General features: G+C 41.9%; 1 protein-coding gene across 1 annotated transcript; it reads left to right on the top strand.

Annotated features, from left to right (window-relative positions):
* The first annotated feature begins 8,688 nt into the window (after nt 1–8,688).
* On the top strand, nt 8,689–41,116 carry nit2 (nitrilase family, member 2). The gene is made up of 10 exons (XM_073045137.1): nt 8,689–8,820; nt 18,905–19,023; nt 19,571–19,691; nt 20,854–20,942; nt 26,273–26,366; nt 27,488–27,562; nt 28,254–28,332; nt 32,298–32,396; nt 37,253–37,308; nt 40,787–41,116. The coding sequence occupies exons 1-10, from the start codon at nt 8,790–8,792 to the stop codon at nt 40,876–40,878; spliced, it is 855 nt and encodes a 284-aa protein (XP_072901238.1). The 5' UTR covers nt 8,689–8,789; the 3' UTR covers nt 40,879–41,116.
* The last annotated feature ends 18,532 nt before the right edge of the window (nt 41,117–59,648 follow it).

Raw genomic sequence — 59,648 nt, 5'->3', positions numbered from 1 at the left:
TTGGCGGAATAACCTGTGACGCATCTTTTTTAATTTACGAGGGAAAGATTTCTGGATGAAAATGTGCTAGTCCGAGATAGAGCTGCAAGTAACTGTAACTTTAAAAAGAATTTGCTAAAAATAGGGAGAAAATGCTACGCAAGAGGCTGCAGATACCGGAATCTCGAAAAACAACAATCTGCTGGAGGAATTCAGCAGGACCTAGAGTCATGGAGCACAGAAACAGGCCCTTCAGCCCATCTAGTCAATGCTGTCTAGTCAATCTGCACCTGATCTACAGCCCTCCATGCCTCTCCCATCTATATACCAATTGAAACCTCTCTTAAATATTGCAATTGAACTTCTGCTGCTTTTCTAATTTCCTCTAAAATCCCTCTATCCAACTTCTTGTGGGCAGCACCTTATAACCAACTACACCTACACATTTTACATATCAAGGCGATTCAGAGTACTGGTCTGCAGTCCCATCACAGCTTTTAAATTCCATTGACCTGGAAGTGAAATCTCCTACTTCATTTTCTATTTTTCTGAACATTGAAATTAATTGTAAACACAACAATGGTTGTCTATTTCTGAGAAATGTATTCTCTTGGTTTTATAGTATCACTTTCTCTGCAACTTTTCCATCTATAAACTTCTATAGGTGGAAACTCACTCATGGGCAAAACTCAACACTTCTTTGGATATTGCTGGGGGAGGGGATGGCAGCAGTAGTCAGGCCTCTGGCACTGTGACTGACCCTGGGGCTCAGAGCGAAAGACAGGGTGACAGTGATAGGAGACTGGACAGTGAGGGGGACAGACAGAAGATTCTGTGGCCACAGATGACATGACAAGAGGGTATTTTGCCTCTCAGTGTTTGGATCAAGGATGTCCCTGAGCAACTGCAGAAAATTCTAGAAGGAGAGTGTGGACAGCTAGAGGTCATTGTTGGTACAAACAAGAGAAGCAGAACAAAGGATAAAGTCCTGCAGAATTAGGTAAGAAATTAAAATGCAGGAGCTCCAGGGTAGTGATCTTCGGATTACTCCCAATGCCAGGTGCTAGTAAGCCCAGGGGCAGAAAGGTAGGCCAGATGAGTGTGTGGTTGAAGAGCTGGTGCAGGGGGCATGGATTCAAGTTCTTGAATTATTGGGCTCTCTTCTGGGGTATTGAAAACCTGTAAAAGAGGGGCGGGTTGAACTTGAACCAGAGAAGGTCCGATATACTCATGGGGAGATTTTGGTTTGCCACCAAGGAGAGCTTAACGTGGAATGGCAGGGGTTGGGACTCAAAAGAGTGAAGACAGTGAGAAAACAGGAGTATGTGCCGCAGCCAAAGAGTGGAAGCCATGTAAACAGGACAGTCATGTTTAAAGAAAAGGGCAGATAGAACCATTGCTTTAAATTCATCTATCTCAATGTACGTTGCCGAAGATAAATCAGATGCTTTAAAACAGTATGCTGTTCTTCACCAGTCAGAAGCTCTGTTACAGGTCCTAGAGGAAGTAGCAAATAGGATGGACAAGGGAGAGGCAGTGGATGTCAGTTACTTGGATTTCCAGAGGCATTTGATAAGGTGCCACACATGAGGCTGCTTAACAAGATAAAATCCTATGGCATTACAGGAAAGATCCTGGCATGGTTAGAGGAATAGCTGATAGGCAGGAGGCAGCGAGTGGGAATAAAAGGGGCTTTTTCTGGTTGACTGCCAGTGACCAGTGGTGTTCCTTGGGGGTCAGCATTGGGACCGCTACTCCACATTGTTTGTCAGTGATTTGGATAATGGAATTGATGGCTTTGTGGCAAAGTTTATGGATGATACAAAGAAGGGTGGAGGGGTAGGTAGTGCTGAGGAAGCAATGCAATTACAGCAGACAGAGACAAATTGGAAGAATGGGCAAAAAAGTGGCAGATGGAATACAGTGTTGGGAAATGTATGATAATGCATTTTGGTAAAAGGAACAATAGTGTGGACTGTTATCTAAATGGGGAGAAGGTTCAAACATCAGAGTTGCACAGGGACTTAGGAGTCGTCATGGAAGACTCCCAGAAGGTTAATTTATAGGTTGAGTATGAGTGGTGATTGATAAGCTCGTGGCCTTAAGGTAGAAGGAGTCAATTTTAGAAAATCTAACACATTTATTTTTCCTACATTTACACACTTAGTCCAGCAGTCGTGGAGCATCCGGATCCCTTCTTTGTAGAAGTCGGCACCTGGGACCTTCAGATGTGGTCCACAGCATGGGGTGATTGATATATTCGTGGCCTAAGGTAGAAGGAGATGAGTTATTAACTTCAAACTTTCTGCATTTTCACTCAAAGAGTTGAACTGCATGTGCATGTAACGAGAGCTGTATAACTCATCTCCTTCGACCTTAGACCACAAACTTATCAATCACCCCTCGTATGAGGTAAAGAAGACAAATGCAATGTTGGCATTTATTTCAAGGGGAATAGAATATAAAAGCAAGGAGATAAAGCTGAGGCCACAATTGGTGTATTGTCAACAGTATTGGACCCCGTATCTCAGAGAAGATGTGCTGTCATTGGTGAGAGTCCAGAGGAGGTTCACGAGGATGATTCTGGGGCTGAAGGGGTTAATATGTCAGAAGTGTTTGGCAGCTTTGGGCCTGTACTCACTGGAATTTAGAAGAATATAGGGAGATCTCATTGAAACCTACCAAATGTTGAAAAGACCAGATAGGGTGGATGTGGAGAGGATGTTTCCTCTGGTGGGGGTATCCAGAACTAGAGGGCACAGCCTCAAAACTGAGGGGTGACCTTTTAGAAAAAGGCAGGAGGAATGTTTTTAGTCAGAGAGTAGTGAATCTGTGGAATGCTCTGCCACAGACTGCAGAAGTTGATAGTTTCCTAATCAGTCAGGGCATCAAAGGATGTGGCAAGAAGGCAGGTGTATGGGATTGAGTGGGAGCTGGGGTCAGCCATAACAATGGCAGAGCAGACTCGATGGGCTGAATGGCCTAATTTGCTCCTATGTCTTAGGGTCTTTTTTGGCAAAATAATGAATAAAAGATTGTTAGAGCATTTTCATTTCTATTTTTCTAATCCCCACTAATCCTGCATCTTTTTGAAGATGTGCCTCAGGCAATCCTTTGATTTTCTTTCTGTGATGGAAAATTAGATTGAATTGTTTAAAAACTATCACATAATAGCAAGCTTATGCATCAAATGTAGATTTATTTATGGTGCAGTCATCAGCCCTTATACTTCAGAGATTTTGCTTAAAGTATTTTATGCTGAATCATTTAAAACCAAATCTTAATCAACAACTAGATACTTTGGTGTATCCCTGTTCATCAAACCACAAAGATTTGTACTTCCCTAAATTCTACTTTTATTTCTTCTTTCACAAAGCAACCCAACCCACCGCCCCACATTAGCACTCCACCAATTCTCTCCATAGCTGGGATTGGGCAATCCTTCAGTTCAGAGATCATCTGTTTTCATTCCCTTGAGTCAATGAAAGCAGTTGTCACATCCTAAGCTCATATGTCCATTCCTATTTCTTCTCACCACGTTTACTTCTTCTGTCCTCTTTCTTCTTCATAGGAGTTCTGATTGTGCACAGTTTTCACCTTCCAGTTAGTTTGCATTTTCATGTGAGTCCGCCAAGGAACCCCACCCACACACTGAAAAGAGTTCACAGGGACCCTCACACCCTCCAAAGGTCCAAATATTTCACAAGCCCTCTCCCACACTCATACTACAGAAGATTTACTAGGTCCTTCACATCGTCCAGAAGATCCACAAGGACCTCTTATACAGGGTTCACAGGGATTTCCAGATCTTCCAAACGGTTCACCGGACTCTTTCTTCTGCTTCTGCTTGGTACAGCACAAGCACTGCCGGACGGCTGTTATAACGCACAGTCGGTGTGAATGGCGTGAGAGTTAGATTATAAAGTGAGCTTTTTTGACTAGATCCCCTAAATTGATTTGATTGAGTCTATCTTTAAAAATATTAATGTCAGAAATACTGCGCAGGTCTGGCGGAAGAAGACTCCACTCTCCTGTTGATCTTGGGTAGAGGAGTACTAGTAGCAAATCTTGTTGAATGAGGGGGTTTCCAGTGTGTACGGTCCACTTTGCTGTCGACTTGAACTGACCCTGTGACGAATTTGGATGCTTGATGGAGTGATGTTGTGAACTTCTTTGAAAATGGAGATTAACCGTAGTTTAGTACGTTGGTTTTCAAGTGGGTCCCATTGAAGGTTAGAGAGCATGTTGGTGACACTGGATTTCCTGCTGTAATCATTTAACACAAAGCGAGCAGCAAGGCATTGGATTTTTTGATGAACTTCTTATTGTTAGCTTGATGGGGATCCTATATGGCCGCGCAATACTCAAACTTTGGACAGATGAGTGTCTTGTATGCCGTGACCTTGATGGATTTACTACGAGTGGAGGTTTCTTCATAGGATACCCAGCATTTTGTTTGCTTTGGCTATAATCTGATTGATGTGGCATGCCCAGTTAAGATCCTTGCTAATTTCAACACCAAGATATGGGTGGGGGGTGACTGGTTCAAGAATCTTTCCTTTCATGTTATACATCATGTTGATTGGTTTAACTTTGTGACTGTCATACATAGCATAACATCTAGATGAGTTGAAGGACATTTGCCATTGAGACTCCCATTGACATAATGAATCAACATCGTTTTGTAGCAGCTGAGCATCTTGGTCATTTTTTATCTCACGGTAGATTATGCAGTCATCTGCAAAGAGTCTGACCTTGGATTTGACTATATTTGGCAAGTCGTTGATGTAAATGAGAAAAAGTAAGGGTCCCAACACAGTCCCCTGGGGCACTCCGAATGTTACTGGAGATTCAGGGGATTCTGCCCCCTCGAGAAGCACACGTTGCTGTCTTTTGGTAAGGAACATGTTTAACCACATTCCCCCACATTGTGTCTCATAGTGTCTATCTGGATGGTCCATAATGTGATGGTGAATAATATGCTCAAGAATTTTACAATGGACTTCAGTAAGGCTTTTGACAAGGTTCCGCACGGAAGGTTAGTTAGGAAGGTTCAATCATTAGGTATTAATATCGAAGTAGTAAAATGGATTCAACAGTGGCTGGATGGGAGATGCCAGAGAATAGTGGTGGATAACTGTTTGTCAGGTTGGAGGCCGGTGACTAGTGGTGTGCCTCAGGGATCTGTACTGGGTCCAATGTTGTTTGTCATAAACATTAATGATCTGGATGATGGGGTGGTAAATTGGATTAGTAAGTATGCAGATGATACTAAGGTAGGTGGCGTTGTGGATAATGAAGTAGGTTTTCAAAGCTTGCAGAGAGATTTAGGCCAGTTAGAAGAGTGGGCTGAACTATGGCAGATGGAGTTTAATGTTGATAAGTGTGAGGTACTACATTTTGGTAAGAATCAGCCAAATAGGACATACATGGTAAATAGTAGGGCATTGAAGAATGCAGTAGAACAGAGTGATCTAGGAATAATGGCGCATAGTTCCCGAAGGTGGAATCTCATGTGGATAGGGTGGTGAAGAAAGCTTTTGGTATGCTGGCCTTTATAAATCAGAGCATTGAGTATAGGAGTTGGGATGTAATGTTAAAATTGTACAAGGCATTGGTAAGACCAAATTTGGAGTATTGTGTACAGTTCTGGTCACCGAATTATAGGAAAGATGTCAACAAAATAGAGAGTACAGAGAAGATTTACTAGAATGTTACCTGGGTTTCAGCACCTAAGTTACAGGGAAATATTGAACAAGTTAGGTCTTTATTCTTTGGAGCGTAGAAGGTTGAGGGGGGACTTGATAGAGGTATTTAAAATTATGAGGGGAATAGATTGAGTTGACGTGGATAGGCTTTTTCCATTGAGAGTAGGGGAGATTCAAACAAGAGGACATGAGTTGAGAGTTAGGGGGCAGAAGTTTAAGGGTAACACAAGGGGGAATTTCTTTACTCAGAGAGTGGTAGCTGTGTGGAATGAGCTTCCAGTAGAAGTGGTAGAGGCAGGTTCGGTATTGTCATTTAAAATAAAATTGGATAGGTATATGGACAGGAAAGGGAGGGTTATGGGCTGAGTGCAGGTAGGTGGGACTAGGTGAGAGTAAACGTTCGGCATGGACTAGAAGGGCCGAGATGGCCTGTTTCCGTGCTGTAATTGTTATATGGTTATATGGATGGAAGTGAGTGAAACTGGTCTGTAATTTCCCAGATATTGTGCGTTCACCCTTCTTATAAATTGGAACGACATTCACTTTCAACCAATCGTCCAGTAATGTCCCAGTATCAATAGACTTCTAGAATATCTTTTGCAAGACGGGAGCTAGACAAGAAACACAACTCTTCAGAATCATGGCTGGTGTTTGATCAGGTCCTGGTGCGTACTTAGGCTGTATTTCTTCAAGAAGCTTCGTAACCCCTGTTACAGTTAGAATGAGATCTGGCAAGTCTGGGATATTGCTGGGGTCTAAAGTGGGGAGTCCATTCAAGTTTTCCCTTGGGAACACAGCGCAAAACTGCTGGTTAAGTGCTTGTGCTTTGTCTGCAGCAAGAGATACAACGCGGCCCCCAGATGAGAGAGAAGAAATTCCAAAAACTTCTTGCCTTGTAGATTTAATGGAATTCCAGAAGGGTTTGGTGTTGTTAAGTCAGCGCGAGGATTTGAACTTTTACCAGTCTTCACTATGACCGGATTTCCTAGCTTTATTATAGAGTCTTTGTTTTCTACGCATCGCACACTGGGTGGACTGGTTTACCCATGGTAAGTTGAATCTGGAAGAGCTCATTTTTGAGGGGACATAATTGTCAATTGCTGCTTGAAGGACCTCTTGGAAGTTAGACCAAAGAATATTAATACTGACCGATGCTAGATATTCCTTAGCTAGTGACTGGTCAGAATCACTAACGACTTTTACAATTCCACTAAAATCTGCTTTCCTGTGAAAAATATTTTCACAACAACATCATGATTGCTAATCCCTGCAGTGACATGGTGATTTACAACTAAAGCTGGATTGGACACAAAACAAGTCAAGTATGTTACTTCCTCTAACAGGGGTGTCAAACTCATTTTAGGTCACGGGCTGGATTGAGCAAAATGCAGCTTCATGCGGGCCGGATCAGTCGGACGCGTGCGAACGCAGCTTTCGTTGCCTCCGTTTTTTCAGCCTGCTCTCATGTGTCTCAGTCTCTGCTATAACTACAAAGTGCTTCACTTTACAAATTCCGTTTCTTATGAAGAAGACTGCCGAATAAACACTAAAAACCCTGAAAACCTGGTACCTGAATAAACTCTAAAAACCCTGAAAACCTGGTACCTGAATAAACTCAGCATTAGCCATATCATACGCCATAGGCGCTTCGATTACTGGGGCCAGCTTTAATAGTAATTAGATATTATCTCGCGGGCCAAAGATAATTCCACCGCGGGCCGGATTTGGCCCGCGGGCCTTGAGTTTGACATATATGCTCTAGTAGGATGTCTAACAATCTGTGTCAAATTAAAATCAGCTACAATATCAAGCATTAATTTACTGACTGCTACATAACTGCTCCCTTGGCGGACAATACTGCTGTTCCAATCCACACTAGGCAGATTAAAATCTCCAAAAAGCCAAATAGATGCTGATTGAGGGATTTTTGAAAGAGACAAATCCAGTTCCTTTAAATAATCAACATCAGAGGAGCATACACCGGTTTTAGGCCTTTAACATGAATACTAATCCACTTTATTTCACAATTTGAATCTAGGGTATTTTCTTCAGTAACTATGATCACGCTCTCCAGCGGGTTCACACATCCAGATAGTTCACCGGGACACAACGAACTACAATAAATTCAGTGGGATCCCCACACCCTCCAAAGGGTTTATAGGGGTCTTCTAGTCACTGGAATCCTCCCTCCCCGTATCTCCAAAGGTTTCACTGAGAAACTACGAAACCATCTACAGGATCCTTCGGGTTATTCTACCATAATTACTAAGAGTAAGTTGTTACTGTTGCCGGAAGTAAGTTCTGTTCTAAACGGCAACGCATCAGATGTTCTATAGGTCAGTTGTGGAGAGCGCCCTCTTCTTTGTGGTGGCGTGTTGGGGAGGAAGCATTAAGAAGAGGGACGCCTCACGTCTTAATAAGCTGGTAAGGAAGGCGGGCTCTGTCGTGGGCAAAGTACTGGAGAGTTTAACATTGGTAGCTGAGCGAAGGGCGCTGAGTAGGCTACGGTCAATTATGGATAACTCTGAACATCCTCTACATAGCACCATCCAGAGACAGAGAAGCAGTTTCAGCGACAGGTTACTATCGATACAATGCTCCTCAGACAGGATGAAGAGGTCAATACTCCCCAATGCCATTAGGCTTTACAATTCTACCGCCAGGACTTAAGAACTTTTTAAAAGCTATTATTAATGCTTTTTGAGATAGTGATTTAGATGCATATCATATTTTTTACTGAGTTAAGTATTGTATGTAATTAGTTTTGCTACAACAAGTGTATGGGACATTGGAAAAAAAGTTGAATTTCCCCATGGGGATGAATAAAGTATCTATCTATCTATCTATTGGATTTTAAACACTGAGCGGATCATGTGGTCCAATAACCTTCAGATCTACTCGCAGTGGCTGGCGGTACCTGTAGTCCTTCTGGCAGAGCGACTACAAATCCTGATGCTGGCGGTACCTGCAGTCCTTACTGAGAGAGGACTACAAATCCCGAGCAGCAGCAGCGCGTCGCTCTCTTCCGGGGCGTGACAGACTCTGGGGGTAGAAGGAGGGAAGATAGAGGTTCTCTCTTTGTGCATTTACAGAACTTACTACATGTCTGACAACATGCCAGGAGCGATGACAAGTAAGTTATTCGAAAACTTTAACTATAGATGCTGACCATTGCTTTTATTTTGTTATGCCCATAAATTGGAAGTTATTCTGCACAGAATGGCGTTCTTAGGTGCTGCGCACTTTCACGTCAATCAGATTCGTTAATTTTTAAATAAGGGTAACCTTGCAATCATTTGGGTTAAACTATGCAAATACAAACTGACCTGATTTCGAACAGTATCTTAAATTGGTTAATTATAGTTTAAAGTTTTTTTTTATGGGCGGAATTAGTCGTCGTAATTCGAGTGCACATTCTTGCTGTACTTCGGCTTGTTGAGGTTGTCTTGGTGGTGTCAATCCGTCTTTTATGTCTTTCTGGTGATAGTTACAGGGAGATTTTAGGTGGCTGGTATCACAGTTGCTGGTGCACCCTATAGTTTTTAGAGAATGAGTGAGGTAAGGGGTGGAGAGGAGAAATATTACGGGGTATCCATGGATTATAGAGAATGAATGAGACGGGTAGAGAAGAAAGATAAATTATTACTGGCGTAGTATTAGAAAATGGATGAAATAGGGTTGGAGAGGAGAAATAAAGTGGTTCTGGGGTACCCATGGATTATAGAGAATGGGTGAGATAGCGGTAGAGAGGAGAAGTTGCGAAATAAAGTAATGTCTTTTGTGTGTCCTTGCTTAAACGAAACTGCCAGTTTCGCTAGGCTTGCAGTCCATGAAGCCACCCCCTCCTCTTCTGTCCAAGAATACCAGATAAAAATTGCAGAAGTGCAGTGACATCTTATGCAATATCAAGTGCAATATGCTTGATATCTGCCAAGGTCTCTCCATACACTACTTGAGTCACGGCTACTTCCAGAATCTATTTTGGGCTGACTAACTTTTCAAAGCTACTTGGCGCCCTCTCCCCCTTCTCTCTTTTTCCATTCCCCATTCTGTCTCCCCTCCCACCTGCCCAACTCCTCTCTCTGGTGCTCCTTCTCCCATGGTCTGCACCCCTCTCCAATCAGATTGCTTCTTCTTCAGCCCTTCCCCCCCCCCTTCTACCTATCACCTCCCATCTTCTTACTTCATCCCCCTCACCTATCGCCTGCCAGCTTGTACTCCTTCCCCTCCCTTCCACGTTCCTATTCTGGCTTCTTCACCGTTCCTTTCCGGTCCTGGTGAAGGGACTCAGCTCAAAACACCAACGGGCTATTTCTCTCCATGGTTTCATGCTGACGTGCTGAGTTACTTTGTGTGTGTGTGTGTTGCTGTGGCATGGGGCCAGGTGGTACTGCGTACCTTTCAATGACTTTTTGCTGTTTCTGTAGCGCCGTGACATCAGCATTTAAACTCGCTCCTAGTTCATGGTCATGGGGAGATTGAGCCATTGTCTTCACCCCAAGCACCAGGCCCACCCCTCTCATTCTACACCATTATGTGTTGAAGGTGACTATGAATAATGACCTATTCTGAGTACATTAGAAGCAAGAGGTTAGTAGAGGTCAGAGGGGTCATCTATGTGGGGAGCCAAGGGATATGAGTGAGATCACACTTGGAGTATTGTGTATATTCCTGCTACACAACAGGAAGGGTGTGGAAGTAATAGGGAGAGTGCAGAAGAGATTTCGCCAGCATGTTACCTGGAATTGAAGTTCTAGCTAAAAGGAGTTGGACAGATTTTATTATTCTCATTGGAACGTAGGGGGCTGAGGTGAAAAGTTATGAGGGGCATCAGTGGGACTGAATAGAGTAGACTAGAACAAGAGGTCACAGATATAATGTGAGCAGGGTAAAATTAACAAAGATTTTAGGGGAAAGTTCTTCACACTGATGGTGGTTGTTCATCTCGAGTGAGCCACTAGTGGAGGTGGTAGAGGCATTTGAACTGGTACTAGAATAGGAAAGATGAGGAAGAATATGAGTCTAATACAGTCAAATGGGATCAACATGAAAAGCAATTATAGTTGGCATGGGCGAGGTGCGCCTTAGAGAGATATCTTGGTTCTGTACGATCTTATGATTCTGAGTTAGCAACCAAACCAAAGCTTATTTGATCTAAGCAAAGCTCCCCAAAGCTGAAGGCCTTGTAATTCAAAAACTTTTACAGTACCTCCAGAATAGATGATAGCATAGTGTTTAGCAATTGCTTTAGAGCACCAGCTATCACAGGTCAGGGTTCAAACAAGTTTGAAAGAGCTTGTATGTTCTCCCCATGACTGTGTGGGTTTCCTCTGAGTGCTCCAGTTTCCTCCCACGTTCTGGAGATGGACTGTGTGGTTAGGGTTAGTAAGTCATGGGCATGCTACGTTGGCATCAAAAGTGTGGCAGCACTCAGTGCCCCAGCACAATCCTGGCAGATTTGATTTGACGCAAACAACGCATTCACTGTATGGTTCAACATTTCAATGCAGATGTGATAAATAAAGCTAATCTTTTCTTCACATCCACCTGTCCCATTCTCTATAACACCTGGGTGCAGCGGCAGTCGTGATACCAGTCATCTGAAACCTGCCATTAGAACCGTCATCGCTGTATGGCCCTGTATTACTGCCCTTCAGTGAACACCAACTCTCTTACACCCATTATGTCTGCACACATACAGTCCCTAATTCTGGCATTCCTTCCCGAGTTTCAATCTCATCAAATGGCACGGAAACGGGTCTTTCAGCCCAGCTCATTCACACTGACCACTGGGCACGCTTCCGTATTCACCCCATTACCTAGCACTTGGTCTATAGCCCTCGATGGCTGAGGATTTCAGTGTTCATCAGGACAACCCATCTTCAGCCACTCTCTCAGCCGAGGTGTTCAGGTACACACTACTCTTGGGGTGAAGAAGATCTCCCTAATATCCCCTCTGATTTTCCTCCCCTTCACCCTAAACCTACGTCCACTAGTTTTATTTATTAATGAAATGGGCACAGTCCACCCTATTTATATCTCTGGTATTTTTGAATATACTCCAGTCTTTTCTCCTGTTAACCTCCCCTGTTCCAGCAAGAGCAGATCTAGTTTCCTCAATTTCCTCAATCTCCTCAGAACTGAACTGCTCCATCCCAGGCAATGTACTGGTAAATCTCCAGTGGCGTCAAATCCTTCCTGGAGCTTGGTGACCAGAACTGTATGCATTACTCCAGCTGAGGTGCAAGTTGATACGTTTTATACGGTTAGAGCATAATGACCCTAACCCTAACCCTGTATTCCGTGCCCCATCTAATGAAGGTCAATATGCCTTCCTAACCTCAGCACAACACTTCACAGTACCGGCGACCCAGGTTCAATTCTCGCTACTGTCTGTAAGGAGTTTGTACATTCTCCCCGTCACCGTGTGGGTTTCCTCCGGGTGCTCTGGTTTCCTCCCACAGTCCAAAGGGGTGCCGAATGATTGATGAATGAGGCATTGTAAATTGTCATGGGGGCGAGGCGGTCACAGAGTCTGGATTAAATTGCGGGATTGCTGAGCTGTAAAGGCAGGAAGGGCCTATTCTGCACTGTATCTCAGGAAATAAATCGATTTTTAAAAAAAGTTTCCTTCCATATTGCCTTTTCACTTTGGAGCGATGGAGGATGAGAGATGACCTGATAGAGGTGTACAAGATGATGAGAGGCTTTGATCATGTGGATAGTCAGAGGCTTTTTCCCAGGGCTGAAATGGCAAACACGAGGGGGCATAGTTTTATGGTGCTTGGAAGTAGGCACAGAGGAGATGTCAGAGATTAAGTTTTTTACACAGAGTGGTGGGTGCGCGAAATGCACTGCCGGTGAAGGTGGTGGAGGCAGATACGATAGGGTCTTTTAAGAGACTCTTAGGGACGTGGAGCTTGGAAAACTAGAGGGCTATGCGGTAGGGAAATTCTAAGCAGTCTCCAGAGTAGGCTACATGGTCAGCATAACGTTGTGGGCTGAAGGGCCTGTAATGTGCTGCAGATTTCTGTATTCCATGTTCATATCTTCATCCAAGTCATTCACATCAGAATCAGAATCAGGTTTATTATCACCGGCATGTGCCGTGAAATTTGTTAACTTAGCAGCAGCAGTTCAATGCAGTATATAATAAAGAGAAGAGAAAAAAAATCAATTACAGTATATGTATATTGAATTGATTAGCCCTGTGTGCTATTTGTAACATATGTTGCAAATAGCAAGGTCCCAGCACCCATCCTTGTGGGAGACTACTAGCCTCTGGAATCTAAATGCAAGAAACAATTCTCCACCGTCAACCTGTGTCTCATTCTACCGAGCCAGTTTTGGATCCAGTTTGCCAACTTGCCCTGGATTCCTTGGGCCCTAACCTTTTTGAACCAGGCTTCCATGTGCTACTTGTCAAAGGCTGTACTGTAGTTCATGTAAATGACACCTACTGCCCTGTTCTCCTCGATATGCTTTGTTACCTCTTCAAAGAATCCAGTCAAATTTGTCATGCAGGATGTGCCCTTGACAAAGGCGTGTTGGCTGTTTCTGATTAACCCCTTGTCTTTTCAATTGATCGTTAATCCTCACCCTCAAAACTTTTTCCAATATCTTCCTTACTCTGCTGCTAGGCTAATGGGCCTATAGATACCAGGCTTTTCCTTGCTGCCTTCCTTGAATCCCTCTATTTCTTTCTCCCCCTCTTAGAACTTCCTTCAAGTTTTCCCTTTAATCAAGCTTCTACTATCTGTTCTTTCACCGAGAATTAATTGTCTCTATGAAATATCTTGGGAGATTGTTCTCTGTGTTAGGCAGGCTTTATCAGTGTAGTTTTTTGTTAATGCAGGACTGTGCAAAAGTCTTCAGCATATAACCATATAACAATTACAGCACGGAAATTGGCCATCTCGGCCCTTCTAGTCCGTGCCAAACGCTTACTCTCACCTAGTCCCACCTACCTGCACTCAGCCCATAACCCTCCATTCCTTTCCTGTCCATATACCTATCCAATTTTGCTTTAAATGACAATACCGAACCTGCCTCTACCACTTCTACTGGAAGCTCATTCCACACAGCTACCACTCTCTGAGTAAAGAAATTCCCCCTCATGTTACCCTTAAACTTTTGCCCCCTAAGCCTCAACTCATGTCCTCTTGTTTGAATCTCCCCTACTCTCAATGGAAAAAGCCTATCCACGTCAACTCTATCTATCCCCCTCATAATTTTAAATACCTCTATCAAGTCCCCCCTCAACCTTCTACGCTCCAAAGAATAAAGACCTAACTTGTTCAACCTTTCCCTGTAACTTAGGTGCTGAAATCCAGGTAACATTCTAGTTAATCTTCTTTGTACTCTCTCTATTTTGTTGACATCTTTCCTATAATTCGGTGACCAGAACTGTACACAATACTCCAAATTCGGCCTTACCAATGCCTTGTACAATTTTAACATTACATCCCAAATCCTATACTCAATGCTCTGATTTATAAAGGCCAACATACCAAAAGCTTTCTTCACCGCCCTTTCCACATGAGATTCCACCTTCAGGGAACTAAGCACCATTATTCCTAGATCACTCTGTTATACCGCATTCTTCAATGCCCTATCATTTACCATGTATGTCCTATTTGGACGATTCCTACCAAAATGTAGCACCTCACACTTATCAGCATTAAACTCCATCTGCCATCGTTCAGCCCACTCTTCTAACTGGCCTAAATCTCTCTGCAAGCTTTGAAAACCTACTTCATTATCCACAACACTACCTACCTTAGTATCATCTGCATACTTACTAATCCAATTTACCACCCCATCATCCAGATCATTAATGTATATGACAAACAACACTGGACCCAAAACAGATCCCTGAGGCACACCGCTAGTCACCGGCCTCCAACCTGGCAAACAGTTATCCACCACTACTCTCTGGCATCTCCCATCTAGCCACTGTTGAATCCATTTTACTACTTCAATATTAATACCTAACGATTGAACCTTCCTAACTAACCTTCCGTGCGGAATCTTGTCAAAGGCCTTACTGAAGTCCATATAGACAACATCCACTGCTTTACCCTCGTCAACTTTCCTTGTAACCTCTTCAAAAAATTCAATAAGATTTGTCAAACATGACCTTCCATGCACAAATCCATGTTGACTGTTCCTAATCAGACCCTGTCTATCCAGTTAATTATACATACCATCTCTGAGAATACTTTCCATTAAGCTACCCACTACTGACGTCAAACTGACAGGCCTATAATTGCTAGGTTTACTCTCAGAACCCTTTTTAAACAGTGGAACCGCATGAGCAATACGCCAATCCTTCAGCACCATCCCCGTTTCTAATGACATTTGAAATATTTCTGTCAGAGCCCCTGCTATTTCTACACTAACCTCCTTCAAGGTCTTAGGGAATATCCTGTCAGGACCCGGAGATTTATCCACTTTTATGGTCCTTAAAAGCACCAGTACTTCCTCCTCTTTAATTGTCATTGTTTCCGTAACTTCCCTATTTGTTTCCCTTACCTTACACAATTCAATATCCTTCTCTTTAGTGAATACCGAAGAAAAGAAATTATTCAAAATCTCCCCCATCTCTTTCGGCTCCACACATAGCTGTCCACTCTGATTCTCTAAGGGACCAATTTTATCCCTCACTATCCTTTTGCTATTAATATAACTGTAGAAACCCTTCGGATTTATTTTCACCTTACTTGCCAAAGCAACCTCGTATCTTCTTTTAGCTTTTCTAATTTCTTTCTTAAGATTCTTCTTACATTCTTTATATTCTTCGAGCACCTCATTTACTCCATGCTGCCTATATTTATTGAAGATATCTCTCTTTTTCCTAACCAAGTTTCCAATATCCCTTGAAAACCATGGCTCTCTCAAACTTTTAACCTTTCCTTTCAACCTAACAGGAACATAAAGATTTTGTACTCTCAAAATTTCACCTTTAAATAACCGCCATTTCTCTATTACATCCTTCCCATAAAACAAATTGTCCCAATTCACTCCTTCTAAATCCTTTCGTGTCGCCTCAAAGTTAGCCTTTCTCCAATCAAAAATCTCAACCCTGGGTCCAGTCCTATCCTTCTCCATAATTATATTGAAACTAATGGCATTGTGATCACTGGACCCGAAGTGCTCCCCAACACATACCTCTGTCACCAGACCTATTTCATTCCCTCACAGAAGATCAAACACTGCCCCTTCTCTAGTTCTATATACTGTATATAGCTTGGGAGCCTAAGATTTTTACACAGTACTGTAGTCATTTTATGTATTGCCGCAAGGAAAAAACACATTTCATGACATGTGAGTGATGATAAACCTGATTCCGATATTCTCTATTGTGGACTGAGAGTGGGAAGGGGGCAGGGAGAGGGGAATCATGATTGGGAGAAGGGGACGGGAGAGGGGAGGGACTGGGAAGCACCAGAGAGACATTCTGTAATGATCAATAAACCAATTGTTTGGAATGAAATGTCTCAGGGCTGGGGTGTTTCTTCCCCTCACCACCCCCCCCCCCCTTTCTCTGCCACCTGTCCCTCCCTCACCATTCCCAACATCCTTCGCTCCCGCCAGATTTGCTCTCCTCTCCACGTTGACAAATACAACATGGTGCAAAAGTCTCATATGTCACTAGAGTGCATAAGACTTGTGTAAGATACTGTATCTAAGAAAATATGTGATGGCATTGGAGAGGTAGCAGAGAAGGTTCATGTAAATGATTCTGGGAATGAAAGGGTTAATGTACAAGGAGCGTTTGATGGCTCTGAGTCTGCAGTCAATGGTGTTGAGAAGAATGAGGGGATTTCTCATTGAAACCTATCGAATTTTGAAAGGCCTAAGTAGAGCGGAAATGATGTTTCCTGTATTGGGGGAGTCTCCTCATTGCTTTGTGCTTGGTTCGGGTTGCAATATTCAATCGTTTCTAGACACTTCACAGAACCATAATCAAGCAAAATATAATAGATGTGAAGCCAGAGGGTAGAGCAGCAGAAACCCACACAATCACAGGGAGAACTTACAAACTCCTTACAGGCTGCGGTGGGAATTGAACCCTGATCGCTGATCAGCACTGGAACAGCATACGTTCAGGTTTTTTTTAGTTCCAGCTATTATTTTGGGGCAGCACCTAAATATTTGTATGAGCCACTGCAATGATTGATATTAGTGACTGATAGGCAAGTAGGATTTGTTGGATGTTATGACATCAGTCTGAATGGCAATTAATTTTTGAATGACCTTATTAAATTTTATGGGTTTAAATAATTACAAACCCAGCCTTTAACAGCTGACTTAAGAGCTTGTTGCTGATATGATTTAACATTGCAGCTCATCCATTCACAGTGTGAACAACATCATGATACATTTGCTGGTAATTGTACAAAAAGAAATGCCTCTGATATGCAGTGATGCGATGCCACAAGTTGTTAAAAGTTGGTCTTTTCTGAATTAGTGCTGTAACTGAAAATCACAGCCTAATCTCCCCAGTTCCCTGACCAGCAACAACCAAGCTCCAATTGTAGTAAGCCTTTGTTTATTTCAGTTCCTGGCCTGGGGTTGAGCAAACCAACCTAAGCTGGATATTATGCACAATATAACATTGGTATCTTTATGAAACACTATCAAAATCGAGGGTAATTTCTCAGATTGAAAAAGTGCAGCTTTCATTGGTGAAACAGTAGGTGGATGTAGTTAATTTGAATTTTTGGAAGGTTTTTGTTAAGATCTGACAAAAGGAATTTGGTTGGTCCACAAGATTAGAGCACATTAAAATCAGGGGAATTACTGACACGGATTGGGAATAAGTTGTTGGACAGAAAGAGTGGGAACAAGCAGTTAGTTGTCAGATGGGCATGATGTAACTGGCGGAGTGAAGTGCTTGATCCCAACTACATTTTTTATTGAGAGATACAGCACTCGTTATGCAGTGAGCCCGTGCTGCCAGATCACACCGACGTGACAAAATCGACCTACTAACCCGTGCGCCTGTGGAATGTGGGAACGGAGCGCATGGTGGAACCCAGCTTACTCACAAGGAGAACGCGGTGGAACTGAACCCAGGTTACTGGCGCTGTAGCGATTCAGGAACAGCATCTGCCCTTCTGCCATCTAATTTCTAAATGGACATTGAACCCATGAACACTACCTCACTACTTTTTTATTTAAGTTATTTTGCACTACTTTTATTTATTTAATAGACGTACATATTTAATGTAACTCAGTTTTTTCTCTATACTATTTAGTATTTCATTGTACCGCTGCTGTAAGGTTAACAAATTTTGATGACATATGCCGATGATATTAAAACTGATTCTGTAACTAATTGCCACACTACCGTGCCCCCCTCCCCATTCTCAGTCTTCATCAACTATTTGGCTGAGAGGACCAAATGTCATATTTTCAGTTTTGCTCATCAAAACTTTAGAGCATAGAGAACGTGTACAAAAACAAATGGATAGGCTGAGTGAATAGGTCAGAAAGTGCAGGTGGAATATCATGTGGGAAAAGATGTGAGATAATCCAGTTCGATACACGCAGCAGAAAAGCAGGATGTTGTTAACTGGTAAGAGATTAGGCAGCATTGATCTTCAAAGGAAGCCAGGTCTGTTTGTACGAAGTCACAGGCTAGCAAGCAAGTAGGAGGGCAGACAAGAAGTCAACCTTACAATGAGAGGATTTGAATACTGGGGTAAGGAAGTTTTATTGCAATCGCATAGGGCCTTTGTGAGCAAGTTCTAGGCAAGAAGACACGGTTTCAGAATAAAGGATAATTTGTTTAGATTGGATTAGTTTATTACCCTATACGCCAGGGTGCAGCAACATTCCTCGTTTACATGAACCTCAGAGAAAGCAGTACACATGGAGAATTGAGATGAGGAGAAATTTCCACACTCACTCTGGTAAGTGTTTGGAATTCTGTATTCCAGAGGACTACAGAGGCTCAAAATGAGGTTTGCTAGATTTCTCCACAGAAAGGAAATGAAGGGAGATGGGGATAAAACTGGAAGATGGCGGAGGAAGATGATGACCCGTGAATAGTGGAGGATGCCCAAAGCACAGGTGGCCCATTCCTGCCCCCTTTCCTAACATTCTCGTGTGGCAACGATTCAGAGAAAGTTGGCAATTCTAGTGGCGCAGATTCGTTAAGGGCACATCATTTATTAACAGATGTTTGATGTCTGGTTTTTTGTTCCTAGAATTCCGACTGGCCCTGGTCCAGCTCATGGTTTCACCCCTGAAAGCCAATAACCTCAGTAGAGTCGGGCAGTTTGTGAAAGAAGCAGCCGTGAAGGGAGCAAAGGTTGTTGCACTCCCTGTAAGTAATGGAAGTAAAATCACTGTTCCCATTCCACCCATTAGAGAGTCGGGTCATAGAAAAGTGCAGCACAGAGTGCCACACACCATTGCATAATTTAATCCTTACCATCAGTGACAACATAACTCGCATTGGTCTGAAGTGAGAATATTTGCTTATTGTAGAGAATGTTTTCACTAACCTACACAACAGGTAAGGTTTATAGCTACATTGATGAGTTAAGGTCCTGGCTCTTGTAAGCCTTTAGTGGGCCAGATGCCATTTTCCCACTTCATCTTGTATACGAATGGAAAGTTTAATAAAATGAGGGCTAATGTTTAATGTTATGGAAATGCCACCGAAAATAATTCAATCCATGAGCTGAAACTGTTCATAGACTGAGGTTTTCTTTTGAGCATAATGGCATCCTCAGATTTACCCTCGTTATATCATCCTCTTCCGCAAGTACATTGCAGTGGCTTTGAACAAAATTCAGATAATGATTGCTTGTCTTCGATTTTTACTCTGAACCCCTGAATTTAGAGATTCTTTATCTCTTAAATTACAGGAATGTTTCAATTCTCCCTATGGAACAAAAAACTTCCCTGAGAATGCAGAAAGGATACCTGGAGAGTCGACCCAAATATTATCTGAAGTAGCAAAGGAGTGTAATGTCTATCTTATTGGTGGTACGTATGGGATCTCTGCCTGAAAGTTTAATTCAAACTGACAAAGAACCAAACTGCTATAATTGCTTTATTCCATCTTGTGAAACGGCTTCAAACTCGGACTAATAGAGATGTGAAGCACGATGCCTTTTGCATGATAAAGCACTGAAGATTACCTTAATGCTTCATGGAAATTAGAATTGCACTTGGTGTAAGGCACTCTCTCTGTCCCTTTGAGGGAGTGATGGAGGAGGCGGGTGTATCTTGGGAGATGAGTATGGCACAAAGCGAGGCAGAAGTTATCCCATATGTCTTTATTACAGGTATTATTTCAAAGTTCAAAGCAAAATTTATTATCAGAGCACATACAACCCTGAGATTTTTTTTTACTGCAAGCATACTCAGCAAATCTATGGAACTGGAACTGTAAACGGGATCAATGGACAACAAACTGTTACAAAGGCAGATAATGAATAAACAGCAATAAATAACAAGAGCATAAAATGACAAGATGTAAGAGTTCTTAAAGTGAGACCATCGGTTGTGGGAACACCAGAAATAGAACGAGTGTTCAAGAGCCTGAAGCTTAATTTCTGATGTTTATAATAAGATGTCACATTCCCACGATACTTAGACGACAAGTGATTACATGAATTATATAACTGATCTTGCTCTACATGTGCATGAGATACATGCCTAACAATATCATGTATTATTAAAAATATTGTCACATATAAGGTTTTCATCTGTACCACAATTTGCCAAGATGTTCAATTCGCAACTGAGTGCAAGGCTCGAGAGGATTTGAGGAGATAATGCATTTGACCTTTCTCATTGTGGAAGCTCCAACTAAATGTGAGAAGATAATTCAAGTCTGATGGCTTAAGATGAAAACATAAAAATCGATCTATGCCTCATCTGAAAGAGATATTGTGGTATACAACAACAGTCAGTGCGCTTTGGGCTGTCCTGTAAATGACTTCTTAAAAACTGGTGCTTTCATATTCATATTTTTAACTGGACAAAATGATTGTTATTTAGTATTGGAGGAAAACATAGGACAGTTTGTTCTTTTCAGTTCAGTTTCAGTTTTAACTTAGATTTGTGGAATTGTCTAGAAGTGAATCAATGCATTGTGTTTAGATTGGCACCACGGAACTAATTCCTTTTGTTGTTCCTGCAGGGTCTATCCCAGAGGAAGAGAATGGCAAACTCTACAACACCAGCACTGTGTTTGCACCCAATGGATCCATGCTGATGAAATACCGCAAGGTCTAATTTTTAAAGTAGTTTACAATGAATGTGTAACGCATTAGATCAGAAGATTTTCCTTTTGACTGATTTTCCTTTTAAGCTGATGAGAACCTTTCTTTCCAAAGGTTCATGTATTATCAAAGTATACAACTTTAAAATTCCTCTTCTCCAGATAGCCACAAAACCAAGAAAGAACGGTGGCACAATCATCAATCACCAAACCCCTCCTCCCCACACAATAAACAAACAAAAAGGGAACCCCCCACACTCTCCTTCCCTCACACACACAAAAAAACACAGAATGCAAAAAACAGTAAGTCTGAAAAAAGAAGTCTCTGGTTCAAGTCCATATTCAAAACACAGAAAACCTGGGTAATATTCTCTGGGCACCACAGAAGGCCTTTCCCTCTCTGGCACTGATCAAAAGGCAGTCTCCCCTCCCCAACAGCAGAGTGATCCCCCAACAATCAAAAGGCAGTCTCCCCTCTCCAACAGCAGAGTGATCCCCCAACGATCAAAAGGCAGTCTCCCCTCTCCGTAGCAGAGCGATCACACCAGCGATCAAAAGGCAGTCTCCCCTCTCCGTAGCAGAGCGATCCCACCAGTGAGCAAAAGGCAGTTTCCCCTCTTCAATAGTAGAGTGATCCTCTAACGATCAAAAGGCAGTCTCTCCTCTCCGTAGTAGAGCGATCACACCAGTGAGCAAAAGGCAGTCTCCCCTCTCCAACAGCAGAGTGATCCCCCAACGATCAAAAGGCAGTCTCCCCTCTCCGTAGCAGAGCGATCACACCAGCGATCAAAAGGCAGTCTCCCCTCTCCGTAGCAGAGCGATCCCACCAGTGAGCAAAAGGCAGTTTCCCCTCTTCAATAGTAGAGTGATCCTCTAACGATCAAAAGGCAGTCTCCCCTCTCCATAGCAGAGCGATCACACCAGTGAGCAAAAGGCAGTCTCCCCTCTCCAACAGCAGAGTGATCCCCCAACAATCAAAAGGCAGTCTCCCCTCTCCGTAGCAGAGCGATCACACCAGTGAGCAAAAGGCAGTTTCCCCTCTTCAATAGTAGAGTGATCCTCTAACGATCAAAAGGCAGTCTCCCCTCTCCGTAGCAGAGCGATCACACCAGTGAGCAAAAGGCAATCTCCCCTCTCCAACAGCAGAGCGATCCCCCAACAATCAAAAGGCAGTCTCTCCTCTCTGTAGCAGAGCTCCTACCAGCGATCAAAAGGCAGTCTCTCCTCTCCGTAGCAGAGCGATCCCACCAGCGATCAAAAGGCAGTCTCTCCTCTCCGTAGCAGAGCGATCCCACCAGCGATCAAAAGGCAGTCTCTCCTCTCTGTAGCAGAGCGATCCCACCAGCAGTCAAAAGGCAGGCAGCCGGCGCTTACCTTGATGTTTCATTCACATTTGCCTTGATGTTTTAATCTCCCTCATTGCTCTAATCAGTAACTCATGGAAGCTTTAATCAGCGAAATGGAATCGGACATCGACCCACAGCCTTCTCTACACAAAATTCTGAATTCAAGTGATGTCAAACAGTCTCCACCCATCTTTCACCCCATGTCATGGCCTTAGTTTTGCTCCTTCACCCACCAAAGCAAAAATTGTGAGTGGAGGGCCTCATTCAGTTTCATGTTAGTAACTTGGCTTGATGCTCTATTATCGGTGTCAATTACATGTCTCTGGTAGATTTTCTTTATGCCCTAAGGAGATTTTCCTGAAATCATTGTAAAGGTAGATGTTCCAGATTCAGATTTAATCTCACTGGCACGTGTCGTGAAATCTGTTGTCTTTGCAGCGGCAGTACAATGTAATACATAATAATAGAAAAAAACAATGACAGTAAGTATACATAACTTGTTAAATAATTAGTGCAAAATTAGAAATAAAAATGTAGTGAGGTAGTGTTCATGAGTTCAATGTCCATTCAAAAATTGGAATGCAGAGAGGAAGAAGCTGTTCCTGAATCACTGAGTGTGTGCCTTCAGGCTTCTGTACCTCCTTCCTGACGGTAGCAATGAGAACCGGGCATGACCTGGGTGATGGGGTCCTTAATAAACAGAGCACAGTGGAACACCACTAGTCAGCGATTTCAATGCAGAATATGCCTCTTCTCTAGGCAGCACAGTGTGGGTGCGTAACGCTTTACAATGCTAGGGACCCGTGTTCAATGCCACCGTTGTCTGTAAAGAGTTTGCATGTGAGTTTCTGATAAATGTCCCCGATGGATAGTAGGGAGACCCCTGTGACCCTTTCAGCTGTACTTACAGTCCTTTGTAGGGACATCTGGTTTGATGTTTGACTGCTCCCATACCAGATAAAGATGCAACTTGTCAGGACACTCTCAGTGGTGATCCTGTAAAATGCAGTTATGATGGAGGGTAGGGAGGACGTGGAAGAGCTTTGCTTGCCTCAATCTTCTTGGAAAGTGGAAGCACTGCTGTGCCTTTTTGTTCAGGGAGGTGATATTGAGGGACCAAGTGTGGTCATCCGTGATGTGAATGGATTATGTATACATCATTAACCTGTTTTGTCACATGTTTGAAATCTCAGTCAGGGTTATGAGGCGCGACCTGCTCTTCAAAGCTGTGCTGACTATTGCTATTAAGACTATGCCTCTCCAAATGTTTGTAAATCCTGTTCCTAAGAATCCTCGCCACTGGTTTGCCCACAACTGATGTAACACTGACTGGTCTATAAATCCCAGGACTATCCTTTTTACCCTTGTTAAACGAAGCAGCAAGGTTTGCTGTCCAACCCGTGCAGCAGAGAGGACGTCAACACTCCAGCAATCTCTTCTCACATCCCCTAGTAACATGGGATTAGAGGGGCTAGTTCTGCTGCTTGTAGGGACAAACTTATGTATGTTTGTCAGACTTGTCTGGAAACAAGTTCATACGTAGGGATGTCCATAAGTTGGGAGTACTGTACTTCACTCATGAACAGCCTGCTATAATTCCATGTGTTTTGTTTGTCTTGTCTCTTGAATCTGCAATGTGGACAGAATGCGTTCTGTTTTTGTTGAAAATGTCCCTACCGATCAAAGCAGTGGCAAGACTATGTAGTAATTTACCATGTCAATTAGGAAAAGAGTTTCAGCAAACATAATTATCTGTTCAAACCCAAAAACAGTCCAAGGTGGTTATGCATTTGTTATCTTTAAAGTTCATTCATCTGGGTGCCAAAGTTTTCTTTTTCAGTGTAGTACCCAGATAGAGTTCGTGAGGGCAGGGTGTAAATATTTGTTCATGTGTCAGTGATACTGGTTTCGCAATGATAAAGGGGAAGAATGGTACAGCAACTGTTATAATTTCTTCCTTTAGTGTGGTGCTTGTAACTGCGCCACACCTGGAATTACTGGGATCTGTGATGCAGCAATACTGTATCTAAGTATTTGAACCTCAATAACCATACATTTTTGGATATTTAGCAGCAGAACAAACTGTTTGGCTAAACCGGACCATGCTGACAATAACTTCATGTGTTAACCTCTGTTTCCCTCTCCCATATAATACGTGAATCACCTCCCCCATTGCCCCATAAATCCATCGATACTATTCACTTCCTGAGGAGGCAAGTTGTCAGCAATCACTGCATAAAGAAATGTCTTCTTAACTTCCTCTTCAATTCACAGTTTAATACAATTGCTGCAAAGTTGTGGCCACAAGCTGTGTAAATAATTCTGGTTTATTATTAAACTTAACTATGACCATGAGACAGGAGCAGAATTAGGCCATTCAGCCCATCGAGTCTGCTCTGTCATTTCATCATGGCTGATCCCAGATCCCATTCAGTCCGTACACCTGCCTCACCCATTTCCCTTGATGCCCAACCAATCAGGAATCTCAACTTCCACTTTGAATGTACTCACGAATTTGGCCTCCACCACAGTTTGTGGCAGAACATTCCACAGATTCACCACTCTGGATAAAAAAATTCCTCTTTACTTCTGTTCTAAAAGGTCGCCGTTCAATGTTGAGCCTGTGCCCCCCGGTTCTGGATACCCCCACCAGAGGAAACATCCTCTTCACATCCACCTTATCTAGTCCTTTCAACATCTGATAGGTTTGAATGAGATCCTCACGTATTCCAGTGAGTACAGGCCCAAAGCTGCCAAATGCTCTTCATATGTTAACTCCTTCATTCCTGGAATCATCCTCGTGAACCTCCTCTGGACTCTCTCCAATAACAATACATCCTTTCTGATATATGGGCCCTAAAACTGTTGACAAAGGAATTTAAATTCCTTTGGGTTTGGTTTTGTCAAGATTTAGCATTTTTTCAGATAATACTTGATACTCAACTTTTTTTTTCAGAATTTATCTGAAGCTTTTGGTGTCTTGTTCATCCTACTCATATCATGTTTTCTTTTGAACTTTAATTTATAAATCAGCAACAAAATCTTGAGATCAGTGATGGTCACTTATTGTCAGAGATTTTGAGTATTTGAACTCTAGAAGCGAAAAAAAAACTCCTGTGTTGTGTCATGCACTGTCAGACACTATTTTGGAAATGTATCTTAAGTGTCAAATCTATTTGGTATCTATTTTCATTGAAACTATATTTTATGACATAGATTTAAAAAATATGTTTTTAGCAGTAAGTGACTTCCAGCAGTCAAAAATGGTATATCAAGTTTAGGTTTTGTTGAGTGTGCTTGATTTTCATTTTAAATTGTTTGATTATTTCTCCAGAAACATTATAATCATTTAGAATATTTTGATTGATGGTGCCGGTCCTAGTGCGATATATATTCTTCAAAATAAAAGAGACTTTTACCTTGTTTCAGGGTGGTTTAGATCAAAGGCTCTTGAAGTACATGTATCTACCCCAGGGGATTTTCAATGTATCATTGGGGGAGAGACAGTGTAATGGAAAGTTTGTAATGTGGCATTGTCAAGGACTAAAACAGTTGGCAGCTGCAATGGCAAAAACTAAATTAGTTGTTCCTCGGCAGAAGAGGGTAAGACTATAAAATATAGGAGCAGAATCAGGCCATTTGGCCCATTGGATCCGCTCCACCATTTCATCCAATTTCCCTCTCGGCCTCAATCTCCCGCCTTTTCCCTTAAACCCTTATCCCTTCATGCCCTGACCAATCGGGAATCAAGATGAGGGGAGAAGTTGGGAAGATAATTAATTTGTAACGGTCAGCAATCGTTTGAACAGATGGAGTACTACACCTGTAGTAGATGTTGTTTCTACAAGTTGAATCACAGCAGTGTCAGTGTTCATGAGCTTAAGCAAGCAATCACAGTAACCTTAAAAAAGTCATTAACCATTCAAAAGGTTAACTAAGTTCAACAGTCATGTTAAAGATCACTGACTGTCTCTGCTGTTTATTTGAACTAGATTCACTTGTTTGATATTCACGTTCCTGGGAAAATCCACTTCCAAGAATCCGAGACGCTTTCCCCCGGTGACTCGTTATGCACCTTTGATACACGTAAGTAAAAAGAAACACGTTCTGATCTGCAGTCCATTTACTGAACATTATTATATGTTTATTCTGTATTTAAAATAGAAATGTTGTCTTCAATTAATATATGATGCAGGTTAATATCAATTGTTTTTACATTGGATTTTGAGTAGGATTGTTGGGTAGACAAAAAAGTCTCTGTTGTAGATGACAATGGCAGATGTCAAACATTAATCCATTGTGAATATTTAAAAGATAACGTTTTGAATAAAATATCAAGTTAGATCAATGTGTTCCAAGTCACCAACACACAAGACCTCAAAGGTGGGTGGCAGATTCCTGGACTTGAATGGATGTGCTGTAGAGGGAATGCAACCAGATTGAACCTACCTCTCAAGGGCTCACTACTACTACATCCTGACAGTCAAGCAATCAAACTAAGGGATTTAAGTAATTGTTTTAAAAGCAAACGTAGGTACATATTTACTTACACATGTATTACTAGCTATCTCCAAGCATCACGATGGAATGTTTTGTGGTTTCTTTGAACTCTCCAATTTTCAGCGTAAAACTTAAATTCTTGTTCGTATTTTCCATAATTTAAAATATAACCCGTGGAGATATTTTTTTACTGTATGTTCCCTCCACCACACTCCCTAGAACGGGTTTCCATGGCCACTCAAGTATCACAAGAAAAAAAAAATCGTGGCTCAAGTAAAATGAGCATTTAATGCTCCTATATCATGTTCCATTTTTCTGCAACAATAGTCTCACGTTACTTATCCACAGTCGCTTTATGCCTCCTTCCACGCTTTTACTTTGGGTGAAGCAGGCTGGCTGCATTGCATATTTGCCATGGGAGTTCAGGAAGTTACAGTGCAGAAGCCTGGTTCAAGGACGGTGTATCTAAGAACTTACATTCATGCTGACCATGATATGTATTTTCATACACATCGAGTATAGATGTGGACCTCTCTATACATATCTGTACTTTATTTATGCATAATTCATTTGTAGATTTTATTCTTGCTTTCCTAAGTTATTGTATGTTATGTGTATTACTGTACTTTAGATCCTGGTCTGGAGTTTATTGTTAAATTACAATAAACTTGACATGCCTTGTGTGTTACAATCTCTTTTCCGTACAGCTTACTGCAAAGTGGGGATTGGAATCTGCTATGACATGAGGTTTGCAGAACTGGCTCAGCTTTACACCAAAAAAGGTAAGTAAATACTGATATTGTGACAAACAGAATTATTTTCTGTTCTGATTATTATCAGTGGAGTGCTGGTGTTACAGGTTTTAAATGGAAGGTCCTTCTGCTCTTGGGAATATAGAAGTTGGAATATTCCTGATTTGTTGATCAAGATTTAATCTCAACTCAAAACAGATTATCTAGTCTTTTCTGTTCTTTTCATTCGGAGTGGAGCCTAACTAGGGATGAGTTTTTTAATTTACACCAATGACTACACTTGAAAGGTATGTTTGGCCCTGCAGCTCTTTGGGAACACCTAAAGACGCAAATTGACAGCATAAATGCAGTTTGGTTACATTACTAGTCACAGGCTTGAGGTTCATACTTGACATTAATCTTTTTGAAAACAAAACCGTGGTCCTGTAAACTCTGAGCTTGTGATGCAGATCTCTGCCCCTCGCACCTGCCCCAACTCCTGGTTATGCTCCGGTCATCTTTCCACCTCCTGCAGCCAGATACTAAGGCAGAGCAGTTATAACAGAGCAGGTCCCATCCTGTTGCAGGGTCTCAGACTAAAACATTGACATTTCCTTCCCCCCCCCCCCCTCACAGATGTTGCTCGACCCATTGAGCTGCTCCGGCAAATTGTTGCTAATAATGTTTGGATGTGTTTTAACAGTAAATTGGAGAATATTTTTGTTTTGTTTGTGCTCTGCAGGCTGCCAGCTTCTAGTCTATCCAGGGGCATTCAACATGACAACAGGCCCAGCGCATTGGGAGCTCCTACAAAGGGCAAGGTTAGCAATGGGAAATTGTGTGTGGACTGCCGATTTAAAACAATGCAGAAAACGCTGGCATATTCAGCAGGTTAACCTGCATCTGGGGAGTGAGAAATAGTGTTTAGGTAAATGAAATTTAAGATCGCCTATCTAAAATATTAACTGTTTTTCTCTCCACTGATTGTGCCTGACCTGCTGATTACCTTCAGCATTATTAGGTTTTTTTTCAGATTTTCTGCATTGTTTTGCTTGGGACAATATAGATAGTTGATAGATATAATTATGCAAATATTCAACATTAATCTTACTATCTGCTACTTCCACACTAATGTGATACTAATAGCAGTCATTCCCACAAACTCTAGAGATATTTTTCTTAATCGAGCAAGGCAGATTTACTTAATCTTCTCTTGTCACAATGCAGCTTGATTATCTTCAGTAGAGATCATTTTAAACAACTGTGAACACTGGGAAATTGAAACTGAAACAGAAAAGTTAAATACATACAGTTCTGGCTGATGAAAGCTTTGACATACGAGTTTTGCAACGTCACGAAAAATCTCAGTGAATTTGTAAACAAATTTTAAAGCAAGTTAAGTTTCCCTTTGACAGAAGTTCAGGGTTAAGTGTGAGGCGAATCCAGTGTTTTGTAGCTAGCCAGTGTATTTGGCACCTGACTGTACAGCTGTATGCACGCAAGGCCATATACCCAGCGATGCCCTCTTCCTGTTGACCACCTTCATGTGTGGCTGCTTCTGGCTCTGTGTGAACGGGTACCAGTTGTCGCTATATGCTGCGGTTTGTGGAGAGAGACCTGGCCCCATCACCGCACACTCCCATCCTTCTGGATGTTGCTACGCCTCCTCCCCTTTGTGGAGGAGTTCTTCCAATCAAATATCTTTGGCTACAAGTCCATCAGGCAGTTGCCAGCATGAAATGTCCTGCAGACACCACAAGACAGGGTCTCCATTGATACTCTGAGATGGTTTCTGTAGTGGTAGTTAATAGTGTTAGGCGTAGCCCACTCAGTTAGCCACCCCCACATGGGGGGAATTCACATACTGTACAAGCAGGGTTGTCAACAAAGTTCAATTGAATATCCTGCATGTTGGCATCCTGGTGTGCTCTGCACTCTCCCTCAATAACGAACACAACCATTCCCAGAGCAACTGTCCAGTCACCTGCTGGCAGAATACCTGTTTGCTAGAACTCACCAACACGCATTAAGACTTCACCTGGTCAGATCTGCCTTTACGGACACACTGCCTTTGGGACGCTTGTGGACGGGAGGGGCGGGGTGTGGAAGAAGTGGAACTGCGGATTTGCATTGTGGGTATGGAGAAGGACGCAGGGACTCAGTTCATCCCAAGCAGCTCTGTAACAGAGGACTCTGTGATCTGTGGGCTGTTCCCACGGGCACGCACAGAAACAGACTTCAAGTGCTGCTGGAAGAGCATCAAGTCTGCGGTATCCCTGAGACGTGTTCTGATGGAAGATCAACAAGCTGTCTGTGAAAGAGGGCTGCGGACTGGTGCAGAGTAGGCTGCACGAGTACACGGTGAAGGATGCACTGAAGTCTGGTGTGGCCCACGCCAAGGGCTACTTCTGCTTCGGTACATGTAGAGGCTGAGCCGGGTGCGGAAGCCCCTCAGGCACTGAGAGGGTGACACAGGTGCTCTGGTTACCATTTTCAATAAAAAGCTAACACTACTGAATGTATTGACCATTATTTTGCTCTGTTTATTCTTCTGTTTATATCTTTTAATATGAGTACGGTTTACTTTTGAATTGAAGTATTCTGCAAGGCAGCGGTGATATTTTGGGCTGGAATTAGTCGGTGAGGCTGCAATGCTGATGGTTTGGAGGTCTGCAGGAAATGGATTTGCCTGCTCCTGCAGGGTTGCACGGGTTTGAGTGAGGTATTTGGCTGGGTGTTTGGATAGATTTACCATCAGGGTTGCGGACATCTTCTGCTGGGTAGGAATGGGCATATTTCCATGAGACTTCTGTCCCCAGCCCACCCTCATACTGCAGCAGTCAGGATAGGGCCGTGCTGAGCAGGCTCACCTGAATTAGTGAGGCCAGCTGGCTCTCCCGTCAAAGCCGTTTCGACTTCCACTCACTGTAGTGGTTCATTTTCAGCAGTTACGAACAGTTCTCAGGAACAAAACCCTTTCATAATCCAGGAACAGTCTGTATTTGTAAAGAGAAAGAGCAGTTTATTCTTTAGACATAGACTTTGTCAGAACTGGAAATTCGAGAACAACTTCCGAGAACTGAAGTCAAGAAAGGAGTGGAGTGAGATAAACAAGATCAGGAAGAGCAACCAAAAAAAAAGTTAATAATCAACAAAACAAGTGAACCTGCCCACATCCACTTCCTTCCTAACACTGTTAAACTTGTTCTGTTAATTGCATTTACAGTCCAATAACAGAAAAATTATGCTTTTGACATTGGGAGAGTTTTCCCAAGGTTGGGATATTAATAATAAAAGGACATAGGTTTAAGGTGAGAGGGAGGAATTTTAAAAAGGATCTGAGTTTATTTTTTTGTGTAGAGTGATTTATATCTAAAACAAACTGCCGGAGAATGTGGTGGAATCACATACTGTTGCTGTGTTTGAGGTATTTTGCCTGACAGTTGAAAAGGCAAGGCCTAGGAAGATATGGACCAAATGTGGATAAATGTGCCATGGTCATGCTTCATCAAATGGCCTGTTTTTATGCTGTATGATTCTACATCTCTCTGAAATGTAAGAAAGAAGCACTTTAAAGAATTGACCTTGGGATTTGGGAGGTTGAGGCAGGCCAGTATTTCTTCTCCATCCCATTGCCCCATGACCTTGGTCTTTGATTTCTTGAACAGCTTTCTTTAGATCATTTACTTGCTCTTACAAAATGTGACAAGTGGAATATTATTTTAGATATTGGCATAAGTCCAAAGAAATGGATTTGGGAGCAGGCCATTTGGGCCTTCCGTGTTTGCTGTGTGATTCAATAAAATCGTGGTTGAATTTTTATCTCAGACCATTTTCCTGTGCTAACCCTTTTCCTCTGATTTGTTAGTACCCAAATATTTATCTGACCATCTGTATTACCCAGCATTCAAATGTGAGATTTGTAGGCATCGGAGTTCCCTCGACGTTACTGCCTTTGTTGCCCCTCACAGGAGATGGACATGGTGATAATCTTCTATCTCTTCACCTTCAGTTTGTGTTGGGCATGAAATTCCACTCTGGAGCTCACCACAGCTTGAGTGGGTCGCTAGTGGAGGAATGGGGGAGATTCAGTGCCTTGCTCACTCAAATCCTCGATTATTTTCCAGCAAGGCATTTTAATTTCTCCCTCTATACATCAAATATGTGTGTTTGGGAAAGTCATCTTTCAACTCTTGAATTCTTTCTGTTGGAATACATCATCCTGCCTTAACACTGGAATGTTTGAGAATGGGTGAGCCCCTGTCTGTTCTCACCACAGCAACATGGCAGTTGTACCTTCCTCCTGTTTTCTAATTTCCCTCACTATGATGTACTTAAAACCTTGCTTGTGCAAAATGCTACCTCACACATACTTTTTAAAAAAAATGATGTTCTGCAGATGCTGGAGATCTAGAGTAACACCCACAAAATACTGAAGTGACTCAGCGGGTCAGACAGCATCGACGGAAAGGAATTAAAAGACGACATTTCAGGCCAAGGCCCTTCATCAGAACTGAGACCTGATGCTGTCTGACCTGACGAGTTCCTCCAGTATTTTGTGTGTGCTCCCTCACGTAAGCACGGTCGTTTTAAGCAGGCCAGGCACCTATTCCATTAGACGAATTTGGGCCTGCTTCCTCCACCAGCAGGAATTACATGATGCTTAGTTTAACAATACAGGTAGACTCATGACTGAACTAATGGATGTATCATGGCAATAAAAACATTGAAATACAGTATATAAGAAAAGCCTACAAAGTAAAATTTCTCTTTCTTCTGTTTGCAGGGCTGTTGACAACCAGGTGTACGTAGCATCAGTATCACCTGCCCGAAGTGAGAAAAGTTCTTATGTGGCCTGGGGTCACAGCACTGTAGTAAACCCATGGTACGTACTTAACAGGGTAATTGTCATGAAGAAACCCATTTGGACCATCAACTAGTCATCCACCCACAAAGTTGTTTGTCTTGCAGTATTCTGTTCTATTCTATTTTTTTTTACCCACTTGCTTTCTCCAGTGACGTAATCACTTTGGCCCATAATGTTGTGCCAGCCTTTTAACCTACTCCAAGATCAATTTAAAGCTTCCGTCCTGCAGAGCCGATTTTATCATCCATGTGCCTGTCTAAGAGTCTCTTAAATGTCCCTAATGTATTTGCCTCTAACACTACCCCTGGTAGCCAATTTTCCCTCTAATTTGTAATGACCACTGTGTGCGAAAATCATGTACTGTGCAATTTTTTGCCCAGTGACAACATGAGCACACTGAATAATTTCTGCAATAAAAACAGTATTAAAAAAAAGCCAGTTCTGAAATCTGCAGACAAATCATTGCAAACTCCACGTTGTTAACACCAGAAAAGGAAATGTGATTGTGTACGATAGTGAAATATATTTAACGTGCTAATGAGGTTGAGTGTGACAACCTTTTGTGCGCAGTTTAAATTCCTTTGTTCACTAGTGGCAAAAGGTGTGTGCACACATACACCTTAGAGGGAACATTGCTGACAATGCGTGCCGCACACCCACCACTCTGTGTAAAAGAAAAAGGGATGCCTACCTCTGACATTTGCCCTATACTTTCCTCCAGTCACCTTAAAATGACACCCTTTCATATTACCTACTTCTGCCCTGGGAAAAAGATGCTGGCTGTCTACTCTGTTCGTGCCTTTTTAACATCTTATACACCTCAATCAAGTCACCTGTCATCTTCCTTCACTCGAAGTGAAAAGCCCTAGCTCACTCAGCCTTTCCTCATAAGATACATTCTCTAATCAGGGCAGCATCCTGTGCATCTTCTCTAAAGCTTCCACATCCGTCCTATAAAGTGGGAACCAAAGCTTTTCTTCTGTTGTTGAGATTTAAAGTAATGTTCAGAACTTTTTAATGTACAGTTTAGCATGTTTATCTTTCAAGTTACTTCTTAAATAAGTGTTCTGATGGTGAGAAGCCTTTAGTTGCACCACAGATTTCAAACACTAGAGAACTCCAGCTGTTGAGAGTCTCTGTTTATATATGAACAGAACTCTTTTACTCATGTATTCTGTCATTTTGGGTGTATAGTTTTTAGATTGCTAATTGATATTTGTTTCAGCATTTAACTTATTGGACATAATAATTGGGGGCAGCCGACGGCACTTCAGTCCTGTTCTGCCATTCACCAAGATCATGGATGATCAACCTCGATACCTTTTTATTGCACGATCCCTATGCTCCTTGGTTCCCTAAATATCCAAGAACCTGCATTATTCCAGTGAATTACTTGCACATCACTCTCCAAATTCAGTGGCTGGGCTGTAGGATAGAGAACTCCAAAGGTTTGCTGCCCTCTAGAAAAAGAAGTTTCCTCATCCCAGGTCTAAATAATCTTTATTTTGACATTGGATTTGAGACTCTGTGGTGAGGAGAAGTGTCCTCCCTGCATCCACTTTGTTGAGCTCTGTAACAACTTAGTTAGCTTCTAGAAGCTTATTTCCCATTCTTCTAAACCACACAATCTCTTGTTAAAAAGCATGCTTGCCATCTTGTAACCAGAATGATGAACCTTCGATGCCTTCCTTGTATGGCAAGTGTTTTCTCTTCTATTTAAAAAGATTAAGACTGTACACAATACACTTGGTAAGTTCTCATCAGGGCCCTGGACAGAAACCTCTTTATCTTTGGACTTAAATCTTCCCACAGAAATAGTTAACCTACCATTTACCCTCCGAACAGGTTGCTGCACCTGCATGTTAGATTAGTGACCTGTGTACCCAGATTCCCCCGAATATCAACATTCGTAATCCGTCGTAATTTCTAAAATAAAACGAAACACTCAGCAGATTGGGTAGCACTTGTGAGAAGGGAAACAAGAGTCAGTGCTTCAGGTTGAAGATGCTTTGTCAGAACTGGAAAAGATTGAGAAATCAAGTTAAATTTCAATTGCAGAGGAAGTTGACAAGGGATAGAAGTCCCAGTATGTTAAAGGGAGCAGAGAAGTAAGTATTCCGTGAGCCACATCCGTATTTCCAAATAGTTACTCAGCTGTTTCACTGTCTTTTTTAATTTACAGTTTTTATTATTATGTATTATAATGCACTGCTGCTGCATAATAACAAATTTCACCACATATGCCAGTGATATTAAAACTGACTCTGATTCTGATGTGTTCTTCATCATAAGTTCCCTTTCCCCTTTACACGAGGACCATTCTCTTCATGATTCCATGGCCTGCTCAGTCCTTCTCACACACCTTGCCCTGTCCCTTGGCACTTTTGCCTTTAATGCTAGGAGTTGAAGTAGCAGGACATTACACTTCCTCCCTCACCACCATTCAGAGAACTTGCAACCTTGTCAGTTTCATTCTGTTCTTGTGACTTGGCCTCCTCTCCAATAGTGAAACCTAGCATAGACTAGGCATCTAATTTGCAAAGTGTCTACATTCCATTCTCATCTTGAGCTTCCATTTGCATGTCATTATAACTCCCACAACCCCACTGTCCCTTTAAATCCTCGGATCTACTTGAACCATTCCAGAATCTATATCATTCTGCAAGTGGATAACCAATGACTCTATTTCAACTCTTTCGGATCTCTGGACATAGATCATTAGGTCCTTAGGATGAAATGTATTTTAGTCTCAACAATAGATTTGTATACATATAGTACAGTTGAGAATACCTCATCTGAAATTCCAAACTCTGAAAACCTCCAAAATCTGAAATTTCTTTTGACTGCTCACATGACATCACAAACAGAAAATTTCACAAGGCACTGGGAAGGTACCCAGGGAGTATACAGATCTCTGCACAGACAGTTCTGTGAAGTGACCTTACATGTGTAATGAACAGAAGTTAATGAAAAATAGAAAACATTGTATAAAATGAAAAATGAACATTTCAATTGTGTATTGAAAGAGTGGATTCATCTGTGTCGGAGTGAGCATATGCTGCTTAACAGTATGCTGATCATAAACCAAAGATCTATCATGATGAACTGAAAATTGAAGGTAATTGTGAATATTCAGCAGGCTGATTGCAGACATTCAAGAAAAGGCACGACATTAAACTTCTAAAGGATTTATGCTGCTAAGACATCTGATCACAAAAAGCAGCAGAGAAATTCATTGCTGAGTTTATCAAGCTCGTCACTGATAAGAATCGAACATGCTGAATGACTGTATCAGCACGTGTGTGATGAACAGGACTGCTTACCAATAGCACATAAATTCAGTCAGAAATGATAGTGGTTCCAAGCAATTTCATTTTATTTATATATATATATATATATCAAAATCCAAAAAAATCTGAAATCCGAAAGACTTCCAACCCCAAGCATTGTAATGAGACTGAAGTCTGTTACTGTTTTATTCTTAACTGTGTCAATGCATTCATAGAATATGTTGTTTCCAGTGTATTTATCATTTAGATTCACAAGATTCATTCTGAATTTCTAGACTTTGACTTTTTAATTGACTGTACCCTTCAATTCAGTCTAGAGATGAAAAGGAGCACCTAGTCGTGATTTCCTCCACAATTGTTAAACATTATACTTAAGTATAAATCCGATTTCCAAGTAACTGCAATAGCCTTTTTGGCTACTGCCAATGCAATTTTTATGAACTCTTTCTGATATTTGTTCAATTTGGGTTTCGGTTTTATCCCTTCAATATCACCTGGTAAGAATAATATTGGATTGTGTGGAAGCTGTGTTCCAATAATTTGTTCCAGTAAAACTCTTAAATTTGTCCAAAAAGGTTGAATTTTAAAACAAGACCAAGTAGAGTGTAAAAAAAAAAGTACCAATTTCTTGATTACATTGAAAACATTGATCAGATAAATTTGAATTTAATCTATTTATTTTTTGTGGCGTAATATATAATTGATGTAAAAAGCTATATTGTACTAATCTTAGTCGAACATTTATTGTATTTGTCATACTGTCAAGACATAATCTTGACCAACTTGTTTCATCAATTTTAATATTCAAATCAGTTTCCCATTTTTGTCTTGACTTATGAATTCCTTGTTTAATTGCCTGTTTTTGAATCAAATTATACATACCAGAAATAATTTTTTTAATTTATTAAAGTATAGATCGTTGGAAGAATGAAATTTTCAGCTGCATTCCACTTGAAAAAATTACTTATAATTTAAGAAATAAATATGATATATTTCTGAAAATTTGGTGCCCTTATTTACAAAAGATAGGATTAAATATATAGGTGCTCCGAAGATAAAATTATTGGTCATCTGGGGAAAGAAACATATATATACATTAAAGCTAATTTGAACTCCATGGAGCATGTAGGGATCTTCCAATATCCAGGCACTCCTTCTTTCTTTCTTTTTTCTTTTTTTCTTTCTTTTTTTTTCTCTTTTTCTTATATATAGGGATATGTTAGGGGGAGGGGTTAAGGGGAGGGGAGAGGGTTGATGTATATATTTTTTTCCTTCTATTTTGTAACCCATCTGAAAATCCAATTTAAAAAAAAAAAAAAATTTAATTGTTAAACATTGGACAATCGTGGCTCAGAAAGTAAAATGGTCAACTGAATTTTCCTGTCAAACAAAACTGACTAATATAGAATGAAGAACAGAAGTACAATGAGTATTTGTACAAATTTATCAAAAGTCCTACTGGAGGTTCATGGGATTTTAAAATGGTTTCCTTTTGAAAAGTACAATAGTAAATAAAGCTCTTTGCTTACCAAACAAAGATACAGTCAAATATTGTCTCTGAATGTCTGCTTTATTCATTTACAGGGGTGAAGTTATAGCCAAGGCTGGTTCTGAAGAAACTATCGTATATGCAGATATAGGTGAGATTCATAAGTAAACGTGCTACTACCGAGAAGTTAACATCGTATCGGATTAATAATTCAGTGTGCAGAATTGTTAACCTCCTCCTCTGTTGCTTTCTTTACTTGCACAGTTGCTAATATGTTCAGATTAGTGCCAGAACTCTTCTAGAAAAAAAATGAACAGCCCAAAGACATTCTCATTTTCTCCCTGTTCACTCTTTATTGTCCCTGTGGGAAGTAATTTTTGTGTTTAACTGGATTTTACTGCCATGTAAATTGTCTTAATGTCTTCTTCATGTGATGGTATTAGAAATTCATGCACAAGACAGACTTAACTATTTGGATCCACATTTCTCAAAAAATATATATATTTTGGAAGTTTTAAACTCAAAGGGTTAATTAGAAATGCATTTCAAAAAAGTCTAAAACACTAATTTCCAAAGAAATCCCAGGACTTGCAAGGATAAACATATCATTTCCTTGGGAACCTGAATGGAATTCAATCATTTAAAATATTTTCATATTAATAATCTGGATTAATTATTTTCTGCTGCTGGTTTCTAGAACACTGTAACACCTATGTGCAAAAGGGACAGACCTCACCTGAACCTGAGGGGAACCAATATCCTTGCATGCAGGGTTGCTGGAGCTGTTGAGGAGGGTTTAAACTAATTTGGAAGGGGGAAGGGAACTGAAGTGACAGGACCGAGGATAGGGATGTTGGTTTACAAGCAGAGGTAGTACAGAGTGAGGCTGTCAGGAATGACAGGCAGATGATCAGGCAAAATTACAGTCAGTGGGATGGATTGCAGTGTAAAGGGGAAACAAAATTGAAAATACAAGACTATATATATTTGAATGCATATGGAATATGGAATAAGGTAGATGATCCTGTTATACAGTTAAAGATTGGCAGGTATGAAGCTGTGGGTATCACGGAGTCATGGTTGAAAGATGATTGTAGTTGGGAGCTTTATATCCAAGGATGCACAATCTATTGAAAGATCAATTTGCAGGTTGATTCGATAGTAAGGAGAGTGAAACCAATGTTAGATAGATAGATAGATAGATAGATACTTTATTCATCCCCATGGGGAAATTCAACATTTTTTCCAATGTCCCATACACTTGTTGTAGCAAAAACTCATTACATACAATACTTAACTCAGTAATAATATGATATGCATCTAAATCACTAACTCAAAAAGCATTAATAATAGCTTTAAAAAAAGTTCTTAAGTCCTGGCAGTTGAATTGTAAAGCCTAATGGCATTGGGGAGTATTGACCTCTTCATCCTGTCTGAGGAGCATTGCATCGACAGTAACCTGTCGCTGAAACTGCTTCTCTGTCTCTGGATGGTGCTATGTAGAGGATGTTCAGGGTTTTCCATAATTGACCGTAGCCTACTCAGCGCCCTTCGCTCAGCTACCGATGTTAAACTCTCCAGTACTTTGCCCACGACAGAGCCCGCCTTCCTTATCAGCTTATTAAGACGTGAGGCGTCCTTCTTCTTAATGCTTCCTCCCCAACACGCCACCACAAAGAAGAGGGCGCTCTCAACAACTGACCTATAGAACATCTTCAGCATCTCACTGCAGACATTGAATGACGCCAACCTTCTAAGGAAGTACAGTCGACTCTGTACCTTCCTGCACAAGGCATCTGTGTTGGCAGTCCAGTCTAGCTTCTCGTCCAACTGTACTCCCAGATACTTGTAGGTCTTAACCTGCTCCACACATTCTCCATTAATGATCACTGGCTCCATATGAGGCCTAGATCTCCTAAAGTCCACCACCATCTCCTTGGTCTTGGTGACATTGAGACGCAGGTAGTTTGAGTTGCACCATATCACAAAGTCCTGTATCAGTTTCCTATACTCCTCCTCCTGTCCATTCCTGACACACCCCACTATGGCCGTGTCATCAGCGAACTTCTGCACATGGCAGGACTCCGAGTTATATTGGAAGTCAGATGTGTACAGGGTGAACAGGACCGGAGAGAGTACGGTTCCCTGTGGCGCTCCTGTGCTGCTGACCACTGTGTCAGACCTACAGTCTCCCAACCGCACATACTGAGGTCTATCTGTCAAGTAGTCCACTATCCAATCCACCATGTGAGAGTCTACTCCCATCTCCGTTAGTTTGTGCTTTAAGATCTTGGGCTGGATGGTGTTAAAGGCACTAGAGAAGTCAAGGAATGTAATCCTCACAGCACAACTGACCCCATCTAGGTGAGAGAGTGATTTGTGCAGCAAATACGTGATAGCATCCTCCACTCCCACCTTCTCCTTATACGCAAACTGAAGCGGATCCCGGGCGTGCCTGGTTTGTGGCCTCAGATTCTGTATTATCAGCCGCTCCATGGTCTTCATCACGTGCGACGTCAAGGCAACAGGTCTGAAGTCATTCAACTCCTTTGGTTGTGGTTAGCATCCAATGTTAGCATCCATTTCCAGAGGACTAGAATATAAAAGGAAGGATGTAATGTTGAGGCTTTATAAAGCACTGGTGAGGCTTCAGTTGGAGTACTGTGAGCAGTTTCGGCCCCTTATTTAAGAAAGGACGTGTTGACATTGGAGAGGGTTCAGAAGAGGTTCACAAGAATGATTCCGGGAATGAGCAGCGATTAAAGGCTCTGGGCCTGTACTCACTGGAGTTCAGAAGAATGAAGGTGTATCTCATTGAAAGTCATTGAATGTCGAAAGGCCTAGATAGAGCATATGTGGAGGATGTTTCCTTTGATGGCGGAGTCTAAGTCCAGGGGGCATAGCCTCAAAAGAGAGGGACGTCCATTTAGAACAGAGGTGAAGATGAAATTTCTTTGCCAGAGGGTGGTGACTCTGGAATTCATTGCCTATGGAGGCCAGAGCACTCGGTGCATTTAAGGTGTGAAAGGTTACGGGGAGATGGGAGAGGTGTATAAGATGATGAGAGGCATTGATCGTGTGGATAGTCAGAGGTTTTTTCCCCAGGGCTGAAATGGCTCATGAGAGGGCACGGTTTTAAGGTATTTGGAAGTAGGTACAGAGGCGATGTCAGGGATAATTTTTTTATGTAGATAGAGTTGAGTGCATGGAATGGGCTGCCGGTGATGGTGGTGGAGGAGGGTACAATAGGGTCTTTTAAGAGACTCCTGGAGCTTAGAAAAATAGAGGGCTGTGGGTAACCCTGGGTAATTTCTAAAGTAAGTACATGTTCGGCACAGCATTGTGGGCCGAAGGGCCTGTATTGTGCTGTAGATTTTCTATGTTTCTATTTTTCTATGTTAATGGGGTTGAGTGGGAAAAGGATCATCCATGATGAAATGGCGGAACAGACTCAATGGGCTGAATGGCCTAATCTGCTCATCTGTTTTATGGTTTTACGGTCATATGATCTATCTTGTACACTTAAGCAAACTATTTTTTTTAGTAAGTTTTCTATTTTGGAAGATAATGCATTATAAAATGACCCAATGAAGTTACTACGTTCAGCTTCTTTATTTTCCATGGAACAGATCTGAAATACCTTTCGGACATTCGACAGCAGATACCAATTCTCATGCAGAAACGGCACGACCTGTACAGTGTGCAGGAAATGAAAGACTGAGGATTGCACATATGGATCAGGTCTTTGTCAGAATTAGGATCGAGACAATACAAATCTTCCAATTATTTCAAAAATTTGTGAATGGATCTTAAACTCACTTGGATTTAAGAGTATATGCACTGCACTTTTCACAGCTTTTTTATGTATGGAATTTTGGATAATGACTGAATTGTAATATTGTTACCAGTTTTAATTGAAATAAATCCCATGATTTAAGATGATTGTGTATGAATCACAAGCTTTGTGTTGATATCTTTTAATGAGGATGCTTTGTATACAATTAAAATTATGCCAATGGGGATAGATTGTCGATATTACATTAATTATTAATCCTGGAAGGCTGGTTTGCTTTTAGCACTGAAAATTAATATCATTAAAAAGAGCTATTATATTTTTATCTTCAAGATAGCAAAGGATTTTATAATTAGATACTGTCATTTTGCATTAATAGAACTTTGAACGGTAGATAGATACATACAGTGCCTATAAAAAGTATTCACCTTCTTTGAAGTTTTCATGTTTTATTGTTTTACAGCATTGAATCACAGTGGATTTAATTGGATTTTTTGAGGCTGAACAGAAAAGACTCTTTCATGTCAAAGTGAAAACAAATTTCTACAAACTGGTCTAAATTTATTACAATTACTAAACACAAAATAATTGATTGCCTCAGTCAGTATTTAGTAGATGCACCTTTGGCAGCAATTACAGCCTCGAGTCTGTGTGGATAGGTCTCAACCAGCTTTGCACATCCGGACACTGTAATTTCCGCGCCCCCCCCCCCCCCCCCCATTCTTCTTTACAAAACTGCTCAAGCTCCGTCAGATTGCATGAGAATTGTGAGTGAACAGCCATTTTCAAGTTCCTGCCACAAATTCTCAATTGGATTGAGGTCTGGACTCTGACATGGGCACTCCAGGATATTAACTTTGTTGTTTCTAAGCCATTCTTGTGTAGCTTTGGCTTTATGCTTGGGGTCCTTGTCTTGCTGGAAAACAAATCTTCTCGCAAGTCACAGTTCTCTTGCAAACCACATCAGGTTTTCCTCCAAGATTTCCCAGTATTTTGTTGCATTCATTTTACCCTCTACCTTCATCAGCCTTCTGGGGCCTGCTGCAGAGAAGCATCCCCACAGCACGATGCAGCCACCACCATGCTTCATGGTAGGGATGGTGTGTTTTTGATAATGTGCAGTGTTTGGATTGCCAAAAAGCTCAATTTTCGTGTCATCAGACCATAGAACTTTCTTCCAGCTGACTTCAGAGTCATCACGTGCGTTCTGGCAAACTCTAGCCAAGATTTCATGTGAGTTTTTCCCAACAGTGGCTTTCCCTTTGCCACTCTCCCATAAAGCTGTGACTGGTGAAACACCCAGTCTCTCTCTTCTCAGCCACTGAAGCTTGTAACTCCTCTAGGGTTGTCATAGGTCCCTTGGTGGCCTCCCTCACTAGTCCCCTTGTATGATTATTCAGCTTTTGAGGACGACCTGTTCTAGGCAGATTTACAGCTGTGCCATATTCTTTCCATTTCTTGATGAGTGACTTAACTCTACTCCAAGGGATATTCAGTGACTTGTAAATTTTCTTGTATCCATCTCCTGACTAGTGCTTTTCAATAACCTTTTCACAGTTGCTTGGAGTGTTTTTTATCTTCATGGTATAGTTTTGCCAGGATACTGACTCACCAACAGATGGACCTTCCAGATATAAGTGTATTTTTACTACAGTCAATTGAAACACTGACTGCACACAGGTCTCCAAAAACAGATCTCCATTTAACTAATTACGTGATTTCAAAAACCAATTGGCTGCACCAGTGATGATTTGGTGTGTCATATTAAAGGGGGTGAAAACTTATGCAATCAATTATTTGGTGTTTTATATTTGCAATTAATTTAAATCACTTTGACGAGTTCTGTTTTCACTTTGCCACAAGAGTCTTTTTCTGTTGATCAGTGTCAGAAAAGCCAAATTAAATCCACTGTGATTCAATGTTGTAAAACACTAAAACATGAAAACCTTCGGGTGGGGGTGGGGGGGTGAATACATTTTTTAGTATATTCGTGTACCTACTGTTTCTGTCTCCACCATCACCCTAGGCAGTGCATCCTCTGTATAAAAAATAATTGCCTTGCACATCTTTTCTGAACTCACCTGAAGTCCACGCCCTCTGTTACCAGAGTTTTCAACACCGGGAAATAAATACTGGCTCCCTACTTACATAATTTTATAAACCCCTATCATATCTCCACTCAGCTTTCAGAGCTCCACAGAAAACAACTCAAATTTGACCAACTTCTCCTTGTAGCATGTGCCCTGTAAACCTCTTCTGCACCCTCTCCAAAGCCTTCGCATCCTTCCCATTAGGGAATGCAATACTCCAGATGCGGCCTGACTAGAGTTCATTATAAAGCTGCACCATTACTTCCTAACTCTTGAATCCAGTTCCTCAACTAACAAAGTCAAGTATGCCATATGCCTCTTCACCATCCTATCAATCTCTGAAGCTACTTTGAAGGAGCTATGGACTTGGACCACACGATCCCTCTGCACATCAACACTGTTAAGATTACTTACACCATCAGTGTACTTCCTCTTTACATTTGATCTTTCAAAGTGCAGCACTTCACATTTGGCTCTTTACTTCACTCATCTGTACCTGATCTATATCCCAGTATTCTCTGTTAACAATACCACCAAACTTCCAATGTAATAATCTGCAAACTTCATAACTCATTCATCTATGTTTTCACCCAGTATATATATATCATAAACAGTAGAGGTCACAGTACAGGTATCTGTGGAACATTTCTACACAGAGACTTCCAGCCAGAATAAGTCCCATCGACCACTACCTGCTGCTTTCTATGAGCAAGTCAATTTTGAATCGAAATTGCTAATTCACTGTGGATCTTGTGGATCTTAAACTTCTGAATGAGCCTCCCATGAGGGACCCATCAAACACCTCACTAAAATCCATTTAAACAACATCCAGAACGCTACCTTTCTTAATCACCTTTGTCAGCTCTTTGAAAGATTCAGATCAAGTTAGTAACTCACAATTTGGCCCGAACAAAGCCATGCTGACTGTCCTCAATTAGGCCATGGCTTTCAAACTGCTCATAAAACCTATCCCTAAGATTCTTCTCCAGTAAGTTACCTATCATTACCAAGGTGTTTTCGCCCACAGAACTGCTGCTCCTGGAACTTTTTATTTGTGTTTTGCACCACATCCTCCGCAAACTCTACAGACTGTTGTGCGTGAAAATCCCAGGTCAACAGTGTATGAGATACTCAAACCACCCTGTCTTGCACCAACAATCATTCCACGGTCTAAGTCACAAATTGCATTTCTTCCCCGTTCTGATGTTTAGACCACAAGTCAAAGGAGCGGAAGTTGGCCATTCAGCCCATCAAGTCTGCTTTGCCATTTTATCATGAGCTGATCCATTCTCCCATTTAGTCCCACTCCCCTGCCTTCTCACCATAACCTTTGATGCCCTGGCTACTCAGATACCTATCAATCTCTGCCTTAAATACACCCAATGGTTTGGCCTCCACTGCTGCCCGTGGCAACAAATTCCACAGATTCACCACTGTCTGGCTAAAAAAATTTCTTCGCATCTCTGTTCTGAATGGGCACCCTTCAATCCTTAAGTCATGCCCTCTCATACTAGACTCCCCCACCATGGGAAACAACTTTGCCACATCCACCCTGTCCGTGCCTTTCAACATTCAAAATGTTTCTATGAGGCCCCCCCCTCATTATTTTAAAGTCCAAGAGCGGTTAAATGTTCCTCATATGTTAACCCTCTCATTCCCGGAATCATTCTAGTGAATCTTCTCTGAACCCTCTCCCAACGTCAGCACATCCTTTCTTAAATAAGGGGCCCAAAACTGCACACAGTACCCCAAGTGAGGTCTTACCAGTGCCTTATAGAGCCTCAACATCACATCCCTGCTCTTGTATTCTATTCCTCTAAAAGTTAATGCCAACATTGCATTCACCTTCTTTACCACCAACCTGGAGGTCAACTTTAAGGGTATCCTGCACGAGGACTCCCAAGTCCCATTGCATCTCAGACCTTTGAATTCTGTCCCCATTTAAATAATAGTCTTCCCGTTTATTTCTTCTATCTAAGTGCATGACCATACACTTTCCAACATTGTATTTCATCTGCCACTTCCTTGCCCATTCTCCCAATCTATCCAAGTCTCTCTGCAGACTCTGTTTCCTCAGCACTACCGGCCCCTCCACCTATCTTTGTATCATCAGCAAACTTAGCCACAAAGCCATCTATTCCATAATCCAAATCGTTGATATACAATGTAAAAAGAAGTGGCCCCAACACAGAACCCTGTGGAACACCACTGGTAACCAGCAGCCAACCAGAATGGGATCCCTTTATTCCCATTCTCTGTTTCCTGCCAATCAGCCAACACTCTATCCACGTATGTAACTTTCCCATAATTCCATGGGCTCTTATCTTGTTTAGCAGCCTCATGTGCGGCACCTTGTCAAAGGCCTTCTGAAAATCCAAATACACAACATCCATTGCATCTCCGATGTCTAGCCTACTTGTAATTTCCTCAAAAAATTGCACTAGGTTTGTCAGGCAGGATTTTCCTTTAAGGAAACCATGCTGAGTTTGGCCTATCTTGTCATATGCCTCCAGGTACTCGGTAACCTCATCCTTGACAATCGACTCCAACAACTTCCCAACCACCGATATCAAGCTAACAGGTCTATAATTTCCTTTTTGCTTCCTTGCCCCCTTAAATAGCAGAGTGACATTTGCAATCTTCCAGTCCTCCTGAACCATGCCAGAATCTATTGACTTTTGAAAGATCATTGCTAATGCCTCCGCAATCTCCACAACTACTTTCTTCAGAACACGAGGATGCATTCCATCTGGTCTGGGAGATTTATCTACCCTTAGACTATTCAGCTTCCTGAGTACTTTCTCTGTTGTAATTGTGACTGCGCAAACTTCTCTTCCCTGACAGCCTTGAGTGTCCAGTATACTGCTGATGTCTTCCTCAGTGAAGACTGATGCAAAATACTCATTCAGTTCCTCTGCCACCTCCTTATCCCCCATTATAATTTCTCCAGCATCATTTTCTATCGGTCCTATATCTACTCTCACCTGTCTTTTACTCTTTATATACTTGAAAAAGTTTTTAGTATCCTCTTTGATATTATTTGCTAGCTTCCTTTCGTAGTTCATCTTTTCCCTCTTAATGACCTTCTTAGTTTCCTTTTGTAAGGTTTTAAAAACTTCCCAATCCTCTGTTTTCCTACTAATTTTTGCTTCCTTGTATGCCCTCTCCTTTGCTTTTACTTTGGCTTTGACTTCTCATCAGCCACGGCTGCATCCTTCTTCCATTCAAAAATTTCTTTTTTGGAGTATATCTGTCTTGCACCTTCCTCACTTCTCGCATAAACTCCAGCCACTGCTGCTCTGCCGTCCTTCCTGCTGGTGTCCCTTTCTAGTCAACCTTGGCCAGTTCCTCTCTCATGCCACTGAGTAATTTCCTTTACTCCACTGAAATACCGACACATCGGATTTCGGCTTCTCTTTCTCAAATTTCACAGTGAACTCAATCATGTTATGATCACTGCCTCCTAAGGGTTCCTTCACCTCAATCTCTCTAATCACCTCTGGTTCATTACGCAGTACCCAATTCAGTACAGTGGATCCCCTTGTGGACTCAGCAACAAGCTGTTCTAAAAAGCCATCTCATAGACATTCTACAAATTCTCTCTCTTGAGATCCACTACCAACCTGATTTTCCCAATCCACTTGCATGTTAAAATCCCCCACAAGTATCATAACACTGCCCTTCTGGCAAGCCTTTTCAATTTCATGTTGTTTGATCTGAACAACAGAACCTCTTGACCATGTCTACATGCTTTTGTGCATTGAGTTGCTGCCACATAATTGGCTGATTAGACATTTGTATTAACAAGCAGGTGTACATAATGAAGTGGCCATTGAGTCTATGTTTCATTTTTCTACTTAGTCAAATTCACCATTTCTCTTGACATCCAAGGTTCCCTTCCTTTGCCATCCTTACCCTTCCATCTTACTGGAACAGCAGTTCTTAGCTAATTCCCCCTATTTCCTGTCTAACATTCTTGTAATTTGTCCTGCTCAAATTAATACTCTCCTGCAAGGTCCATACTTAGTTTTATCTATAACTTTCTTAAAACTTAGGGAGCTGTGATCACTTGATCACTATTCCCTAACAGTTTTGCCACTGAAAGGGCAAGCCTACCAAAACACATAACCCAACATCTGTATGGCCCCTTGTTTTATTGGACTATCTCCATAATGATTGAAGAAATACTTCTGGATGTACCTAACAATTTCTGTCCTGTCTAAAGGTCTTGCACTAAGAAGGTCCCAGGTCTATATTTGGGAAGTTGAAGTCACCCACTGAAACAATCAAGTTGTGATTACTCCTTTCCCTAATCTGATTGCACATCTCTTCCTCAATATCTTAATGGAAATTGGAATATTTGTAATATAATCCCACCAGAGTGATTGTAATCTCTTGAGTTCTACCGGTAAAGACTTAGTGGACGAGTCCTTCATTCTGCTCCCTCTGACTACAGATATTGTCCCTAATCAATGGTGCAAATCTCCACCTCCCCCACTTTTTACCTCTTTTTCTATCTTTCTTAAAACATCAAAATCCTAGAACCCATTCCTATTCCTCTCTCAACTAAATCTCTGTTATGGCCACACATCATAGTTCCATGTACTAGGAAAGGGTTAGCAGGGGATTGGTGGGGATGGGTGGCAGAGGGGAATCACAGATAGCATATGAAGTTATACACCAGTAAGCCTATCATTTGGCAAAATGCTGACTTCATTTGAACAGGTATTGCCAAGACAGTTAGAAAACCAACACAAGCAAGCACAGTCAGCAGCGTTTACGGAAGGGAAATTTTGTTTGGCAAATTTCCTAGAAATTCGTTGAAAACATAATGAAACTGTATGGATAAAGGAAGACCAGTAGATAAAATGTACTTGCATTTCCGTAAGGTACTTGATATGGACAAAGCAAAAAAAGATAACGGCTCAAGAATGCATGGAGTTGACAACATTGGCATAGATAGGAGAGTGGCTAATGACAGAAAACAGGGAGTGGAGGTGAACAGGTTATTTTCAGATGGGTGGCTGCAAGCATCAGCAAGAAAGCAACAACTATTTACAGTTGACATTGATGGATGAAGTCCCGGTAGCTAGAGTTGCTGATAATACACAAGTTAGAAAATTGCAACTAAGGCACAAAGACCTTTCAAAGGGATAGTGATAGATTGAGCGGATAAGAAGTTGGTAGGTGGAATTTAAAGTGCAAAAACATGAAGTTAAACACTTTGAAAGCAAGAATGATAAAGGACATTCTTATTTACATGGAGTAAAATTGCAAAATGTCATGATACAAAGGTATCTGGAGATCCTAATACAAACGTTTGTACATTAAAACAAAAAAAAAACAATTACGAAGGCTGTTGGGTTTTATTGCTGGATTTGGAGTATAAAGCTTTGATGCAACTTTCAAAGGTAGCACAGAATAGGTCCCTAGGTCCACAATGACCATCACCCACTATTTACATTAATCCCACTTTATATCTCTCACATTCTTATCAAATCCTCCAGATTCTGCAGTTTACCTTCATACTAGGAGAAATGTACAGTGAACAATTTGCCTACCAATCTGCATGTCTGTGGGACATGGATGGAAATTGACAGGAAGTGATACAGTCACAGGGCAAACATACAAATTACACTTAAGACCAGCATTGAACCAGGGTGCCTGGAGTTATGGGGCAGCAGCTCTACTCATCACCATCATCCTTACGTCCCGTGTTGTATGACGAGGGCGATCACGGTCTTTCCATGACGATGGTTATTCTTGGCAAATTTTTCTACAGAAGTGGTTTGCCATTGCTTTCTTCTGGGCGGTGTCACTTTACAGGATGGGTGACCCCAGCCTTTATCAATACTCTTCAGAGATTGTCTGCCTGGCATCAGTCGTTGCATATCCAGGACGTGTGATGTGCACCAGCTGCTTATACGACCATAGCTTAACATGACTCTGATCATGACCATGATCCTGATCGGGATGGGGCAGGGGGCAGGTGCTCTACCTTGCCCAAGGCTAGTGATACACACCAGCTGCTTATACGACCATCTACCACTCGCTCCCAAGGCTTCACATGATCCTGATCGGGATGGGGCAGGGGGCAGGTGCTCTACCTTGCCCAAGGCTAGTGATACACACCAGCTGCTTATACGACCATCTACCACTCGCTCCCAAGGCTTCACATGGTCCTGATCTGGGGGTGGGACCACTAAGCAGGTGCTACACCTTGCCCAAGTGTGGCCTGCAGGCTAGCAGAAGGAAGGAGTGCCTTACACCTCCTTCGCTAAAGACATATCTCCACCCCACCAGCCAAATAGCTCTACTAGTTGACAGAATAAAGTGCAAAAGTGAAGCCTCATTAAAATTTATTCTTTGGAGCGTAGAAGGTTGAGGGGGGACTTGATAGAAGTATATAAAATTATGAGGGGGATAGATCGAGTTGACGTGGATAGGCTTTTTCCATTGAGAGTAGGGGAGATTCAAACAAGAGGACATGAGTTGAGAGTTAGGGAGCAAAAGTTTAAGGGTAACACGAGGGGGAATTTCTTTACTCAGAGAATGGTAGCTGTGTGGAATGAGCTTCCAGTAGAAGTGGTAGAGGCAGGTTCAGTATTGTCATTTAAAATAAATTTTGCAATTTTTTGCAATTCAGTATTAATTTCAAAATTGATATGTAAAAAGAAAACATCACAATTTTAATGAGGCTTCACTTTTGCACTTTATTCTGTCAACTAGTAGAGTACTCACTCTATTTTGTTGATATCTTTCCTATAACTCGGTGACCAGAACTGTACACAATACTCCAAATTTGGCCTTACCAATGCCTTGTACAATTTTAACATCACATCCCAGCTCCTATCCAGTGGTGAGTGGCATGCTGCAGAGGTCAGTGCTGGGCCAACAATTGTTCACGATATACATTAACGATCTGGAAGAGGAGACCGAATGCAGTGTATCTAAGTTTGCTGATACTATATTGAGTGGAAAAGCAAACTGTGCAGGAGAAACATAGAGTCTGCAGAGAGATATAGATAGGTTAAGTGAGTGGGCAAGGGTCTGGCAGATGAAATACAATGTTGGTAAATGCAAGGTCATCCACTTTGGAAGAAAAATGGAAGGTCAGATAGTTCTGGTCTCCTTACTTGAGGAAAGATATCCTGGCTTTGGACGCAGTGCAGAGAAGGTTCACCACATTTATTCCAGAGATGAGGGGGCTAGACTATGAGGCAAGATTAAATCACCTGGGACTGTACTCACTGGAATTCAAAAGAATGAAAGGAGATCTCATAGAAACATATTAAAGTATGAAAGTGATAGATAAGATAGAAGCAGAGAAGTTGTTTCCACTGGTAGGTGAGACTAGAACTAGGGGACATAGACTCAAGATTCGGGGGAGTAGATTTAGAAAGGAGATGAGGAGAAACAGCTTTTCCCAGAGAGTAGTGAATCTGTGGAATTCTCTGCCCAATGAAGCAGTGGAAGCTTCTCAGTAAATTTGGTTAAGATAAGGTTGGATAGATTTTTGCATAGTAAGGGAATTGAAGGATATGGGAAAAAGGCAGGTGGGTGGAGATGAGTCCATGGTCAGATCAGCCAGGATGTTATTGCTTAGCGGAGCAGGCTCGACGGGAAAGATAGCCTACTCCTGCTCTTATGTGTTATGTTCTTATACTAAGCAACCATCAGAGATGCCTAGTGAGTCACCTCTCTCCCACACTATGGCAAATCAAACCAGCAGGCTGTGCTCCTTCACCCTGCATACTATCAAAGCTAAAGTGTGAGGCTCCAGTACAGGAAGTCAATTTCTTTCTGTAAATGTCTTCACAGTGCTGGTCTGAGGAAATAGATAAGATATTATGTGACTGGTTTGAGTCAGTAGATTGGTCCATGTTCAAAGACGCAGCAGCCATCCTAATTCAGTATGTAATCACCGTCAGACACTTTATAGCAAGTCAGCTGAGGGTTGTGTACCAAAGAAGGCAATCTAGGTGTTCCCAAGTTGTAAACCATGGGTAAAATGGAAGACCTACTCCCACTTCATTCTTCCTTACTTCTCTTCTAATATTTGTATATCTGTGCACTTGTAATGCTACTGTGACACTGTAATTTCCTTTGTGATTAATAAAGCATCTATCTATCTAATGAAGCTCAGGTATGCAATGTTCAAACTAGGTGACCTGACCTTTACAAGAAATCAAGACACAACCTCTGTAAAGCTATCAGCAATGCCAAGAGACAATATCAGTCCAAAATTGGAGTGCCAGATCAGCTGTAAGTTGTGGCACAGCTTATATGCCATAATAAGCTACAAAATGAAGTTGGGTTGCTTTGCCGATAACAGTTTTGGCCAGGAAGGGATTGGAATGCCTCCGCCTGCCCTGACAGCCTCCAATGCACCTGAGCCACAGTCACCTTTGCAGATCGGTCTTCTGGGAGGGAATCTGTGGATGGCATCTGACCAGCCTGGTACCCCTGGCCATGTCCTTAGATCCTGTGCAAATCAGCTGCTGGGGTACTTGCCGATAATTTTAACCTCTCCCTGCTTCGTCTGAGGATTCACCTGCTTTAAGAAAATCACAATCATCATGGTAGCTAACAAAAGGTAAGAAGGTGCCTTAATGACTTCTGCCCATTAGCTCTGACATCAGCTATTGTGAAGAGGTTTGAGAGGCTGGTCATGGCACACATCAAAGTTCAAATTTAGTATCAAAGTATGTATGTCAACCATACATATTACCCTGAGACTCATTTTCTTGCTGGAATTCACTGTAAGTACAAAGAAATACAATGGAATCAACGAAAAACCACACACAAAGACGACCAATGTGCATAAGAAGACACAGTGCAAATACAAAAGAAATTTATAGTACAGCAATAAATAAGTACGGAATAATATTGAGACTATGAGTTGTAGAGTTCTTGAAAGTGAGTCCATAGGTTATGGAATCAGTTCAGTGTCAAGATAAGTGAAGTTATCCACGCTGGTTCAGGAGCCTGATGATTGAAGAGTATTGAATTAAATTGACTTGAATTTCTTTCATCCTTATACATGAGGATTAAAAATCTTTACATTACATCTCTGTCTGAATGTGCAATTTATAGTAATTTGTCATAAATATTATGTACAACAGGACAGTCAATTTAGCATAGACATGCAATTGTATCAGTGTGAATTATTCAGTCTGATGGCCTGGTTGAGGGAAGTACAGCTCCCATACCAGGCAGTGATGTTCTCAATTATACTCCTGTAGAAAGTCCTCAAGATTTGGGGACTCATGCCAAACTTCTTCAAACGTCTGAAGTGAAAGAGGCACTGTTGTGCTTTTTTCACCACACAGCTGGTAAGCACAGACCACGTGAGATCCTTGGTGATGTGCATGCCGAGAAACTTAAAGCTATTAATAGTTCCAAAACCTGGTGGTGTGGGACCTAAGGCTCTAGAACCTTCTTCCTGATGGCAACAGCAAGAAGAGAGCTTGGCCTTGTTGGTGGGGGTCCTTGATAAATGTTGCTGCTTTCTTGTGACAGTGCTCCTTGTGCATGTGCTCAGTGGTGGGGAGGGCTTTTCCCATGATGGACTGGACAGTATCCATTACTATAGCTTTGTCTTCAATACTATAATTCCATGCAAACTCTTCTCCAAACTCCTAGACCTCCATTTGCACTAGATCCTTGACTTGTTGATCAATGGGCTGCAATCAGTAAGGATAGGCAGCAACACTTCTACCATGATTATCCTCAACGCTGGTGCCCCACGAGGTTGCATCCTCAGCTCCCTACTGTATTGTTTATTTACTCATGACATGGACGAAGTTTGCAGATGACACCACACAGTGGTCTGAATCTCGAATAACAGTGAGTCAGAGTACAGCAAGGAGATAAAGAGAGCTGAGGGACGAGGTGGCATGGCAACAACCTTTCCCTCACTGTCAGCAAAACAAAAAATAAACTGGCCATTGACTTCAGGATGGGGGTCAGTTCACATGCTCCTTTTACATCACTGGCGCTGAGGTCAAGAAAGTGGACAGCTTCAGTTTCATAGGGTCATAGAGCACTACAGCATAGAAACGCACCCTTCTGCATATCTAGTCCACGCTACTCTGGACCTGCCTGGTCCCATCTACCTGCGTCTGGACCATTGACCTCCATACCTCTTTCATTCAAATAGCTATCCAAGCTTCCAAATGTTACAACTAAACCCACATCTACCAATTCAGCTTGCACCTCATTCCCACTTGCACCATCCTCTGAGTGAAGATATTCTCCCTCAATTTCCCCTTTAATATTTCCTTTCACCCTAAAATGATGACCTCTAGTTCTTGTCTTGCCAAACCTGAGGGGAGAAAGACTGCCCTATCTATGGAAAGACCCTATCTATCCTCTTCTTAATGCTGTATGCCTCTTTAAGATCTCTGCACTCCAGGAAATAACTATTCAGCCTTTCCTTATGTTCCTAAGAATGAACACCACCAATAGGCAGTCCTGATCCAACTACATTAACGCCCAGGGTAAGAAAGCTTACCAGTGCCTTTTCTTCCCCAAGAGGCTAAAGAAATTTGGCACATCCCCTTTCACTCTCACCAATTTTTATCAGTGAATGTCAGTAGAAAACATCCTATCTGAATGCATCATGGCTTGGTATGGCAACTGCTCTGCCCACAACCACAAAGAACTGCAAGATGTTGTGGACGTAGCTCAGCACATCACAGAAACCAGTCTCCCCTCCATGAGCTCTGTCTACACTTCCCAGTAAAGCAGGCAGCATAATCAAAGACCCCTCCTGCTCTGGGCATTCCCTTTTCTCCTGCCTGCCATTGGGCAGAAAGCTTGAAAGCACGTAGCTGTCATCGTCGATTACCTTGACTCTGGAAACTTGCACTCGTTCCTCAATCACACTTTAGACACTTTGGATAAGGTAATACAGCATGGCCCTTGTCACAAAACTGTTTGAAAGCTTGAACAGAGGAATACCAGTTTTATGCAGAAATCAACAAATTAGATATCTTCAAAACCCTTATTTGCATAAGTCACCAATCACACTGCGATAATACAGGTATTAATAGCCAATAGAATATACACATTAAAGGCCAATAATACTTCTGAATTAATAAAGTAACTGTCCAATAATAAGTGTCACGCTAGAATCCTTTAATTACATCCAGAACTTCGTCGTGGTATGCCAAATGGCTCTGGGCCCCTACTGAGAAAGGGAAACTATGCTCTCAAAGCCCTTCTTACCTGGGTTGACAGCACTCTATCTGCAAACTTTTCTTGTCTGAGGATTATCTTAGCCCTTGCTTTGCCATGAAATCCAATGTACCACCAGGCTCAATGACAGCTTCCATCCACTTTTAGAAGTCTAATGAATGGTTCCCTGATACGATAATGTTGGACTCCAACTCACACCCTACCTCATTAAGATCCTGCAATTTATTGTCTAACTGCACTGCACTTCCTCTGTAACTCTTTTTTTCTGCACTGTTACTGTTTTACCTTGTACTAACTCAATGCACTGTTGTAATGAACTGATCTGCATTGTTGGTATGCAAGACAAGTTTTTCACTGTACCTCAGTATATGTGACAATAATAAACTAATTTTGCAGATTTCTTAATCTTACAGCACACTGCTGTAAACATTGCCCTCAACCCAAGATGTGATTTGACAGGACGTCTGTTGAAACATAGAGCTTGTAATGGCTATAAACATCTCTAATCAAATGTTGAATAATATTTATAATATTAAATGTCAATAGGCCAAGAGTTTCAGCATGGACACTTTCTTCAAAACAAAATTAGGATAATTATTTAAGTGTGCCCTTCTGCTCTAAACCTTGGTTCTCTAATAAAGGCTGTTTTTAAAGTACAGCTGCTACTTTCGTTGAGATAGAGGTGCGTGCAAAAGCAGGGGCCCCTTGGGGGCCAACCAAAGGTGGCTTTTTCTTTGTAAAATTTGTTTTTTATGATCCAAAGAAAATTCTACTCCAAGAACATTGGGTACAGCAGAGCTACTCCATCAGTGAGCTGCTGATTGATTAGAGTAGCTGGACTGCTGTCCACAGCAGAGCTGGCCGAGGTGTCAAAGGACCAGTTGGGATATCTCTTCTGTCTCTTCTTAACCTCTCTCCCCCACAATGGAACGGAGTTAGTGTTTTCAAGCCCCTTGCCTTTAATGCCACCTGCCTATGCATTCAGCACCTCTTTCTTTACAACTTCTGCCAGCTACAACATGATCCCACCACTGGCCAAATACTCCCCTTGCCACTGCTTTGTGCAGGAGCCACTCTCTCTCTCTGTCTCCCTGGTCTGTTCAATACTCTCCAACCTGGCACTTCTGTCCATAACTTACTGTAGGAGGTGCGACACCTATCCCTGCACCTCCCTTATCACCACTCAGGGGTGGCACAATGATAACATAGTGTAATACTTTACAGAGTCAGTGATCAGATCAGGGTTTGATTTCCGCCATTGTTGCAAGGAGTTGGTATGTTCTCACTGTCATAGGTGCTCTGGTTTCCTCCCACATTCCAAAGACATACGAGTTAGTAAGTTGTGGGCATGCTATGTTGGCATCAGAAGCCCTGAACTCTTGTGTTCCTTCATTTGTCATTAAGCATCCCTAGCCTATTATGCTCTATCATGGACAAGTTCACTGTGGTGACAGAAGTGTAAGAAAGCTGTGATAATCGAATAACATACAGCCATGCTGAATCTCAGGTTGCAAAGAAGGACTCAAAGAGATGGAGAATGAATGTGGGCATCACTGATTGGTGGCTGAAGGAAGATTATAATTAGGAGCTTAACATCCAAGGATACATATTGTATTGAAAGGGCAGGTAGGTAGGCAGAAGGCGTGGCATAGATCTGTTGGTAAAAAATGAAATTAAATCCTTAAAAGAGGTGACATGGGATCAGATGTAGAATCCTTGTGAATAAAATTAAGAAACTGCAGGGGTAAAAAGACCCTGATTGAAGTTATGTACAGACCTCTGAACAGTAGTCAAGATGTGGGCTACAAATTACAACAAGAGATAGTAAACAAATGTAAAATGGAATCTGGTATGATTGACATGGGGAATTTCAATATGTAGGTAGATTGGGAAAATCAAGTTGGTGCTGGATCCTGAGAGAGAGAGAATTTGTAGAATGCCAACAAGATGGCTTTTTAGAGCAACTTGTGGCTGAGCCCACTGGGGAAAGGCTACTCTGGATTGGGTGTTGTGTAAGGAACCAGATTTGATTAGGGAGCTTATGATGAAGGAACCCTTAGGAGAAAGTGATTGAATTCACCCTGTAATTTGAGTGGGGTAAGCTAAAGTCAGATGTATCAGTATCATAGTGGAGTAAAGGGAATTATAGAGGCATATGGGAGGGGCTGGCCGAAGTTAATTGGAAGGGGACACTAGCAGGGATGACAGCAGAACAGCAACGGTTGGAGTTTCTGGGAGCAAATCAGAAGGCACAGGATAGCTACATACTGAAGAAGTACTCTAAAGACGGGATGAGACAATTGTGGTTGACAAGAGAAGTCTCAGAAAATATAAATGGAAAAGAGAGGGCATAAAATAGAGCAAAAATACTGGGAAGTTAGAGGATTGGGAAGCTTTTAAGAACCAATAGAAGCTAACTAAAAAGCCGTAAGGAGGGAAAAGATGAAATACAAAGGTAAGCTAGCCAATAATATCAAAGACAATACCATAAGTTTTTTTCTCAGATATACAGTATAAAGCAAAAGAGAGGCTGGAGTAGATACTGGATTGCTGGAAAATAACACTGGAGAAGTATTATTGAGTGACAAGGAATTAGCAGATTAACTAAATTAAGTATTTTGCATCAGTCTTCACTGTGGAAGACACTAGCAGTATGCCAGAAGTTTGAGTGTGTCAGGGGACAGAAGTGAGTGCAGTTGCTTTTACTAGGCAGAACTTGCTTGGGAAGCCGAAAGATCTGAAGGTAGATAAGTCACCTGGACCAGTTGGACTACATCCCAGGATTTTAAAGGAGATAGCTGAGGAGATTGTGAATGCATTAGTAATGATCTTTCAAGAATCACTAGATTCTGGCATGGTTCTCCAGGACTGGAAAATTGCTAATGCCACTCCACTCTTCAAGAAGGGAGGGAAGCAGAAGTTAGCCTAACATCAGTGGCGGTTGGAGGCAATTGTTAAGGATGAGGCCTCAGGGTAGTTTGAGGCACATGATAATATAGGCCAAAGTTAGCATGGTTTTCTGAAAGTAACATCTTGCCTGATGAATCTGTTGGAATCCATTGAGGAAAGACAAAGGAGAATTGGTGGATATTGTGTTCTTAGATTTTCAGAATACCTTTGACAAAGTGCCACACATGAATCTCTTTAACAAGATAAGATTGGCAGGAGGCAAAGGGAGCCTTTTCTGGTTGGCTGCCAATGACTAACAAGAGAAAATCTGCAGATGCTGGAAATCCGAGCAACACACACAAAATGCTGGAGGAACTCAGTAGGCCAGGCAGCATCTAAGAGTACAGTCGACGTTTTGGGCCGAAACCCTTCGGCAGGACAGGAGGAAAAAGCTGGAGTAGGTTTCAAAGGTGGGCGGGGGAGGGGAGAGGGATACACAAGGTGATAGGTGAAACCTGGAGGGGGCAAGATGAAGTAAGGAGTTGGGTAGTTGATTGGTGAAAGAGACAGAAAGACATGGAAGAAAGAAAAGGGGGGGAGGGAGATGGGCAGGTAAACAGATAAGGTGAAAGAGGGAAAAGGGAATGGATAATGGTGAAGGAGTGGGTGTGGGGGACATTACCTAAAGTTCGAGAAATTGATATTCATGCTATCAGGTTGGAGGCTACCCAAACGGAATATAACATGTTGTTCCTCAAATCCATCACGACAGTGGAGGCCATGGCTGGACATATCAGAATGGGAATGGGAAGTGGAATTAAAATGGATGGCCACTGGGAGATCCCACTTTTTCTGGCAGATGGAGCATAGGTGCTCAGTGAAGTGGTCTCCTAATCTATGTTGGGTATCACCGATGTACGGGAAGCCACACTGTGAGCACTGAACACAGTATATAACCCAACAGACCCACAGGTGAAGTGTCAGCTCACCTGCAAGGACTGTTTAGGGCCCTGAATGGTAGTGAAGGAGCAGGTGAAGCACTTGCCCAACTTTCAAGGGTAAGTGCCAGGAGGGAGATCAGTGGCACCTATCACCTTGAGTTTCTCCGTTCCCTCACCCCCCCCCCATCTTTTAAATCTTCTACTCGTCAGCTTTTCTCTCCAGTCTGCCTCAGTGTCTTCTTCCTAGACACTGCTTGGCCTGCTGAGTTCCTCCAGCACTGTGTGTTGGCTATTAATGACTAGTAGCTTTCCTCAGGGGTTAGTGTTTGGAATGCTTGTTTTTACATTATGTGTCAATGACTTGGATGAAGGAATGAATAGTTTTGTGGCCAAGTATGCAGTAAAGGGGCAGGAAGTGCTGAGGAGCAGGGAGGCTGCACGGGGGGTTAGAAAGGAGAATGGGCAAAGAAGTGGCAGATGGAATACAGTGTCGTGAAGTGTATGGTCATGCACTTTGATAGAAGGAATAAAAGCACAGACTGCTTTCTAAATGGGGAAAAGATTAAAAAATCCAAAGTGCAAAGGGACTATGAGTTCACGTGCAGGGTTCCCTAAAGGTTAACTAGCAGGTTGAATTGGTGGCAAATGCAATGTTTGCTATCATTTCAGAGGACTACAATTTAAAAGCAAGGATGTAATGCTGTGGCTGTGTAAGGCACTGGCGAAGACTCACTTGGGAGTATCGTGAGCAGTTTTGGGTTCCCTCATTGAAGATGATCCCTCAAAGGGTGTACTGTCATCAGAGGGGATCCAGAGGAGGTTCACAAGAACGATTCTGGAATGAATGAGTTACTGTATGAGGAGTGTTTGATCGCTCTGGGCCTGTGCTTGCTAGCATTTAGAAGAATGAAGGGGTAATCTCACTGAAAACTATCAAATGTTAAAAAGCCTAGAGTGGATTTTTCCTATAGTGGGGGGTGGGGGGGATGGACAGAGGGCACAGCCTCAGAAAAGAGGGACATCAATTAGAATTAAGATGAGGTAGGATTTCTTTAGCCAGAGGGTGGTGAATCTGTGGGATTTGTTGCCACAGGCAGGTGCAGAGGCCAGGTAATTAAGTGTGTTTAAAGTGGAGGTTGATAGGCTCCTGCTTAGGTAGGGCATGGAAGAATGAATACAGGATGAATGGGGTTGAGGGAGAAAATAGATCATCCATGATGAAATGGTGGAGCAGACTTGATGGCCCAAATAGTCTAATTCTGCTCCAGTGTTTTACGAAATGAATTCATTCTGGTCTTAAGAGAAAGATCGAGGCCTTTTGTGAAAGAAGTGGGTGCCAAAAAAACGCTGGAAGTCAGTTTATGTAACAAGGTCTTGTGGAAAAATCAATATATCATTAGCATGGAGGTACATATTGCCTTCCGAACGAACATTAGCTCATAACTAGACAACTATGCTATCACTTCGGAGGCATCCAGCCAGAACTGTTCATGTTTCCAAAATGCCCCTGGACAATACTGGGGTAAAATATAGTTCCAGACAAGTTTGCCTTCTGATGTCTCAGCCAAGTAGTCAT

This window comes from Hemitrygon akajei, chromosome 5 (assembly GCF_048418815.1).
Source record: "Hemitrygon akajei chromosome 5, sHemAka1.3, whole genome shotgun sequence".
Classification (NCBI taxonomy): Eukaryota; Metazoa; Chordata; class Chondrichthyes; order Myliobatiformes; family Dasyatidae; genus Hemitrygon; species Hemitrygon akajei.
Note: the sequence above shows the minus strand (reverse complement) of the source record. Positions and strands in the feature narration are given on the sequence as shown.

Excerpts from the sequence above, each read along its gene's own strand:
- nit2 (XM_073045137.1), top strand. The coding sequence starts at position 8,790 with ATGTCTGACAACATGCCAGGAGCGATGACAA. Across the intron at positions 8,821-18,904 it reads CATGCCAGGAGCGATGACAA|AATTCCGACTGGCCCTGGTC; the intron begins GTAAGTTATTCG and ends TTTTGTTCCTAG. Across the intron at positions 20,943-26,272 it reads TGCTGATGAAATACCGCAAG|ATTCACTTGTTTGATATTCA; the intron begins GTCTAATTTTTA and ends TATTTGAACTAG.